Consider the following 70,684-nt stretch of genomic DNA (forward strand, 5'->3'; position numbering starts at 1 on the left):
GGGCTCTGGATGACAAGTCCCAGAGGATAATATCCATGCTCTAAAAAGCCCAAAACTGCAAATAGGGTCTCATCAGACAAGAGGTCAGAACAGCTGAGAGACCACACTAGCCCAGATTTTGTCCTGGAGCCCTAACCCTGTGGTTTAACTTTCTTAAGAGATTTCTCTAAGGATCACAATGTTCTGGACAAAAAACCTTTGGGACCTCTTGGGTAAATGTGGGCATTTCTTGTATTCATTACCAGCCTTTGGCTGCATTAATACCTTAGCTATTTCATCACAGGCCTCTCATGCCTGTTAATATGTCTTTTGGACTCATTTCAGCCCGCAAGCCTTCCAGTTCCACAGTTCTGCTGTACAGCCTTGTCCTTTTTCAGAAGAAGCTGAGCACTGTGGTCTGGAGGTTAAGGCCCTAGAGACTTGTGCATGGGACAGCTGGCCTCCATGCCTGGCTTGCTGCAGCCTAGGCACCCCTTTTACCCTTTCCATCCCTCTGAGCCCAGTGGAGGAATTCTGGTGGAAGCAGGGGCCTCGGCCTGTGGTGTTTGCAGGAGTGGAAATCACCTGTGTATGAGCGCATCCATCTGCATGCAATGTTCTCACTTCTTTGGGGATAACCCCAAAACATCGTGGCAGCAGTGAGGCCAGGCACAACGCTGGCTAAGCCAGCCACATCCAACACTTGTAGAGCTTTAGTGCAAGACGTGAATGAATGACAGGGAGATCAGGCTGTTTTGTTTGGTAAATGAAGGGATGGACTCATCTTTTGACACAACTCTATTTAAAGAAGGCCATAGGTCCCAATGGAGCTTTGTCTTCAAGGTCTAAAACGGGACAGTCCTTTTCACAGTATTTTTCTGGATTTTTCTTTGCAGAAATATCTTGCTCCAGGGGTCAGGAAGAGCCTGCATGTAGACCCAGAGACAGCAAACCCAAACCCATACACTTAATGAAAACTAAGCCTTGAGGGGTGGACATGACAATGACCTTCAATGTCTTCTGTGGGAGGAAGATGCACAGAGCAGCCAAGAACCTGCTCCCTGTCCAGTACAGTCCTTGCTCCATGAGCTCCTGGTGGTTTCCCTGCCTGTCTCCCAGGACAGATGGAGATGATGCATGGAGGTTTTGTTCCTCTTCAAGGTTTTTAAGGGTATTTTAATGAACAATTAGCCAAGCTGGTCAGGAAAAAAGGGTGTTAAAATGTTGCTTTTTGCTGCTGGTCATTATCCTTGACCTCTTTTTAACACATTTCTCAGGTTTAAGATGAAGAAATAAAACCTAGAAGGTTTGCAGCATAGGCACATAAATTTGATTTAAAAGAAAATAACCTCAAATTGGGTTATTTGGTCAGTTTCCCATGAAAAATCTAGGGGAAAAGTCCTCAGAGAGAGATTGTACCCTGTTGAAATGCTTGGTTTCACAAAAAGGACTGGTTTTCATAACAGAAAAACAATTTATGTAAGAAAATAAGAAGCATGTCTGATGAGAGAGTTCATATGGGTTTGGTGCAATAGGAGCTACTGGATCTGGTATTTTTACCCTGTGACACTCTTTCTGAAACTGTCAGTAAAGGATCTTGAATCCTATAACCAGGTAACTAGACAAGATTGACATGTCTTTGCTCTTTCCATTATAGGCATGGATTTGTTGTTGTTCTTGAAGGCCTTAATTTGCAGTATTCAACAATTTAACAATTGCCCCATGCCTTCTGCTCATTAATTATATCAATGAAAGAAATGTATTTGATTTGATGTAGATTATATCCATCTACGTCAAAAACCAACATGAGTGACACTTTTTAGCATGAACAATGTATTCAGCAATAAGAGAAATGTCACAGTCCTTTCCAGGATGACAATAAACTGATCGATCTTGGAGTTTTTAAAGCAGAGATAAGGTAAATTAATTCAGATTGTTCCTCCCGGTGCCAAGTCTGAAGCTGATGCCTTGCCAAATCTGCTATAGAAGTGCAAATTGGTGAGGAAAAGCAATGAACTTGTCACTTACTTTCCTGTTGCTCCAGACAGTATCTCAAACCACCTACTCCAAAACAGCTGCCTCCATGGCACACACATCCTACCCAAAGAGAAATCCTTGAAGGAAGTCTTCCAACATGGTCCACCCAAGCACTCCTTTTTTCCTCATCTTCCACCAAGGGAGCAAATACAGGTCTCTCCTGAGTGTGAGCTGCAGGTGATGACTTCAAGGACCTTGCCTATGGGTAGTAGCACAAAGAGGGAGGAACTGGAAAGGATATAGAGGCCCAATGAAACCTCTCACAAGGCCAGAGGTGCAGATAAACTGACTTACTGCTATCCAAAATGTACAACACTCCTCCTGCCCTCACTTTTAAGGAAAGACCAGAGGTAGCATTAGGCAGACAATGTCTGGTTCAAAAAAACCTATCTGACCATGTGTTTACCTATCAGCAAGCCCACAAGATACCCCTGTCTTCTTGCCTTTCTTCCCATAAATGTTGTTGTGCAGGTCCAGTCACTGCAAACAGTTTCACAGTGGTGGCTCTGGAAACTTAATCCATTTTTGCCTAGAGGAGAAGCCATCCAGCTAAGCCAGCAGAATTTTCAGTCCTGCCAGGAACAGAGAAAGAGGAACCTGTCTTTTACCAGTTCCCTCTGCAGACACATTTGTTGGGCTGAGTTTCGAAGCTGGGACTGAAGTATATGGGAAAGAAGATGACTGAGGACAAAAGATGGAGGGGGAGGAGAGATTCCTTATGAGATCTACTCCTGCGGTCCTGAAAACTTCTAGCTCTGGAACTGTTCAGAAGACTGGATGACCAGTGTCCCCTTCATCTTACCTGAGCCACTGCTCAGCTAACTGCTGTGGACCACTTGAGATGACTAAGAAAATCAGTCCATTAAAAAGAAATTACCATCTACATTTTGTTGAGGGACTCTGATTCAGCATCAGGCTCCTGAACAATGCAGCTTGCTGTCCAGATATTACTCTCCCTCTGCCTAACCCATAAGCTCAGAAACCGGCCAGAAGAGACCAGAACAATCACTCAGTCTGAACTCTTACACAAAACAGACCACAGAGACCGCCCCAGTAATTCCTGCATGAATACACTGCAGTCCTCTGGAGCCACTGGGAATACAGGGATGGAAACAATAGCTTCGAAAGAACAAATCAAACTTATAAAACAAAACAAAAAAGGGGAGGTGGGGGCAATAAAAGTCACGATGAGTCAAGGAGGTAATTATGTGTGATAGCAGGGTTCCTTTGGCTGGGGACCAGCAAGAGACACTGTCTGCTTCCAAACCCTGGGATGAGCATGACAGAGCAGTTTGTGCTGCAGAGAATTAAGTCTCCAGACAGGAGAAAGACAGCCATCCGAGACTGGGCCAGGCCTAACTCAGACACGCACAAGTCATTAAGCTAATGTCTCTTAGCTAATTGCACACACAGAGACATATCCTGCAAGGAAAACAGCCTGAGAAACAGCCTCACGGAATGGGCATTAAACAAACGCATTAAGCAGGGGAACAGTAATCCTTTCTCGATGCCAGCAGGGTGTGAGGCATTTCTCATCCACAGGACCACAGCCATTCAGTCGTGCTCAGCCCACAGGAATCCCACAGAAGCAAGAAACTGCAAGAAACTACAAGCCCCCCATCACTGCTTTGTGTACAAAGGCTCAGGGCAAAGAGGAAGAGATGTGGCTGACGATACGTGCGTGCTGTTAAACACACCTCCCTGGAAAGGACTGTGAGTCCCAGGTTTAGATTTAGTAATGAAATCATGAAATGTGAGCAGCAGCAGGAGGCCAGGACTTCTGGGCATTTGCAGCTCTGCCTGTGTTTGCTTGGTGATTCAACCCAGCATTACTGGGCTTCTTAGAAAATGGCCATGAGTCATGCACACCATTGGTTCCTTCCCTCTCCAGAAAACCTCCAAATCAAGAGGGTGAACATGGAACAACAACAGTTTTCTTAATGGAACCAGTTGGCCTCCCAGATTGTCCCATGTTGTCTCATGCTGGGTATCTGTAAGCCTCAGTATCCTCCAAGCAGAAGTGGAGGATGCACAGCCTGATGCCCTGAGATGCCAGTGCTCGAGAGTTAAGACCTGATGGTTTTGAAAGTCAAAGACAGAAGAGACATCGGGAGGACATTCTGCTTTCCTGCCTCCAAACACTGACAGCTCTCCCCAAGCCACTTCTGACAAATGTCTGCCTAATCTCCAGCTTGGAACTTCCAGATGTGACATTACTATCACCTCACTTCATCACTGTGTGGCCACCCTTATTGCAGGGAAGTTGTTCCTATCACAGAATTTTAGAATTTTATTGCTGGAAAGGACCTCTGGAAGTCTCTGCTTCAACCCTTATTCAAAGTAAGGCCAATCAGATCTACTTGGCCAGAAGATGTCCAACCAAAGCTTAACCCCCTGCTGAAGTTTCAATCATCACTTCTTGTCAGGTCTGCAATGAATACAGAGAACTGATGAAGCCATTTCACCTTATAGCAAAATATTTTGTGTATTTGAAAACAAATGTTTTCAAAAAGGCTTTCCTTCTTCAGATCCTTTAGCCCTTCCCCATAGGTCATGTTTTTGAGACTGATGATCTTTTATGCCTGCTTCCCCCAGACATTTACCACTCTCCAGCCACACAGATCCTGGAGCTGCCAACCTAATGAAGACTACCGTGACTGTAGATGGGAAGAGTCAGATGCCTCCACAGCTTCCTCCATGGAGAGGAGAAAACAGAAGAAAGGCTGGCAAAGCAGAAACAGCTCATCAGATGCTCTGAACACCAGCCTTCCCTCAGCTCCCTTCTTCTCACATCTCTGACAACCCCAAGCATGAAGATGTATGAAAACTCCAAGTGCTCAGTTCAGCTGTTGCACTTCTTGCTGTGCCAACATTTCATGCCCCAGCTCTTCCCCAGGGCTAACAGCGTAAAAGAGTGGAAAACCTGACTCACAAGAAAATACTGTTACTGTTATCTAACTGGACTGTGCTAAAAAACCCTCCACGCAGAGGAAAGCCCTTTTGTGTTATGAACAGGGCAAACACAGTCCAACAGCTGACCAGCACTCTGGGAGGAGAGACTCCTGGAAAGATGTGTTCCTCAGGATGGAAAAACTAGAAAAACTAGGACCAGGTTTTCCTTGGCTGTAATACTCTTGGGTATCCTCTGCTCTGCAAATTCCTTTGTGGCATCACCCCCATCCTCTTCCCAGTCCTGTCCTGGAGCCTGTTCCCATTCCTCAGAGCACTTGTTACCTTCCAGACCATGAGGAAAACCCTCACTCAACTTCTCTTCAGCCTGCCCTAGTCCTGTGTACCCCCCTCCACACTCCCCCTCCCCAAACTCATGCATTTTAGGACCAAGAAATTCCTCTCAAACAGGAGGTGCTTAAGGACAACAGGACTTTGAAAAGAAATGGCCTTGCCTTGTTAACTAGAGGTGCCTGCCAGCCAACAGCCCAGTCCCTGAACACACAAGGAATTTTGACCTCACATAGTGAAATTTCCTAGAACTTTAAACCTTTGTTGTTGTTGTTGTTGTTGTTGTTGCTGTTGTTGTCCTCTCTCTGGCTCTCTCTTGCTTTTCAATTTTCCACTTGGCAACCGTGTTGAAATGATGCAAGGGAGCAGCCGCCGCTTAACTGCAAATTATTAATTAGCTGCCAAGGAGTCTGTGCATGACTGCACGCAGGGCAAGGGGGGCTCTGTCCTACATTACAAACTCAACTGACTGGCTTGGCATTGCTTTTCTGCCCAGAGATATAATTTAGTGGCGAGTCTCCATTTGTTCCAGAACTGATTCCTAAAAGAGAAGGCTCTTGCACAGTCTACTGAGGGGGAGAGGGGGAGGAGAAAACCAAAACAACACCCCGCCCTTAGTGACCAAGAACTGATCCTTTAGCTGTTGAAACTCTTTCCGAAGAGCCTCAGTTGCTGTTAAAACAAATACTAATTGTTCTCAGCTAGGGGCTGGCTATATATAGCCTGAACAGGCCATTCTGCTGTGAAATATCAATCTGATAAAACTGGGAAAGACTTCAGGTGCTCAGGGCTACTCAGGTCTCTAAATTTTCTTAAGACTTACTGCCACCCCAGAAGGAGCAGACACCCCTCTGCTGAGACAGCATGTCTGGCCACATGTGCCCTCCTGAACTGCTGCAACACAACTGAGAGTAGGTTTGCACAAGCTGTGACTGAAGGCACTGAGGTTTTCGGTGCTGTACATACACTTTGCCCTAGACACGTCTCTGTTCACAGGCCCTCATAGTTTAAATAGTCGAGACCAACAAACATCCCAGGGGGGATCTGTTCCAGAGAGTAATTGCCCTTATTGTTAAAAATTAACAACAAAACAATAATCGTAGACAGCTGGGCCTTTCGTGACTTTTATAGCAATATTCCCACAGCTCCACAAGAGACATTGTTTGGGATTCGCAAATAAATTTTCACCCCAAATCAGGATAAATCCTTAGTCAACTGTTTCAAACACCTTCCCAAGAGGGAATGGTCACTTCCCATGTGGCTCACTATGGCATATCTTCCTGGCATGCACATCTCAGGTAGCGAGGCTGGGGGGCTTCAATGTTTGTAGGAGCCAAGCTCCAGACAATTCTTGTGCCCCCAGAGCTGCTGCATCCCTCATTTTCTTTGTGCTTTAACTCACAGCATTTCCTGGCCTTGACACTGACAGAGACTTGTGAGCCTTTGGTCACTCCCTCCTTCCAAAAGTTCATCTAGTGGCAGATGGCCCAAGGCAAAGGGTGGCTCAAGAGGAAGTGTAAACATACAAAAAGCTGCAGCCAGTTAATCTTCGAGAAGCTAGGCAGAGGTGACCAGGAGATGGACTGAAACTGAGTAGAGAAACAACCTCAGCTCCTGCAAGCCAAGCTGATACTGAGGAGAAGACTGATGGGAGGGGTGGAGGGAGGTTGGTCAGCTGCAATGGTGTGCATCCTACAAAGCCAAAAAAGCATCCTTGGATTGGAATGCTCTGAGCGCCAAACCTGAAGTGGTCTTGAGACTGTTACTTGAAGGCAGACCTCAGCTGCACCCTGCTTGTCTCAGGCTTTGGGTGTCTCCTTCAACCACTCATAACAATTTATATTTGTGTATGCCAGGAAGTGCTAACCAAGACCAAGGGTGCAGGCTTGAAAAAGGCAAGCAAAGCCTCCTGCAGCTCCCCGAGATGCTGTGGCTGATGTCTGACACCCCACAGCCTGACACAAAACCACAGCAGGGTGATGCAAACCATCACACAGACCCTGTCAGGATCAGCAGGAACAGCCAGTGCCCAATTCCTGCCCTGAGAATCAGAAACTTGGTAGCCCAGACCAAGAAACATCCCTGGGGAATCTGCTCCACTGAGTAATCAACATCACACTTAAAAACTAATAACAACACAATAATAGTAGGCAGCTGTGCTTTCCCTGCCTTTTATAGCAACGTTCCCATAGCACAGTGAGGGACATTGTTTTGGGTTCACAAACAGCTTTTGGGACAAGTACACACCTTTATCTCTTTTTCCATGGCTTACCTCTTACCTGGTGGACCCCACTCACCAGAAGGCAGCCAGCCTGAAATAAATCCAACCATCTGGCAGAAAAGTACATGGACTGTACTGGGCTTGCATGCCAAGGTTTTGATAGCAGGGGAGCTACAGAGGTGGCTTCTGTGAGAAGCTGCCAGAAGCTTCCCCTGTGTCCAACAGAGCCAATGTCAGCCAGCTCTGAGATGGAACCACCCACTAGCCAAGGCTGAGCCCATCAATGACACTGGCAGCGCCTCTGGGATAATGGATTTAAGAAGGAAAAGAAGTTATTGCACCACAGCAATTGCTGCCAGAGTGGAATGAGAACATGTGAGAGGAACAGACACCCAGCTCCGTGCAGAAGGAGGGGCAGGAGGTGCTCCAGGTGCTGGAGCTGAGATTCCCCTGCAGCCCATGGGGAAGGCCATGGTGAGGCAGCTGTTCCCCTGAGGCTGTGGAGGATGGAGAGAAAATCAGGAGTGAAGCTGTGCCTGGGAAAGAAGTGAGGGTGGGAGGAAGGTGTTGTAAGAGTTTGGTTTTCATTTTCTCATTACCCCACATTGATTTGATTGGGAATAAATTAAACTAATTTCCCCAATTAAAGTTGAGCAGCTTTGGTGGGCACCTGGCAGCCAGCCAGGGTTGGACCTCCACACAGACACACGCAGCAAGCTTGGCCCTAGCTTGGGTGAAGCTTAGCATTCCTTCACATTCTGGGTTGTGGAAAGAGTTGTTCAAACCAGGCTCATAGCAACCTTTTAGATGTCGCACTCAGAGTTATGTAAAATATTTTTTCTGCTTTGGTAGCTGGCAAACTTCATTTTATAAGACAAATGGAATTTATTAATGCAAAATATTTATCAAGTCTTTTTACTTTTTTCCCCAAGGGAGTAGAGAGGTTGACCAGGAGTCTTTCATCTTTGTTGGCTTCTGAATGTTAAAAATGCAGCTGATTTAGAGCAAAACCACAAGTCAGAGTCTGCCTCATTTCTATGCAACCCCTTTTTCTGCAAGTGATGGCAAGTTTTCCCTTTGACAAAGGTACCATCTTCCTGCTCTGATGGCAGGGAATGCTCCTGAAATGTATTCTCAAAGGCTTGGGTGATCTCCACGGTCCAGATGAACAACAGAGGTAACAGGCAGCGTGCAGGATCCTCTGTGCTCAGCTCGCCCCAGTGGGCAAAACAAGAAGATATTCCATGCCTCAAGGGCCTCACAACATCGAGGAGGGTCCACACAGGGTGAGAACACACCAAGGAAAGAAGGGAAGTAGTGGGAAAGGCCAGGACAGCACACTGACCAAATGAAGTAGCCTGTTTACCATGTACAATCACTCTCTACCCTTTTAGAGCAAAAAAGTAACATAACCAGCAGCTCTACCACCATTTCTAATGCCTCAGATTCTCCAAGTGAGCAATGTGAAATGATTTATCAGTGATTAAGGTACATACTGTAAAAACCATCACTGTCTTCAGCTGCTAAGCACTGGTGCAGTAATAATAGTCCAAACCAAAGCAATGGCTGGGCTGCTGATGGGCTCAGATCACAAGCCTGTTTTTAGGGCTGTGAATCTTCCATATCTGTCTGATTGTTTATCATCTTCTATCTTTTCCATGAACTGTGTTGTTCTTATTTTCTGACAGGTACCAGCATAGTCTTCACCTGAGGTCTCCAAGGAGCACCACAGCATACACAGCATTTCTGTCAGAGGTGGACTTACTTTGGAACAAGCACCTCTTGCTTGCTACAGGAACTTGCATTTCTTTGTTTCATATTCCTCATGCTAAAAGAAAAATACATCTTCAGCTGACTAAGGTTAAAAGTTATTTGTTTAATGCCTAGATTATTTATTTGTTCCTCTTCTTTGCTTGCATGACTTGGGTCTAATTTTCATTTAAGGATTTTTTTTAATTTTCCCTTTACAGATTTGCCTTTTAATCTCAAATCTAATCCATCACAGTAACAACAGTTTCAAATGCAACCGCTTGAATGGAAACAGACATGACTGATAGAGTCCAAGATCCTATCTTCAAGCAATCAACTTGGCCTCACAGCTGGGATATTAGAGACAATCCTGTTTTGCATCAAAACTTTTTCCTTCAAAGGTGAGGCCCAGTAGTAGGTGGCAACTTGGAAGAAGTCTATTCAGTGAAAAAGGCAAGTGCCCTCTTGGTCTATCACTCAGCATCAGGTATATTTACTTGGAGGAATCACATTCTCTCTCCACACTTTCAGAGAGCTGAAGCTGTTCCAGAATTGCCTGAACGGGAGAGCAAAGCTGTGACTTGCAGGACATTTGTCTCACGGTGGGGAAGGACTGCAAAATAAAACGCTCCCCTTACAATAGGAGGTTTAATCAAAGAAATGGAGAAGGGTCACGGAGCAAATTCCTGAAGCCAAACTCATGAGTTATAAATAAATATTCCTCGGTGTGAGCAGAGGTCCTTTCAAAAACACCCGCTGCTCGTTCCAGGCTGCAGTGTGATGCACTCAGGCTCTCCGGCCCCACAACTCAATTCCCCTGCAGCACCTTCCCTGCATCCCACACTGAGCTCTTTCCATGAAGAGGAGGTAGGACTGAGCACAGGGAGGGGAATCCAGCACCCCAACCTGAACACAAAGCTTGCTCCCAAGGTGTGTCCGTCAGATGACTGAAGGCCGGGAGAGCAAGTCAGAGGCAAAGCTCTCCAAATGCTTATGCAAGATTGTCTCCAGTGAAGCTCAAGGGAGGTGTGTAACCTGACATATTGATGAATGCCAAGGTCCTAGGATAAGGTTTCCTTTTGGGAGATATTGAGGTTTTCAGGGGTGCTGCGCTGGCTGCTTTCTTTGCTTTGTAAATTCCAGATGCCAGAGCAGCCCTGCTCTTTGCCTGGGGCAGGGGGAGAGAAGCAGCCCAGCCTGAAGCTCTAATCTAAAGGGCCCTGCCCGGCTGCAGGCACCACCTCCAGGGCTGCTTCTGCACCCGAATAAGCACTGGGGAGGAAACAAAAGGGGAGCATGACAGCCTCATTCATTTGCTAATAGGCTACTGGAAGAAAGACATCAAATCTACAATTGCCATGCAAGGACACAGTCTAGCTTGCTAAGAACAGAGGAAAATGCAAGAATGGCAAGGGAGGAGAGGAAATGTATTAGGTTTTCCACAAGCACCCCAAAATCCACACTTCCTAGTCAACAGGAGACCCGGGAGGTTGAGCAGGGCTGTGACACTAAACTGTTGAACACGAAACAAGAACTTATTTTTGGCTCTGGTTAGAAAAATCCTTTCTTGCAGAGCTGCCATAGTTCATATGCTTAGAGCAACAGTGTACAAAAAGAAGGGTTGGGATTTTTTGGGAAGGAAGGTGGAAAAAAAAAAGAGCACAAACCCTGCACTGGGAAAGCCACACCGATGAGCTTGTTAACATTTGAAGAGACTGCTTGGCATGATTCCTTACACAAATTCCTGCCAAGAATTTGCAAGAGGAAAGTATATTTAGCAATCCAAGGCATGCCAAAGCCTTGACAAGAGAAAAAAAAACCCTTTTTGAATATGTGGAATAGCAATTAGACATTTTCTAAGCAGCCATTTTCAAAATGCATCCAGGCATCTAATAAGGGCACCTGAGGCATATCCACAACTCTGCCACACTCCATGCCTCAAAAGACATCCGCTAAGATCAAATACTCAGAGGAAGGATGTGTTACCGATGGCAACTGCCCACTTCCAGAGCACTGGGGCCAGTTTCAAGCAGGCACCTCAAGCGGTTGGAAATACACAGTCTCATGCCATTGCAAGTAATTTTGTAGCATCCTTCAGGGAACCATTTCTCCAAGGAAAGCTGTGAGCCCGCTGCATAGCTGGGTAGCACGGAGATGTTACCGGCCCGCTTCATCCACAGGAGCTGGGCCAGCTCTGTGATGCAATTTTTCTCCAAGTGGAGCTGCTGAAAATCCAGGTGGGATGAGCAGCAGGTGGAAGCTAGGATAATACATAAAATCAGATTGACTTGCAGCCTGTTAAAGTGGTATTCACATCATTCCCCAAATCTGGTTGCTTCTCTTGTTGTCCAGTGTTCTGAGCTGCATGCAAAGCCAGCAATAAACTTCATCACTAAATCTCCTTCTTTTTTAGGGAGAGACCTAGAATACAGCCCCAAGACAGCATTAGTCTGCACCAGGAAGGTGACTCACCTGCATCAGTCACTCTTGTTTCTGAAGTGCCATTGAAATTTCCTTGCGATGCAGCATGGAGGAGGAGGCATGAAGGAGCTCAAGAAGGCCATGAGCAGCCCTTGGTTGTGCTCAAGGAGGAAAGCAGCTGACCATACAGCAAGGGCGAAATATTTGATGGCTATGAAAGTTAGAAATCACACTGGAATATGCTCCTTAAAACGTGGTGCCCATTGCTTATAACTGCTGGGCTGTGTTACAGGCAAGTGCCTCAGACACCAAGCCAAAGGGGAGCACCTGCACATGGGCTGAGTTCACACCACCTTTAGGTCAGGACATGCAGAAGGGGAAACCAATGTCTGTGTCTGAGGTTTCTCATTCCTGTAGGCCCTAAATCCCCACAATCTTTTAATATGTGGCATAACACCAGTGGTGCCCCCAAGGCTTAGCATCATGATCCCCTACTGACCAGACAGGCTGTCGGTGACCAAGAGGGGGCAGGAAGCACAAATGGGGTAAAGCCAAAGCAATTATTTTGTTTTGGAAACAAAGAAATGCCTAACAGAAATCAAAATTAGGAAAGCTGCCCTGAACTTGTTCAGTTTATTTCCGTGTTCCTTTGGGTTCCCGAAACACCTTTGGGTACCTGAAATGCCACCCTGATTACAGCTACCATCCCCTTAGGTTATATCCTTGATCCTGAAAGAAAAATCCCATGGGACTGACAGAGTGCTCTGAGAAAGAGGTACCCTTCTGATGCCTTAGGTTTTAACTTTTATATTTTTCAAATTCTGTACTGCTCGGTGTGTGACTCTGAAGTTTCTGGTAGCCTGGTAATTTCTGCTCTCTCATGCTAGGTAGACATAACAAAGCCTCTCCAGGCCTGCTTTCCAAGGACACCAAGACAGTCCTAGGCCAAAAAGTATGAACCAAAGAGCTGCTAGGGGGTAAGCTGCGGGGAAAACTGAAGCTTTAATTGGAGAGTTAACCCTGCTATGCAAATGAACCAAACCTATAAAAGAGTGAAGAACTTGTGACCTGGGGTCCATCTTGGGGTCCATTTTTGAGAGTTGGCTTCGGAGTCCCCAAGGTGTACCTTTGGGGGCCTTTCAAAGAAATATCTCTTTTAATCCTTTACTCCTGTCTAGTCTCTGTTTCTAGGAGGCCTCTCAAGGCATCACTTCTCACCTGCTCTTCAAAAGCAACCAAGGTCAACCAACCTGCTCAGCCATATCTACAGAACATTCAGTCAGATTTAAAGTCTTTGTTTCCATCAAACCCTTCTCCAGTTCCCAGAGCTGTAGTAATCCAGGTGGGTCAGACATTGCCATAAGCTCACACCCTCCAGGACATCAGCTCTCTGCTTCTATAGCATCTAAGACACCTCTATCAAATTTCATGACTAGGGCTTAACAGCAAATATACTGAAAGCAGTAAGCAAACTTGTTTAGAATTCCTGTTTTCACCCCAGATTCCTAGAGGAAACAACAAATTTGGAAGATCACCTGGCCGAATCACATAGTTGTCAATACAAATTTCTCCTAAGGGTGTACATGGCAGTTGCACTGAGCACTGACACAAATTCAGCTTTGCTAGAGGTGACAAATGACTACAAAATCCTCATGTCCAACCTCCCCATTCGTTTTAACCTCCTGATGTCTTTTGTCACAGACTCTTGCTTCAATCTCAAATGACTGCCACGGCCTGTTTTAGGGGGGCAGCACGAAGCGCTGAGCTGAGCAGCTGTATCAGGCGCCCAGGTGCGCAGAGCCGCTGCCGGCTGGGAGGGGAGCCGGGAGGATGCAGCAGCCGCGCCGCGCAGCAGAGCGGCAGTGGCGCCCGCTGGCCGCCCGCAGCATTGCCAGCGCATCCGTCCTCCTCCCCGCCCTCACTTCGGGGAAACGGGTGGAACTGGCAGCCTCCAAGATTCACCAACACAAACCCCTCTGCCGAGGAGCACGCCAGGGTACCGCGGCACAAGAAGCCATGGGGATCTGCGGGCACAGCCCATCCCACAGGGATGCAGGTAGGACCGCACAATCCAGGTGGAAAAGATCATCCGACATCCTTATCTTCTCTTTGTGTTTCTACCCTGCCCAGTTTGCACCCTCTGCAAATATAAATCCAAAGGGTAATTAATAACCTCCTCAGTAGGCATAGAAGTCACCCGAGATACATGATACATACTGAGAACATGCCTGTGCAACCATCCTGGGATATCAATGCAGCAAAACGTATCCACTGCACCTGTTAATGAATGGCTACTTAGAGCAGTTGAGAAGGCTTTATCAGAAACCTGTACTTAATTACAACCTCTGACTCAATAAAGCAAGCACAGAGGTGTGCAGAGTCCTATCTCAGCACATGGAAATGTGACCCAAGCACACTGCATCAAGAGTAAAAAGCAATATGCAGAACCACACTGTCCTGCTCATGAGAGGAAGCAGAGAGGCAGGGGCTGATCTCTCTGGTGACCAGTAACATGACCCAAAGGAACGTAATGAAGTTGTGTCAGGGGACGTTTAAGCTGGATATTAGGCAAAGGTTCTTCACCCACAGAGTGGTTGGGCACTGGCTTCCCAGGGAAGTAATTACATCACCAAGCCAGTAGGGATATGAGGATATGCAGGTTGGTATGAATGACACCAGATACCTGAGTACATGAGTCGATTTTATTAAGGGAAGCTTGAAGCACTGAATGAAAAGGAAAAAAGAAAAGTTTGGAAAACAAGTTCAGCGTCACTGCAGTCAAACTTGTGAGCCACAGACTTTTTGCAGCTTGGGAAGAAGTTCCTACTTAGGTCCAGCTTTGAATTAATCTTTTGAAGATGTCAGGCTCATTAATGAATTACTATTGCTGTGGCTTATCACTACCCAAATCCATGTAAAGCTTAATTTGGAGCAAGAACAAGAAACCCCTCTGCTACTTCCTTACTATTTTTCTTCCGGCAGGAAAATTTGTTTACAAATTGTGGTAATAACCAAAGTTATTCACAAGACTTGTGTTTGCTGACCTGTATTGTTAGGGATGGGAGATGCAGTCACCAAAAAAAAAACCCAGACAAAACCAAATTGAAACTCATGAGTCAGACCATAAAATATGTTTCAGTATCTTGACACTCTAAATGGATTATCTGGAGGAAAAAAACTCAAACAGCAGCTTTTTCTCCAAGACAGAATGTCCCAAGGATTGGCACAACATGAAAATTTATTGTTGCAACTCAGTATGGATTAGGCAACTCGAACGCACAGACAGGATAGCCTGCTACCAGACCAAGAGGGAGTGAGCCACAGGGAGCAAAGCATTCAGGTGGACTAACCCCGAGTCTGCGGACAACAGAACATGCCACAGGCTGTATACACGATTATCTGTGGGTGGTGCTGAAGAATTAGCAACACCAGCCAGCAGCAGAGCACCAGCTGCTTTTACCATTCCAGCCTCCACCAAGCCAGTCCACATGCTCTTTTTCTCTCCATCTTGCAGCACATGCCCCAGTCCCTTGAGGAAATGGGAAGAGGCACAGAGATGTTTAATGCGTTCTCTCTTCCCCCCCCCTTATATCTGCCCATTCCTCCACTCATGCAGCTCTGTTATTCCTCAAGGCACAGATGAGAAGGACATACCAATATGATCCAAGCTTCTCCAAGTTATTTAAGCTTTCCTCAGATTCACCTCAGCAAACAAAGTGTGCAGTTAACTGGGAAGTGTTTTTAATGGCTTCGCCAGTAACAAGAGCCACTCAAAGCTACTGGATAGCACTGCTAGGGTCTCTATAGTAACACCTATAAATACAGAACAGTGCACTGGGTCTGCATGGCAAGGTTTTGGTAGTGGGGCGCTACGGGGGAGCCTCGCTGAGAAGCTGCCACAAGTTTCCCCTGTGTTTGACAGAGCCAGCACCAGCCCAAGCCAGTGCCAGCCCACTGCAGCACAGACCCACCACTCGCCATGGATGAGCCTATTGGCAATGATCGTAGAGTGTCTGGGCTAACAGATTTAAGGACAAAAAAGCCCACACAACAGCAACTGCAGCCAGAGAGGGGAGTGAGTATGTGAGAGGAACAGGTCTGCAGGTACCCAGGTCAGTGCAGCAGAAACAGGAGATGCTCCAGGCGTCTGCCTTTGAGACTGAAAATTTTAAGGGTTAATGACTCAATCGGCCTTTTCAAAAGCAGCTGGTGAGGTGCATGACTTCAAACCAACTTTTGTTAAGCAATAAACTGTTCTTGAGCCAGATGAGGGAGAAGGCCATTAAGAAGCAGATCCTGCAAGGTGGGATAATGCTTCTTACCATGCCAGTGTCCTCCCTTACACAACTGGCTGAGATGTGAAATGCCTCCTCCATTTCCCCTTTCCCCTGGAAGGTATTGGGACATTCACATGCACATGTCGGCCTGACAGCATTCATCCCTTGCTCACCTACGCTAACATGAGGCAGCTGTCTTAGGTCATAAGCCATAAAAGACCCCCAAAGCACCCCCAGACCCATTTCTGGGCCTGGACAGTGCATGAACCACAATCTTGCATCACACGGTGGAAACCCCACTCCCTTCAGGGGAGGTACGTGGGCATTCCCACCACACCTAATGGTATTAACCCACTGAACTTGGTGTTTCAGGGGCTCCCCCACCTCCCACAGATCAAGACTGTGACCATCACCTGGACCAAAGGACATTGAAATCACCCACGACCAAGTCTTATCACTGGATCCATGAGTAGTGGTATTTTTCCTTTTTTCCTCTCTTTTCCCCCTTTTTTCTGTACCTTTTTCTCATTCTTTTCTTATATATGTATTTTCTTATACTTTTACGTTGTTATTTCTATGCCTAACCAAAACAGCTACATACCTTCACTCCACAGCAACCAAACAGTTCTAAAATAAACCTGCCATTCCAGTCCAGCAGCCCGTGGAGGACTCCATGCTGAAGCAGGGCTATGTCCAAAGGAGGCTGTGACACTGTAGGAAGCCTACAGTGGAGCAGGTCCCTGGCAGGACCTCTGCCCTGTGGAGAGGAGCCCATGCTGGAAGAGGTTTGCTGGCAGGACTTGTGATGCCATGGGGGACCCATGCTGGAGCAGAGGAAGTGAGAGGAGCCCTCCCCAAGGAAGATGGAGCAGCAGAGTCAGCATGTGATGGACTCAGCCCCCATTCCTCATCCCCCTGTGCAGCTGCTGGGGAGGGAGAGAAAATCATCAGTAAAGTTGAGCCTGGGAAGAAGGGAAGGGTGACTGGAATTAACAGTTGGTTTTATTTCTCATTATCCTACTCTGATACAATTGGTAATAAATTAAACTGGTTTCCCCAAGTCAGGTCTGTTTTGCCCACAACAGTAACTGGTGAGGGATCTCTCCCTACCCTCATCTCAACCCACAAACCTTTCATTGTATTTTCTCTTCCCTGTCCAGAAGAAAAAGGCAGTGATGGGGCAGCTTTGGTGGGCACCTGGCACCCATCACACGTAACATGACAGACAAGACTTTTTGCAGAAAAGACAAACATTATTCCACTCCATTATCACCCTTTTATTGGTAAAAGGACAGATCTTGACAGTGGAGAAAAAAGGATGTTTCACAAGGAGAACAGGAAGTAGCTTCTACTGGTCTTTCAATTCCTTCAGTCTTCTGATAGCAGATTTGACTGTCACTGCAGAGGTGGTACTGGAGGAAGAAGCAGAGTCATTTGCATGTGGCACAACAACTGTGCTGGTGTTGGAGTTTTTTTTTGAGAAAGCACTAATCATTTCAAATTGTTATCATCTGCCTGCATTGTCAAACAGGGTCTAACTCCACTTATTTTCCTGACAACAAAGCGTAGGCCTCAATCCACAAAGCACATGCATCTTCACAGGCTACATCCCAACCCAAATTTCCCAGTCATGCACCCACCACGTGCACAAATGTGTGGGCTCAGATCCCTCACAACTGCTACATGTGGGGCAAGAGTGTCTTCTACAGAATTGTGGGGGAAAGAGAGCAAAGAAAGGGAGTAAGCAACAGCACCCTCACAATAAAGGTTATTATGATTCAATTTTTTTGCTTCTACAACAAAAGGAAAACATGAAAATAATTTTTCTTGGAGTAAATCTGGTTTTGCCTATTGCAAACAATAGCAATCAAATTGCCTTTGATCCACAGCAATCAAATTTTAACAGAACAAGCAACTCCCCCCATCACTAACTCAAGACAGATATACTTAATGGTTAGAAGGTCAAAATTTTAAAAAATAAATAAAAAGTCAAAAACTGTATTATGCCTCAGCTATATGAGAATAAATGCTGATAGGAGCTTCTTCATTTCCTTACTTGTAAGTCCAGGCACCACCAGCAACTGTCTTCATGCATGATCCACAGTGCCAGATACCCACAGCCTTCCTCTTCATTTTGGTCTGGAATAGAAGGAAAAAAAAATCCCTCTCCATCATCTGAAAAAGCCAAACAACAAACTTCAAGCAAGGACTTCAGCATCACACCACAGCACTCCTATAAGGCAAGTTAAGGCAAGAAAGAGTCAGGGAAACCTTTTACTCAAATTCTGCAGAACAGGGAAAGTCCTTCTGAAACACCTTCTATTCAGATATACACTGGGAAATTTCTAAAGGCATCATCAAAAATTCACCTTATTTTGAAGGAGAAAAATAGTAAGGAGTTAACTTGGTCATAACAACTGATATTCTCACCTGGTTTGGTGACTCAGGTAACACCACTGTTCCCAGGACTCCGTGGGCAACCCCAGATTGCTCTAACCCAGACCCACTTCAAACAGCATCAAAAGAGTGAGCGGTGAATACTGAACTCCCTCCCCCATGCAAGTACCCATCACTTTGCAGAGGTGACAAGAGGTTTGCCCACACCTATGCCTGATTTAGGCAGCTCTACAGACAAGATTATGAACCTTCTCACTTCATAAGTGAAAGGCAGTAAGTTAAAAACAAACAAAAAACCAACACCAAATCAAAGCAAGAAAACCCATGATGAAAATGTTTTTAAGTTTCCAGCCACTTTAAAGATTCCTACTCTACAGCTATCAATAAAAAATATCTGTGCAAAGCATAAGCTGATGGGCCTTTCAAACTGTCAAACACTAGATTTAACAGTGAATTTTAATTATGTACACATGCAGGTAAGATTACTTCCTATCAGAAATTCCTCCCCATCCAGAGTTATACAGCACACAAAAGTAAGCAATTGCCATCAAAAGTTAAAAGTGGGAAAAGCAAGCTCTCCTCCTCCTCCAGGTATGCTGTAAAAAGTTACTGAAGGGGAAAAAAAAAAAGCTCAAGTCAAGCCTTAATTACCAAAACAACAAGTGTGATGCTTTAGTTCTGTCAGGTCTATTTTATTAATTACATAAAACATACAGTATGGCAACACTGGTCACTCTTTTGTATAACGAAATGTAATTTATGTTTGTTTTCATTTAATTTATGTTTGTTTTCATTTAACTACCACTAAAATGCATGTGAAATGTCTACTCTCTCTTTTTCAAGGACTCTGACAGTAGCCCAAAGCTCACCACACACTAGTCCCTGTCTCAGAACTCAGCATGTTTCTCTTCAGTACAAGTTATTGAAAGCATCAAATCACCTTTCTAGCATCAATAACAATGTGATTTTTAAAGACTTTTGGGGGGCAAGGAGATCTCTCACCTTGCCACAGAAAGAGCAGGTATACTTGGCATGCTGGCTGATTTCAATCTTCTTCACCATTTTCCTAAGGGACGCACCGTAACGGGTCCCATATTTACCCACGATCCCGACCTTCTTGGTGCGCTTGGCCTGTTGGGAGGCAAACCAGGGTAAGCTTCAACCCTACAAGGACAAGCTTCTCCTCTCTGCTCCCCTCTCCTCTCCTGTCACCTGAGTGCTGAGCATCCTAAAGCCGGGCTGCAGCCTCCCCCTGCCGCTGGGAAAACTGAGTATTCAGAGTCATGGAATGGGTCAGGTTGGAAGGGACCTCAGTGGTCACCTGGTCCAACCTCCCTGCTCAAGTAAGATGGTCCCAGAGCACATGGCACAGGACTGCATCCAGACGGTTCCTGAGTATATCCAGTGAGGGAGACTCCACACCCTCTCTGGGCAGCCTATTCCAGTGCACGGTCACTGCACAGTAAAGAAGTTCTTCCTCGTGTTCAGGGGGACCTTCCTGCGCATCAGTTTCTGCTCGTTTGTCCTACTGCTTGGCACCACCGAGAAGAGCCTGGTTCCAGCCTCTTGACGGCCCCCTTTAGATATTCGTACACTATTTTAGTTATTTAATTATTATATATTTGTATCATAAAATCCCCTCCTAATCGCCTCTTAAGAGGCTGAACAGGCCCAACTCCCTCAGTCTGTGCTCATCAGAGAGCTGTTCCAGTCCTCCAATCCTCCTCGTTGCCCTCCCCTGGAGCATTAGTGATGAAATGCCGCCGGCCTGGCGCTGCTGCAGCCTCCCAGCTCCTGCCGGGGCACTTCGGGCAGCGGTGCGGCCGCCAAGCCCGAGCAGAGCCCCGTCCCTCCCGAGGCCAGCCGGCGGTGGCACGGAGCGCCGCAGCCCCTCTCTCCCCCGCGCCCCGGCTGCCATTCCCTCACCCAGGCCGCCTCCCCCGGGCGCAGCGCGCCGCTGTCGCAGCGAAGCGCGGAGCCGGGGCCTGCTGGGGGACGCGGCGCACCCCCGGCCCCGGCCTGCTCCGGGCGCGCCCCGCGGGCTCAGCGCGGCGGCCCCAGCACGGATGGCGGCGGATGGCGCCGGACGAGCCCGGCCTCACTCACCATCTTCCCCCGGCGCCGACGCGAAGAGGGAGCCGCAGTGCGCAGGCGCGGGCGGGCCGGCGCGGCAGGAAGTGACGGGGCAGGCCGGGCGGGACGCGGCCCCGGGGGCTCGGGGCTGGCCGCGGGTCGGGGGCGCACCGAGGCCCGGGTCAGCCGGAACGGGAGCAAGGGCGGCCTTAGTGTTGGCACAGAAGTTGTGGAGGCTCCCTCACTGGAGATTCTTCTGAACCGTCCGGTTGCAGTCCTGTGCCGTGTGCTCTGGGACGGCCCTGCTTCAGCAGGGGGGTTGGACCAGATGAGCACCGTGGTCCCTTCCAGCCTGAGCCAGCGTGCGGAACGCAGTGTGAGACCCGGGCGGTGCATGAGCGCCAGCACCGCCGCAGCTCACACTCCTGGGTTTCCACCGAGGGAGGTCACAGCAGAACAGAAGGGGCAGTTCCATTCACTCACCTCGTTTTTAAAGATAATAAACAGCAGGTAGATGTCAAAACGGGGGCAGAAAACATGACCAGAACTGCAGAACAAGTAAATAAATAAATATAAAAATCAATGAGGATGAATTCTTACCGTAAAACATACCAGCCCTAAACCATGAGATCTCAAGAATTTTGGCATCAGGTCAGGTCAAGGCAACTTCCTAATTTCCTTGAGTTTGCCCAGTGCTGACACAACCAGCCCCAAAAGCCCTCATGTGCCGCTGCAGGGGTGATTCCCAGCATCAAAACACAGCGAGAAAAAATACACCAGTGCCACCGAGCTGCAATGCTTGTTAAGGGGATTAGCAACCCATTAACCTCTGTTAAGAAATGTAATCCAGTTAGCCTGAGAGCTTTTTGATGTGCAGAGCCAGCTACGGTTCATCCCCCCTCCTGCCAGGAGTGGGCTGGAGCTTCCCAGTCCACCTAGAGAAACTGTCCCCAGGTACTTGTTGCAGGTAATTTTCCTCCATACCCACCCTGGCTGCCTCAACCCATGACAGCCCTCTTCACTAGCAGTCTATTTAGTTAAGAGGGAATCAAGGAATCAAGTGTACCCTACCACTGTGTTACTTTCCCTGGCTGGGGTCTGTACTTCAGGGGCTGCTCAGGGACAGATGTCACCTCCCCTCTTGGCTCTTGCTTTGAGGGTTTGAACACTGACATTTTTAATTCCCTCTGTCATGCCAAGCTTCATCCCTGCAAGCTCTTCTGGGAGCTGGTGCCAGAGCAGTGTTTGAGATGAGGGCTCAGCAAGGCTTTAGGCAATGGTATTTATATCTCCCTCAGCTGAATCAAAATCTCATTTGATATATCCTAGGAATATATTTGCCCTTTTCAGATCCTCGTCATAATGATGACTCACAGGATACAGCTTTGATACCAACATATTAGAAAACTGAAAAGAAAAAGTAAGTTCCTTTGGCTGCTTAGTGATGATATGGTTAAACAAACATATAAATTGTCAGCCAACACATCCAGAGAACCTACTGCTATTCCCTGGTATCTACAGAGTTCAGGTTTGCTGTGACAGTACAGCACATGGTCATATCCATCATCTACCAGTGTCACAGACAGCTCTGGCAACAACCAAACCCAGCCACCCAGGGTGACAGCCATTCCCAGCACTGCCAAGGTAAACACGCATTTCCAAGTGACTGAGAAGATGAAGGACACAGACAGGCCAGCACAGCCCTGCCTTGACAGTCCAGCCCCTTGAACTCTTCAGCACATGAAGCTGGCCAGCCTGGGGCACGCAGAACACTTAGTTGGAACTGCTCCAGCTTATTGTTCAGGTATTTTAACCTGTTGTTGCTGTTTTGCCATCCTTCTTGAAAACACACCTTTCTCGAACATGGGTGGGAGCACTGATGCAGGTGTACAAGCAGGTATCCAGCCACAGTAAGATGCTCCAAGATCCAGTAAGATGGATCCTTCCCTTTCCTCTACTGGCTTTAGATAATGCCAAAAAGATACAGCTCTATCATCTTCAGTGGGCAGGTGCAAGAGTCCCCAGGAGTGCTGCATGTTCCTGAGCCTGCCTGTGGGTCTCACTGGCACCCTGCACACTGCCTTGTACAGGTTCTCGTCAGCAAGCCTTGGAGATCCTGTCTGAGCCTGCTGCCAGCTGCCCAGCCACCTCCTCACCATATTAATGATGGACTAATGGTGCCATCAGGATAAGGCCTGTAGTCTCTCCAATCCCTTGAAGTGATCACTAACAGCACTTTCCTGCAAGGTTCTTCTCCCCCTTTTCATCTAGTAAGGATAAAGTGAATTTCAAGTGTATTTGAAAAACCTCTGTATCTGTGCAGCAAACCGAGATTTTATGGGTCCTAACAAAGGGAAAGTACATCTAGCATTCTTCTACCAAGGCTGGGATTTACCAACATATGGACAATGAGATGAATCAAAGATGAATCGAGTTTCTAAGAAGCAGAATTCTCCAAGGGTACTTTCAATCTATCTTAGGAAAGTAGTTTTGAAATAGCTGTAGCTTTACGAAGAAGATAACTACTTCTATAGGAGACAACAATATGGGTATACAAATGATGTCTTTTGCATTTTTTCTCAGTCAGCAGACAGCAACATTTCTCACCCCTTACTCAGAACAACCCACTTTGCAAGTAGAAAGATCACTCGTCCTACAGATTAAATACTCTGTGTTCAAGATGACAGACATTTAAAAATGTCAAAAAGCGTGTCATCACCTGGCCAGCTGCTGAAGCAAGAGCAGTGCTCATTAACTCTCATCCTCAGACCCAGAGATAAACCATTTCCTGCAGTTGCCCAGTCAACACCCCTTGCTACTGCTCACACCCCAAAGCACCATCTGCAGTCATGAATGGAAAGCAGTTCTCCACCCAGCACAATTGTACATCCAGCCTGTGGGGCATTTCCATGACGACACCAGCTGAAAATGGAACAATCAAACCCTTCAATGCAGGAAAAAATACCTAATATCATCAGGTTAATCTTACAGCACAAACATTTTTCTCCTCTGCCACGCAAGAGAAGTATTTTTGTCAGTGTCTGGTATTTGCACAGAGCCAAGCACGTCACCTCCACAGCACATTAGCTGCTGGCCTCCAGGAGCTCAATGTAAGCCTTCAGTTTGCCACCTTTTCCACAGATTACAGCTGTAAAACACAGCTAACTGGGAGATGATAAAATAGAAGTACCACCAAAAGCTGGGGAATCACAACTTAGAACAACTTTTTATTTAAACAGTTCAGTCCAGAATCACTTTCTTACAAAACGAGCAAAAGGCTGCCTGTGTCCTCCTCCTCATTCATCTGTAGAAATCAGTCTAGTCTTGAAGAAAACACACACACACCTCCCCTCCCTGAGACGTCAGGGTTAATCCCTGGCAGTCAGCACAAGCTTCACCCTCCACTGACAGAAGCAGCACACACCATGGAGCAGGTCCTAATATTCAGCACGAGGCCAGAGATGAGTGTGCTGAGGCAGGTATCTGCCTAAAACAGGCAATACACACCGGTACGCAGCTACATTACCTAGCTTCTAGGTGGTAACTTGCTCTTTTCCCTCCTCTTCCCCACTTCCACAAAACATCAAGATCTGTCTGGATCTTTTTTCCTCATGGCCAAACTGAATACCCAAGAGCCAATCTGTGAGTGATCCAAGTAATGGCCAAATTTGCCAGGGAACGAACTCCTAGAAATACAGACTTTTGGAAATGGAAAACTGATTGTTAAAAGCACTCTGCAGCTGCTGAGGAGTTGGTTTTCTTACCAGTTCTGCTTTGGGGACCATTATCTGCTTTTTAAACAGAACAACTGTGGAAGCTGACATGCTGAAACACAGCAGAATGACACTTTCCCATGTCCATTCAGTCACTGGCAAAACCAGGACTGACTGCAAACCCTGCAGGCTGCCAGGTGTGCACTGCACATCTGTCACACTGTCAGACTGCCTTCTCATCCTTTGAGATGAAACATGCCAGAGATACAGAAAACTTCAAGTCTTTTATTTTCAAAAACTCAAAAAATAATACGTGATTGCTTTTGGTTTTTCTTTTTTAATTAAAAAAAAAATCTCTTAGCTGCCATCTCTTTTGCTGTCACCATTTACTCTTTGAAAAACTCCTCAATACGCCGCTTTTTTTTGGGACTCACTGAACATGTCTCTGCTTCTCTGTCTTGCAAAGCACTCCCAGAGTCAAACTCACAGCCAGCATCAGCTGCCTCCAAAAACAAAACATCATCAGTGTCATCTCTGCTCTCAGAGAAGGTCTTCTGGAAAAGGTCATAGATCGTCTTCTGCTTTGGATCTGGCTGAGGAAACAGAACAGAACAGGATCTGCATCCACACTGTCGTGTAAAACACAGTAAGCAAAATCTGAGGACACTCCCCTTACACAGTGTGTATAGATCACACCATATACGATACACACACACGTATCTCATACATACATACTCAAAGACATACATATGACATGGAGGCTAAGAGGCCTCCTTGCAAGTAGCAGGCTTGGAACCTCTGTGGAGAGTCCAAGTCAAGGTGTGGATCCCGGGAGGAGTTGAACAATCTGGTCTGCAGCATTAAAGGCAGAACAGGTGTAAGGTCACCTGTACCAATCTAGATGTACACAAGCCAAAGCCCATTCAGCCTCTCCCATGAACCACCAATATTCTTTCAGGTCAATTACCTTAGCATAGTAATTAGTTGACTCAGCTGTTTCGGAGAAATTGGTTTCTGAAAGACCAGCTTCGCCCAGCACTTTGATTTTCTCCTGAATCATTGGCCTACGAGTGATAAACAGATATTACTGAAAGGAGAAATGTATCATCAAGGACACTGCTTCATTTACTATGTGTAGATTAAAAAAGGATACAGCTGGGTATAAAGACAGCTTTTCTACCAAAGTTTGTTTGTTCCTTAACCTGTCCTGCTCTTGTTTATCATCACTTGCATGCTGTCTTGGGATATCAATCAATTAAATTGGTAACAATCAGAGGATTTGGGGCTATAAACATTTGGAGAATACACACATCCAACAGAGAAACTAGTTGACTGAGGCAACACCAATGGTATGAAGTCAGAACAAGAAGATGCAGCTAAAAGGGGTTCCAAGTAGCCTGTGTGCTCAGTCTCCAATGCAAGCAATGGTAAGCCCCAACAACAAATGTATCAGCATTTCAAGGATAACTCCCAATGTACAGCAGGAGAAAGAATCCATCACTGGCCCAAAAGGCCAACAGGTCCCAGCCACACCTGCAAACTGGGCACTGAAAGATCCAAGGCCACGGCATAATTAATGCATTTACCAAATAGCCTCGTCCTCTTGTTCTTTGTCCTGTCTTGAAAAAGATGCCACTGTCCTTTTGAGAGCTATATTTCTTCCCCATTAAGCACTAATGACTGCACAGACAGCATTTCACAAATAAAGGCAGAATTACTGTCATTAACTTTCCATGAAATTTGGGTGATGCATCAGTTTCCAGATCTTTGCATTGTATGGGTTATAATTACTTGCCATCATTATATTCTGGGAACTGCACAAGTTCACTTAGTTCATTCATTCCTTTAAACAAGGTAATAAAGATGTAATTTTGGACTTTAAATGAACCAGCTGGTGGATAATTTCTTTCCATCATTTGCAGGTCAGTTCCCTTGCAGCACTAAAGATTCCTCAGATCCTCCCTGCCCCCAGATGTCAGATTCCCCAGCCCTAAGGACTAATGTTCACTGGTAACTCCCACTGCAGCCAAAAAGGCTCATACCACAACTATCCAGAGGTGGGTCAATAGCACCTTTTTAATCCATCTGAAGGGCTCACTGAAGAGCAAGAGGAAGGCAATAGTGCAGTCCTCCTCCACAGCTCCCTATCCAAGCACTCAGCAGCCAGCTTGCTCCTCAGACCTGATCTGCAATACACTGAACCATCTCCGGCGTCTGCTGACTTTGTTTGGAAGTCTCAGCACTTTACAGTACCCTAGCACAGGAATGTTCTGGGCTGTTATCTAAGACAATTCCTCCTCCTTACAAGGAGACTGGGAAGGTTTCAGATGCCTTAGCTCTCCCAGAATTTCTCTTAAGAGCCCTTTCTTTGTCAGGTAACTACTTCTATTCCTCCTGCTTGTCAGCCACTTAGTCATGTCCACTGCAGCCAGGCCGCATCACCAGCTCGAAGCAGCCCTGACTGACACATATTGATCCTCCCCTCACAGGCTGTGGAAATCAGCACTAGCATTAACCCCTCACACCACATCTGTGACAAACAGTGGAAACAGGTGGCAGGAGAACCAAAGTGTCTGCCTCCCTTCTTACCATAAGTAGTCATCTGCTGTGCCTTTAGCCACCAGGTAGTGAACGTTAACGGAGCTGGTCTGTCCAATTCGATGTGCCCGATCTTCTGCTTGGATCAAAATCTTAACATAAAAACATGACAAATAAAAAGGGAGAACTGCAACATCTAAGAAATAGTGTAAGCACCAGACAACAGGAAGATCTCATTTCTTCTGCTTAGCAACTCTTTCTTATCTGGATCCTGTCCAGACCTGTATTCTCAAACAGACTAAGCCAAGAAGCAATCTGGTACACGAGGTTCCCAAAACGCACTGAGCAATTTTCCGAAGTACAGGTCAGCACTGATGATGGACCCTTTCAGGTCTTGGCTGGGCAAACCCTTAAGAGCTCTGCCAAATTAAGATAGAAGCGTGTTTCCCTTTTGTGCCACCTTCCCCTGCCAGCAAGCTGTGTAAACCAGCCTCACAGGTTCAAGCCCAGGCACCTGTGGTTGCAGAGCCAGCAGACATGACAGAAAGAAAGAGAAAAACCCTAGAGAAAGTCACCTGCCACATTTCCTAACTACCAACATTTCTGCTCTCCGGGGAACATCCAATCCCTGTCCCCTCCAGGACACTTACCCCTGGGTTCCAGAAGAGCTCTGCAAACACCACCAGATCTGCAGCAGACAATGTCAGGCCCATGTTTGCAGCAGTGAGGGAAAGGACAGCCACAGCCTGCTTCTCTGAGAACTGGAACTTCTGGCACAGAGACTGCCGCTCAGCTGAAGATGTGGAGCCATCAATGCGAATGTGCTCAACGTGCTGTGAAAAGGCAGAAGATGCTGTTTAGAGACCTGGTGTCCCCTTTCTTGTATACTCCTTCCATGTTTTAGTGGATTCCATACCCAATGCTGCCACTGAGCAAAGTCACCAGTGTCACTGTGGGTTATAGTCTAGAATGTTATCTTAAACCATTCTTCATGCTGCCCCAGCATGACCCAGAATGCTTTAGGAGCACCCATGGAAATCTCACATGAAAAGTTAGACAAACAATTTTGAAGTCAAGAGTAATGATTGGCAGCTCTATCAAGTCTCCCTGCAGTATCTTAGTTCAAAAATGTAAGAGTACCACAGAGGTAAAGGCAGGCAGGGATGGTGGGCTTAGGTAGTCACATTCTCCCTCTGAGGAAAGCCTGGAGAACAATGGCCACACAGAGTAACACTCCTCTAAGAATTCACACGCTGCAGGGCAGACAGTGGAATTAAAGAACATTAAATACAATAAAAGCCATTCAGCTAATACAAAGTGCATCCTGTGAGGCATTCACCCTGACAGCTCAGCTCCCTTGGTGAAGGGCACACTCAGAAGCACAGCAAGTAGAAATTACCTCTGTCACTAACTGTGACAGACATAATAAACTATCTGACCAGCCATAAATCCAGGGGGCTCTTCAACAGCTCTGAAGCTGGAACAGTGATAAAGTTAAGACAAATCAGTCAGTCACTTACTTTCTTCTTCAGCTCTACAACTACTGCATCCAGCATTATCTTGTGATGAGCAAACACCAGAAATTTATTAGTCCCACTTTCCAGTAACTCCAGGATGTATTCTCTACATAAAAAAGGAAAAACACCAAAACACTATAAGATTATATGCTGAGAGAATACAGACTTTGCTCACAACAAATTTTGCAGATAGTGCCCATCTATACACAGACACCAGGAAACAGGCTAGCACAAAAAGCTGCAGTAAAGTGCAAGTAGCAAGTCAAGTCTTCTATAGATTAAAATACAGAAAGGCAAATTCCCTAATTTTTTCTTCACCACAGGCAGATAGCTGCCTACATTATACTTGCGTACCAAAGAGAATCAGTTTATTGTATCGTACTTGGAACATGACATCCCAGGCCAATCAACTGAAGCCCATCTATACTTAATTACAATCTCACTCACTCATCTGTATTTCTAAATACACTAAAATAATCTGTATGCAGTTAAACTTCCTGGGTTTACTTGGAATTGTTTTTATAACAGAAGAAAAGATCTCTAAACACAATGATCAGAAAAAAACCACCTTTTCTTGCAATGGCTCCCACTGACAATTTACTCCAGCTTAAGAATCTAAATTCCTCATCTATTTCTAGGAGTTATCCACATGCATATAGGCTAATGGGCAATGAAAGGCAACAAGACTCCTTTTAAATGCACTTAAATGAAAACATCTAGCTTTTCCCATGGACTAGCAGCACAGCTACAGAACCCATTTCTGTGTAGTAGCTTGTGTTACAATCAGGTCAGCTAGAGCCTGAGGAACACCTATAAGCCCATACAGATGATACAAATGTCATCTTTTCTTTGGAACAGCAAAGTTGTTGTGAAGATCAGAAATACCAAGACCTTTGCTAAATACAACACATCTTAGGTCAGCAGCAACTGTCACTAAAAAAGACCAAGAAGGATTTCCAGCACTGTATTAAGATGGCAGACAACTCTGCAGGGTTCATAATGTTCAGATCCCCATTACATGACAGTATCATTTAACAAAGAAATCTGGGAGAGAAGTGGGACTGCTGGATTTTAAAACAAATATCAAAGTGAACATTCAGAGTAGTGAGCAGATGCCAACCAACACATCACAATTATTTTATATCTCATTCCCCCATTCTATTTAAGAAATGGCATGTAATTTCAATGGAAGCAATGGAAGATGTGTCATCAAGGGTTAAGACATGGAAAGTGATCATTGGACAGTACCATTAGTACAGACAGTACTGTACCTTAACAGTTGGTACTAACTGATATTTTAAATGCTACTAAACCCCAGAAAAAAATGGACTGCTTCCTACCAGAGAGTCAAGTAAACAGCACTTCATGGTTTTATATTCAGTTCATACTTGCAACTGAAATGAAAAGAAGACACTCTTCTAACTGTTCACTAACATAAAAGGAAGAAACTCTCCTACAGAAGTGAATGCTGGGACTATGAAGTGCAGTTCTGTGCCAAGCAGGCAAATTTTGTGGCAAGGTCTGCGACTGAAATCACACAGTGCACATCAGCTGGTCCTTACATTTGGAGAGCTGTGGAAAGTAAACCATTTTTATATTATTAGCATACTACTTATGAGAAAGTTATGCTATGACCTAAAGCAATTCCTTTGCAGTCTCAGCAAAAAGGCTAAGGATGAAAGGGCACAAAAAGAAATTATTTCTAGGGAAGAGAGAGTTAAAAGCACACCTGTGGTACAAAACTTTTGCTACTGAGGTCCCATGTGAGCCCTGTGGATGAGGCAAGAACTTCAGTAGGAGCTTTGAGATTCCTAAAGCACACTACAATTAAAGCTTAGCCCATCTCATAAGCTTTTTGGTTCAGGACTCCTGTTGCAGCAGAACTGCAGCATTTGTTTTCTCAAATTCTGTTGATGCTTTTAGTTTCATTATTCCCCTGCTCCTTAAACTGAAATAGGGTCCAGACCAGGGAATTTGATCCAAGTCCAAAACACAAAGTCATTTTAAATGGTTCAAATGACAGTTTAGATCTGTATCTGGAATGAAATCAGAAGACTTATTCAGCCAAAGAACTCCAAGAGAAGAAAATGTTTAGTGCATTGTAATTACAATCAAGTTTTTCTAGGCTGACTTGAGGCTATGCTTCATGTGCCTGCACTGTTATCTCTAGGGCACTGTCTCCCTGTTCTCAGCAGAAAAAAACACATTTTACCAGGCACGAATGAGGCAATGACACGGCACTTACACGACTGAGCGGATTTTAGCTTCTGCTGTTCTGCTGAAGAAGACAAGAAGAGCTTCCTTCTCCTGTTGTTTCTGTAGAAGGAAAAGATAAACAAATTTGAGTCTCAAAAATGCCTTTTCTCCTTCTTGCTTACAGATCTGGGATGCCTGCTGCTGCCAATAAACACTTTGCTAGGAAAAAAAATCAGTCTAAAAAAGCACAGCAATAGAGGCCTGGTGGGGAAAGTCTCCTACTCGCCACTGGGTACGGCAGATACTCACACAGTCCTGACACCTCCTTGCCTACCTCCCACTCAACTCCTACAAGTTGGATGACAAGTGTATCACAAATGCAGTTTTAGTTGAGAAAGCGTGTCCCAACTAAAATGGCAAGGAAAAACCCCTATGTTCTGTAAGAACTGTATTAGCAACCTAGGAGCCTAGAACATGCATTTTCCACCCATACAAGGAAAACAAACAAGGAAAGCAAAAATAAACCCTTCATATTTTTGGCTACTGCTCTGTTCACAACACAGCTCCAATCAAGGCTGTTTTCGTAGGCTGAATGAGTGGCTAGACAGGAGAGTAAGTAGAGAGGCAAGAGATATGAAAGACAATTAGAAATTACTAACAAGAGAGAAAAAAAGAGGGGAAAATGGTATTTCACACAAAGGGACAATGTAGACCACTTAGATCAAATCAAGCTGAGCTAGTTTTGATTGTGCTGTACACTCATTTAAAACTGTGCCTTCACGTAAGGTATGGCTCTGACCTTCTTGGAACTCAGGGTACTGTTTGTTCACTGATGTTTTTAAATAAAAGTACCTGAAATAGCAATGGCTCATCATGAAAGTAGTTTCTGACTTACACTTTCATATCCTTTGGCCATCTTCTTTGCTTCAGCTGCCAAGACAGCTTTGGTCTTTGCACTAATGCCTTCAGGAGCTACCACAACCATTTTGCGTTGCTTTGCTGGAAGCTGGGAAAGCACATCTGATTTCAAACGTCGGATCATGATGGACTCCTCCAGCAAAATCTTCAGTTCAGTTAAGTTGGATGATCCAGAGTAGTCCCAACCCCATGGCATCTGGGAAAGATCAAAGCAGTTATCAGTGTCAAACCTATAAGAGAACTGCTCTGCAGGTAATCCAAAAGCAGAAAAAATTTCCAGGGAAACTGGACAAGGCAAGAACTTGACAGTTCACAGGAGATTTGACAAAAATGGCAATAAGGTAGAAACATACAAACTAATCCACCCAACATGAAAAGATTACTTACAAGTTTCCCTTTTTCCTATCTGCAAGAGCTCAGGGAGGTGCAGGGAAGAAGACTATGCAGAAAGGTGGCAAGGATTCCTGCTGCAGCCCTGTGCCCTGGTATTCACTCTCACACAGCAAGGTGTTGCTGCTCTCCACCTGCAGCTTTGAGCAGGCCAAAAGGACTCACTGCAGTTCTGTACATGCACATATACCTCAGCTTTAAGCAGAGAGACACACAAAAATATTCTCTAACAGCACGAGGACAAACATCCTTAACCCAGATGCCTTCACAGAGCTGTTACACTTGTCTGACATGCTAGGTCAGAACTGCCTGTTCTCCACTGTGACCTGACTCCTGCTCTGCTTCCTGACATACTCTATTTCTGCCACTACCATGTTTGGCTCAGACTCAAGCAAACCATAAATAAACTGTGGCCCAAAAAACATCACTTCAAACATTGTCTCTTCAAAGCATCATCACTTCAAAGCTCCTCTGAACAAGCCATTCATTTACTCCTCCTTGAAGCACTCCCCTCTGAACCTGGCCTATCCTCCAAGATCCTGTGTGCAGGCAATATACATCTGTTCAGTTAATCTCAGCTCATCACTTCTGCTACCAGTAACCCCACAGCCTATCATTTGTTCTCTGAGAAAGAACAACAGTGGCATCCAAATTGGTACATTCCCCAAAAGAAGCATCTTTAAAACAACTCTCTTATGGAGAAGAGACCAATACAGTTTTAATGCTGAAGCAAGGGAAAAAAAGAAACCCTTCTGCTTAAATTTCACAAATAAGTATAGGGAATAAAGCTACAGGAATACTGAAAACCAAGGTGGGGAGGGAGGTGAAATCTTCCTCATAGCTCTAGTTCTAAGTAATACTGGCAGTGTCCAAAAACACAACTTCTGGTCTTGGAATAACAATCCAAAGTAGACCACTACATATTCCCTCCTGAAATGCACATAATGGAGATGTGAGGAGCCTCAGCACCAACACCTTTGATCGGCTGCTCCGCACTTAGTGTGCTACATTAATTAATAAAATAGATTTAACCTTAAAGATCTATATTGCTTTTGTCTTCCCCAAGAGAAAACTGCTACAACACATAAATGGAAGTAAAAGAGAAAGAAGCTCCGAAGTATTCACTGCATCCCCCATCCTCTCCTAGAATGCACAAGACAAAAAATAAATCACACTAGCCGTAAGGTTAGTCATGCTACTGACTGTATTAAGGGGTGGTGCTTTGATGGAACAGGGATGAGAACATGCTGTGGGACAGGAAGAGGAGGAATCAAAGAGCTTATAAGCAAGTAAGACCTCTCTGATATCTGAAAGTGAATGTTCCTACTTCAGGTTGAGATAAAACAATCTGCAATTCTATTGCCATATTGTACTGATGTGAACCATTAACTAACTCAGATTCTGGTACTTATGGCCATCATTAAACTCATTTGACTTAATATATTCCTACATAATTATGGCACCATCTGATTAGCTACAGTTGGTTCATTAGAGCAGGAAACAATTCAAACCCTAAACACAAAGCCAATTTGAATCCTGCAGAATTAAAACTTTGGCTCTAATGACAGCCCAGTGGTGTAGGGCTGGAGCTAATAAGCCCACCTGGATCTTAGCCAACCCCTCAAAAAAACCAACAAAAAACCAACACTGCTCTGCTTCCCTGAAACCAAGAGTGCAACACAGATGCATCCCTCAGGTCTATGAAAAGCTAGCTCAAGTCTAGCTGGGTTTATTAGCTTTAGGCACTCTGCATGAAAGCTGACATTGCTGAGCCACAGTCTTTATGCTCCCTTTCTGTATTTCTCAGGTTCTGTGGGCCCAGCAGAGCAGATGTACAGAACCAAGAAGGACTGCCCTGGTGCTGTGCCCAGCCTCCAAAGCCCACTGCCCACACTGCTCAGTGCACCGGTAGCTGAGTAGGAGGGATCAACATGATGAGGCTGCTCAGCAAGGCAGCTCCTTGGGCTATCTCATTCCACTTACAAGCCCATGTTTTCCCACCTTCCACTTCCATAACAAGCAAATCATACATATGCTTTGTGTCCACGTAGCCAAACTGACTTCAGAAGAGCAGCATCCTCATAAGGGAAAGAAAAAGGCACACACAGAGCCAAGATACCATCTACTGTCATATTAAAAAGTACATACAGGCAGACTCCCCACAGTATGTTTAGGTTATGTATTTCTTATGGTGCTGGAACAATTTGCAAACAAGGACACATCCTAGCTCTGTGCTGCACCTAGCTAGTTATAGAGATAATTACTTTTGGAATTATGAAAATTTAGCTTAGTATACCCTAATGTGGAGAAGAAAAGAGAGAAAAAAAGAGGGACATTTATTTTGCCAAAATACACATCTGGCTTTGATCCATAACATTCCAGAACACATGCTTCCAACTGTGATTTTCTTACCAAAGTGTTACAGCATCTTACATGAGTCAGTAAACTTATTACAGTGTTAGCAGAAGCTGCCAAACTCTTACAAATTCAGAGCATGTGCTCAGATAGAAATTACTTAATATTTGCCAACATCAGCCAGTTTGAAAAATGAATTCACAGCATGTATTTTGGGAAACAGTCTTGGGATAGCTTGTAAATAACAGGTGACATTTCACTTGCTACATTTTTAGAAGTACAGATGCTGGAAGGTTGAATTAATAAAAAATTATAAACTTTGGTAACTTTTCTAATCAGATCTGCCAGATATTTGCAGTTTTCTGTCGTAAAATCTTGAAACAGAAACTAGTCAGACTTTAGTTTTAAACTGAATGGATCAGGTTTGCCAATTTTTCTTTAATCCTCTAATGCAATCGGATTTATTACTAATACCAAAACATTTTTACATAACACCTTTCCTCCTTACAGATCTTCAAAAGCCTTGCAAAGCCTCTCTGGTTCTGTGCAATTCTACCCCCACTCATAATGCTCCCAATTTTCAGGACAGAAAGAAGAACTTACTTGAGTATTGAAAGCAGAAGTACCACAACAGTTCTTCAGAAAGGATACAACTCCTAACACAGTCTCAGGTTAGAGCTGCAGCAACGAATGTGAGGGACACTCTACAGTCATGAGGAAACCAACTACAATCATCCAAACACCTTTTAAATTTATTCATTGCCGAGTGGCAACCCAGTATTCAGCAGACCCGGTTTTTTCTCTAACACTATCTACATCTCTATTTATAGCAGCCCCACTTCTCCAAATAACCAAATTCTTCCTAGGTTCACATTATAATTTACTGACATGAACTGTAACAAAATGTCCCAGGTGAGCATGGAGAAGACCAACAATGTTCAACTGTCTAGGAGAGGCAGGTCAAACGCAGAAACAGAACTGTACTAGAAACCCTGCTGAGGTTTTGAAGGGAAGCTGATACAGACTGTGACCTCCATGCTGAGTTTCACTGCAGGTTGAAAAGTCATTTACACTGAACACGCTATTACAACCTGGATCCTGTAAAACTATTTTATTTCTTTTATCCAAGGTTCATGTGCCTCGTAATTGAAATGACAGCTACTTGTGCAGAACTTTATCCTTAACAGGGCTTATCCAACGCCAAACCTACTTAGACTCACATGCTGCAACTTTCCATTTTACTGCAGAAAACCAAGAAGATTAAACCATATTTCTTTATTTCCCTCTAGGAAGCCTTCTGAAAGGAATGCTCAGAAAGGAATCTTTCCATTTTAAAGATAATGAAGCTTAGCAGAAGATGTGGTCTCTCCCTCCGTCCGATTCCTATTATGGATGGAGACCCAGGACTGATGCTCTGTGATTCTGCAGCCTAATGGCCTTACTCTAATCAATGGCATGAGCACATGACTGCCAAAGCCAATTAAGTGCTCCTCTGACTTGCACATTTGGACTTACATAGAACAGCACTACACTGGCTATGAAAGCAAAAGTGGGCATTCAGATCTAGGAAAAAGGGGATTCAAGAATTTCATATGAGACTGAAGTAAGAATCTTCTTGGTGGAAACTGGGTATATGTTAGCTACCCCAAACAGAAAAGAAAACAAACACAAAAGCCCTACAAATAGCTGTAACTATTTTTATGGCATACACTGATGATGGTCAATTCTTCAGTGAATATTTTTGAACACTGAAGTGGTCATTTGGTGTTTCCAACCACTTTGCTAAGCACTCTGAACTAGAGCTGTAGGGAGATTTGAGTCCTTCTTTTGTGTCTATGCAACCAGCACAGAAGATCCTAGAGCCTCCGTGTACAAGAAGCAGCAGCAAAAGCTCTTCTCTTAGCAGTGTGTGTTCCAACACACACAGCAGCTCTAAGGATGGCAAATCCAAGTGCAGGTGACTTGCCCATACCTTGGCAGCAAGGCAGACATTTCCTATCATGGCTGCAAATACTGGCTTCCTGCAAAGCTGGCTTCTTGCAATGGTTGGACTCAGTAACTCTGTGGAAACAACTGCTGAGCAGCTGGCAGAGGGGTTATTTTCAAAATATGCTGAGGATTGCATCCATTTCCTAAATTAGAAGAGGGTGGAATACAATGATATAGTCTGTAAGTCTTGATTTTTTTACTTACCTGGAGGTATAAAATCCAAAATCCCAAGCAAAAAAGGCCTTTATCAAACAGTGACTAAGACTAGAAAGTGGTTTTTTTGGTTTGTTGTTTTTTGTTTGGGGTTTTTTTTTGGTTCGTTGGTTGGGTTTTTTTGGGATCTTTTAAATCAACTAGCCCAAACCTGCAGCTGCTTAAAGGCTCCATAGTTACTCTGCCTGTTTAAAAAACTCAGGGGGGCAAGATCTGATAAAAATACGCTCCACTACTGCTTTCATGTCTCAGGTCCACCACTGCAGCACCTCAATCTCCTCAACTTAAGAGCTTTCAAAATGTTACCCTGCAGAGAGACTTTCTCAAAAACAGATGTAATATCAGGCAGAAAGAAGAAGGAAGGAAGGAAGAAAAAGCCTCCCCACTTTGCAGAGTCCCAGTCTGCCACTTTCCCACTGAAGTACCTTCCTGGCATCACAGTAGCGCAGCGCGAAGGAGTGGAACTGTGGGAAGAACGTTGGCTGGACAGCGGCGATCTGCGTGTAGAGCTCTGCAGGCCGGGACATGGCCGGCGTTCCCGAAAGCAGGATCACTCTCTTGGCAGCCTGGGAAAGCCAAGCAGGGCATCATAATCGTAACAGCTTTCAACAGAGCAGAACTTAAGAAGTCACCCCAGTCCTGAAAGAAAATCCCAGACCTCCCTGTTCAAGTACCGTAAATGGAAGAGTGCTTCACCTTTGCAGGTACTTTCCACCGTCACTGCCTGAAGACACTAAAGGACAATGCTTCAAACTTCTAGGGAGTAGGACAAACCACACAGTTGCTTAATAACCATTGACATGCTCTCAGGGATGTCCATTTTTACTACAATACTTTCTGAATCAGCATTTACCCACTAGACACGTTAATATCTTACGCCTGGCTCAACTTTTCATTTGGAATCAGCTATCAAAGGAAAATGACACACCCTCTCAGGTACATCCCCATCTCCAAAATAAATTCTCTCATAATCAACCTGTCACAGCAAGCCAGAAGCACACTGTCTTTCTCACGAAAGCAGAAGAGATATAAAGAAGAAGGATTTTTTTCTTACTTCTTTGTTCATTTTTAAAAAAAAATTATACTAGCAGAGAGAAAAAAATGAAGCTCTCTGAAGCAGGGCCAGAAGATCTGATAGCCAGTGCTGAGTGTAGGCACAGCTGGCTGGATGCTAGAACATGAGAGAATAAATACAAATCATGTAAGATTGTAAAATGTGTTGTAGGGGAGACAGGAAGAGGGCGGAAAACCTGCATCTAAAGGAGGTGCTTCCAAGAAGTGGAGGAAAAAAATTACACTGTAAGTCTCCAAGATGTACTTCTACCTTCATACCTCCACTATTACCTAATTCTATTATTAGATAAAAGCTATGAATTTCTACTGCTGTAAATTCACATACTGTAGTTAAATTACATGTGCCTTGCAATTTCCTGCATAGTTTAATGCAGGTTCATTAAAATAACAAAGAGATTGTTGAGTGACATCTGTACCAACCACTCATTCACATTTAAATGAAAAAGAAAATTAAATTCTTTTATCATTTCACTGAGATCAACAAGTCACCCAGATCTCTTCAACTGTTTCATCCACTTACCAACCAAATCTGGTGGAAAAAGAGTTCTGGAAATTATTTCAAGACTCTATCAGCTATTTATACATAGGTTGTGATCAAGATGGGACTTGCCTTCTCCAATAATCCCTATTAAACAGATCAGAGGGAAATGTGATCACCACCAGGATCAGACAATTCCCACAAACATTTAAAAATGCAGGATATTTACTGAACTAAGTAAGAGGAGAGGTCAAACCTTTGAACGTGTCAGAAGTAAGAATTAGTTTGCACAAGACAGAGGTGCCTATGCTACTCAAAAGAGGAAGGAGTCACAGAGACCAGACATACCAAATCCCACAAGGAAACAGTGATCAAGAAGCAATTAGGTAATTTTTTTAAATTAAGGTAACACTAGAGGACGACTGAACAGAACCTAGACAATATCTGACACCTTGCAGAAACCTTTGAGGAGGAAACTGGTACTACCCTGAGAAATCTGCTGAAGTGCAAGACAAGCAAGTCCCACAAGTGCAAGAAACCTCCAAATTAAACTTATTCTTCATGGACCAACAGAAGGCAACTGCCAGAAAAAGGAAAACATGAAGGTCACAGGATTACAGACATCTCATGTAAGAATCAAGCCAAAGCAAGAACACAAAACAGACCAGGGACATAACAAATGCAACATAAACCCAACTGTGTTGAAAGGGTTTATGCTGTTCTCAAGGCTCTTTCAGAGGGTGTTCCCCAGGAGCTGCACAAGATGAGGTTGAAACACTAACTCCCAGTAGTCACAACAATTAGTCAGGCTCCTTACCCAGCCCCTAAATAGGTGTCAAAAGAGAGAATGATGAAGTTAAGGTTATTTGAACTCTAAACTTGTCCAGCTGCTGCTTTGCTGTGTGTAACTTATTTCTGAACAGACACGGTATTCAACCACTACAAGCTCTTAACCAAGGGCTGTGACATATCTTCTAATTAACCATTTTAAGCAAACTGAAAAGTAAAAAAAACTCCAATAAAAACAACAACAAAACCAACCAACCAACCAACCCCCAAAAGACACTAACTCTACAAGAGCTGTGGAGAACTTCAGAAATTAATTCCAGAAAATTTCATGGAACATAGGTGGTCTAACTCATTATCCCAAAGGTCCCTTTCAGTTTTAAAACCTGTGACAGATGGAGCTCAAGAAAGAATAGAAGAAAAAACCCAAAAACCTAGGACAACAAATTTCCAAGTGTTGAAGGCTGACTTAAATTCTGGATGAAAGAAATGGCTCCGATTCCCACTTCTTTTTCTAGTGGCAACTCATTTTGAATAGATGCCAATAAAGATTTGCTCCTGCAGAGAAGTCTCTGCTGATCACTGCTTAATTCTTGTTTCCTGCTGAACCCTCTGTGCTGCCAAGAGTAAGCATGTAGCCTCTTTCTTCAAAGGTCTGTAACACTAATATGGAACACCACCACAGAAAATAAGATTGCAGGGGCCAGAAAGGACTTTCTAACAAAATCAGATCTGTTATCAATTGATAATATTTTCACATAGAAGAACTAATATTAGCTGCTCAGCTGCATTTAGGCATGAAGTTCATGGAGCTGGTGGAGATCTGGTCTGCAGTTCTCATTTACTAAGTAGCCTAAGACAAATGTGGCTTTGTAGCATTACACAATACACCAGCAAGAATTAATTCCACAGCTGTGAGAACATTTACGAAAGTCACTTTTGAAAGTCAAAGAATAATTTAAGAAATGATGGCACTTACTTTAGAGGTCAAGACCCAGCAGCCAACAATTCAGAGGGGAGTAGGCAAGGCGAAGGGGTTATGTGACAAACAAATAATTGAACATGCAAAGAGCCTCATTAACATACAATGACTGTCTCAGTGTTAAATGAATTTCACAGCATGAGCTCTGCCATATGCTAACAGACTGACATACTTTCTTAAATAAGTGTTGCTGGTTCTGGCTGTACAATTACTCATGTCCCCAGTTTTTGCTTACGGTGTCATTTTGAACTGCTTAGCTTAAGAATAGCTTATCCTGCAAAATGAAAAATCTGAGAAGGACCATAATAAAATAATCACCTGATGAAATAGAAGATGGGATAAAGGGGAAGAGTAGCAGCTGCTTTCAGAAGTCTGTTTCTGTACTTGGGCAAGAGATAGAGCTCTGCATTTCAGAAGATGATCCTACAGTAATTATTCAAAAAAATATAAATACTTTTCCCTATTGTTAAGTGACATCTAGACAGATAATGTGTGTCAACCAGCAGTGATAAGCTATGACTGAAGCAAATTAAACTGCCTTCCTATTCCAAGAAGGAAAAGAAATTGGAAGGTAAGAGCAGATCTGAAGATGAAGCCCTGAGGGCCCACAGCTTCTTCAGTTTCAAGATGAAGTTCCTTCTCTCAGCAGGTGACAATAAGGAAAGGTTTATTTATCTAATCCATACAGATCTGTAACACCTAAAGACAGCTCCTGTTTATTTCCTGACAGAAATAAAAATTTTTGTGTTCCCTCCTCACCTTCTACCTTCAGCATGGACCTGTTTCCCTCCACTATTTTTAGTTGCTCTATGGCAACAAGCACAAAAGGTTTAGATTCCAGCCACATGGTGTATTTGGACTCCCATAACAAAACCAAAGACCTTTAACCCTGCAAACTTCAGGATGTGCATCAGACTATTAACTGAAACAGCAGCTCAATGGGAACAATCAAATTAGTAATATTACCCACACGTTGGAAAGCAATGCTCATAGAGAGCACAAAGAGCATAAGAACATTTAATGCCGCTGGAATTTATTAGATAGTACCTTTTATTTCTCAGTTTCCAATGCAATTCTCCACTACTTATTGTCATGCTTCCAAAAAACTCATCCATTTTTCATTGGGACCTTCCCTAGTTTCCATGCCTTGCAGTACTCCATGCAATTCCAGAAGAATAAAGACCATGCAGCACCTTGGCTGGTAAAAACAGGTAGACTCTTTTCCACTCTCGTCCCCAAGAGATCTCACTACAGTTCAGTGGAAAAGTTCTGTTTTGTTTGTTTCTTCTCCATCTACATCCCTGAGGCTTTGCTGTTTTAAGGATATGGGTAGTATCTGTACTCCCTCTCCTATGTTTACATCTCTGAGCCAGTCTAAGCTTAGAAGGAAAAAACAAAATGCTTACAAGAAGTGTAATACTATTGACACTTTCTCTCTGAGGGAAGCAGATGCAGGGCAGAGGTGAAGGGAACAACCAGTATTGTCAGTACACCCAGGAGAACTTAATCCCAAACATGAGACTACAGAAAACAGCAAGATGACAAGTAGGTTCTATTACCAACTGCCACAGCTTTGAAGTAGGGGCAAGGACATGCCAGGCCTAACCAGGCCTTTTGGTGACTCGGCCAAAGCCCAACACTATGAAGCTATTCTCACTTTGATGCGCATGGAAACAAGACACAAAGACCACTTTGAACACAGCAACCTCTAGCTCTTGAGTACTGTGAGAGGTGCTGCAGCTGGGGACGAATCTCAGGCAGCTGCCAGCACAGACCTGTCGGTGTGAAAGCTGGCTGACTTTGAAAGCAGGATTTTTGCCACATGACCAAACATCAAAGAATTGTTTTCTACTATAGTTTTCAATCAATCCTCCTCCGTAATTCTGCAGGGAGGCACACAGACTGTGTGCATACTCTGTCACCTGCTTCCATGTAGGCAGACAGAGCATTCTCCCCCATGTACAAGTCTGCACACCCACAAGTTTGCACATCCACTGGAACATGAAGGGAATAAGAAATATGGCCTAAACATCTTGCTGCTGCTATTTCGCCCTATCTTACTGTTCACGCAGTTCTAAGTTCCTCTCAAAGTCCTATCCACTAACAGTAAATTCAGCATAACACATCTGTATATTTACTCTGAACTAATGACAACCTGGGGCAAGCCACGAGGCAGCGAGCACAGCCACTGCACACATCCAGCCATTATAAAATTTCTTTCTCTGTCTCAAGTAAAACTTTTCTGTATCTCTGTCACGGTAGCAGCTACGTATGTCAGAAAAGATACTGAGTGCTGCACACACAAAATTTGTGGCTTTTGTTAATATTAAAAAAATGTCTAGAAATTCCCAACTGACAGGTGACATGTTTAATACATGGCTTGACAATTCCATACCACACTTGCCTGCAATATATACAAGAGAGCAGGAAAAGATGAATTATTACTGAGTGGCTAAAAACACCACTTCATTTTGAAAACCAGTCAATGTCAGATATTAAAACTAAAATAAGGCTTTAAATGCTGTAACCATGAGCTAAAGATTTCAGAGGTGGAAATTCAGTTTGGCTGTCTAACAAGACAAATTATAAATTAATATCCAAGGTAAGTCATCTTTATTATCAGTGTACTGATTTAACCCAATTATTGTGCAGTTCTGTATAAACACATGCAACAACTTATGTATTTTATTTATTATTCAAATGGAGAAGTCAAAAGAGAAGTTTTTACTGAGATAAGAAGAATTAATTAAGTATGGATGGAACTGACAGAAACATCTCTGTCTCCAAAACATTTTAACTTAGATCTGTCTGGTGTCATTATAGACTCATAAATCTTTGTAGTATGTAAGGACCAAGGATCACATTTCTTAAGTAGATTTTTTTTTTTTTCTGTTCCTAAAGGTCAGTTCAAGCTTTTATGCTTTAGGACATCGAGATCCTCATAGGAAATATAAGCAACTATGGCAATTTCAGATAGTTAAAGTAGTATAATGCTAACAGTTAGAAGTGGAACTGCTTAGAAGGTAGACAAACAAGGCACGAGTTAGCGCCAAGGGCTCTGGTTACAGCATTGGCACAGCTGCACACTGTGATCTTAAGGTAGGGACTGAAGTACTAGAAGCAGTTTACCTATCAAGGACTTGCCTACATTTACACATTTTTTTGGTCTCTTCTAAGAGCCCTACTACTGCTCAAATCCTTTCAGAGAAGGCAAGAACAAGAATATTATCCTCAGCAGCATGTTTAGCCACACCTCTGATCCAGTAATTTCAAGGTATCATGTTAAAATAATGAAAATACTCCTGTTTCTACCCCATTGGCTACTTACTATAAATATGACATAATATAGTTGTTAAATTCAGTATTCAAGTGATGAAAGTTCCTGATATTTTGGCAGTTCTTTCAAATACGAAAACATTGGTGTGATGTGCTGTGCCAGTAATGGTCACAGCATCACTCAATAGGAACTGAAGACACAGATGCCAAAGGGGATAGTTTTGGAGCAAAATGCCTATGTTGGAAAGCAAGGAGAAAAGAAAATGGCTATTACAGCAAATACCTCAGAAATTTTAGTCAGCAAGCAGGCAAACAGAACTTCCCTGAACATCTAACATGAAACATCTAGTACTGCATGCTCATTACAGGTGAGATAATGCATGATATGAACATGAAACTCTTAATGATTTCAGAAGACTGAAATTCAGTGTCAGAAGCATCAGCTCTCAATTCTTTAAAGACCAGTGATGTGATAGCATAAAACGAAATTCTCAGGAAGTGCATACAGGCAATTAACCTCTGCCTAACAGCTACCATCTTTCACTCTCATATCTTGCAGCCTGCAAATAATTTTGACAAGCTGATCCTTACAAAGCTTCAAGTAGCAAAGGATCAGGCTGCTTTTTGAGCATTTTGCAATGAGGCGAATTTGTTATTTTCCACGATTTTCAGACATACACCCTAATTATTGTATTTCAAACTGCTCAGAGAATTGGACCTCCTACTTAGTTTCCAAACATTAAAAGCCTGAAGTGATTTGAAAACCAAGAGAAGACATGAGCCAGGCCTTTAAGGAGAACAACCAAGTTATTCAAGGACAACCACCTTCAGCTTGCCATTAAGAATCTTGCATATAAAAGTTGGTTGCTATAAAGCCATCACAGGATCAAATTTTCTCTTTATACATACTTGCTGATTAACTGCTGAAGAGGAACTGCATTTACCTTCTTTTAATGTACAGACCCTGCAGTGTCTAGAAACTATCCATAACTTAAATCTGTATGTTAGAGGCTACCAGGGAGAGTTTGATTCTTTGATCCCAGGACAGCAGACCAATGTTAGAATTTACATTTCTCCTGGTATCTCATAATTGACTACTGCCTCCCTTCTGTGGGCCACTTGTCCTGCTAACCTCCCATTCTGCCATTTCCCAGTAGTTCTGTACTGTGACCAGCAGGAATGCTCCTAAGCCCCAGCCACAGAAATACATTGGAAGCCTGCAGTAACAGTCTAGAGCCCTAAACCAAAGCCAGGGAAGGCCCTAGGCAATGTCATTCTGACATACAGTAGTGATCTGTGTGCCACAAAGTAACTGATAATGATTATTTTCATTTAACAAGCTATTTTGACACCACTATATTCTTTCTACTCTCCCTGAATACATTCAGTAAGTTCTGATATTCCCTTTTCCCTGCCACCACAGAACTCATCAGGGGCAGTACGACAATTATATCGAGGGAGCTTTTGAAGTTGTTTTGTTAGGTTTTGCCATCTAATATTTGTATGGAAACAAGTGGTAAAACCAAAATTTCACTCTTGGATCTACACTATCACCTGGATTTCCCCTTACACACCAAAGGAATTCAGCTGCTGGCTCCTAAACCTGGTAAGTGGAGCATCACTGCCCCGGGAGCCTGACATCAGCAGTTAGAGGTTTGGCACCCAGCATACACACCTTGAGTAGAGGCATGGCAGCTTGGCAGCGTGCAGTTTTTGTGTTCTTCAGGAAATGAGATTCATCCTGAAACAAAACAAGCATGAAGGCAAAGTCAGTTCAGATCCACAGTCCCAATGCAGGTGACAGAACAAACTCCTGGTATCCTCAGCTATCTAGTATTACAAGCCTTTCATTCAGAGGATATTTCAGGCATTGGGATAGTCACATCAAATTCTAAACAAAAAGACAGGATGCAGAGTAGCAGGCTTCTTGCATTCAAACCTGCAGCTGCAAGCAAATGGAACAAAAATCAAACCTTGCAGGCATGAATTATAAATGAACACCAAAAAAAAGTGAGCAGAGGGGGCTGGAGAGGGAAGGAGAAAGAGGAACATTATTTCCATAACTGATGCTCATTTGCCCCTATATATCTTTTAAATGCAGCAAACACAGGAGGCCTATACAGTGCCAGCTCTCTTAATAACGGGTTAATGCAAATGATAAGGAAAAAAGAAATCTAATTAAGATCCAACTGTTCTGCTGATAGGGCTCACCAGGTGGGTAATAGTCTCCTACTTCAGACATCACCCTTAAATGGGCTTCATTTCTACTGCTACAGTAAGGCAGAACTTAGGACACAAAACGTAATTGGCACCCTCCAAGGGTATATTCTCATGTTTTCACATGTGTAGAAACAAGCATGCAAAGACAATGCAACTGCTCAGCCTCTCAGGCACACCTTTCTCCCTCCTAAATAACAAGTAAGCTACATTAATTTTCCCAGCCACCAAAAGCAGACTGGAAGAAAAGGCAGAAAAGCTCAGCACTCAGTAGGACTACTCTCACCTGGAAAAACCTACACAGGATCCAAATTTGAACACAGAAAGACCATCTGCCAGTTCAGGGCTGGTTAAAAGCTCCAAGGCAGTAGCCTCAAGTCTACAAAATAATAACCTGCATTTCCGCCTTGACAGTATGTTTTTTTAGAGAATGTGTAGGAGAAAGAAATATAAAAATGAAAAACATCAGCTCCTCCATGAGTAGTTTGGTCTCCAAAGAACTCCATCTATTACCACATTCCCATGTGATGCTGAGAAACAAAAAGATAATTATGTCCCAATTGTCATGATCTTTGGACAGGTGTATATGTGTGCTGAACACTAGACTGAGAACATCAAACACTCATAGTAAGCTACATATACACTTTTGCTCTCTATTGATCCAAGCTGGATTTGAAACACTAGATGTTTTGAATTTTTAGTAACTGAAATTTACTGTGGCTCTGTAAAAAGATAAAAACTGGAATTTGAAGTAATTTACAAAAGAAATTATACAAGTGATCAAAGAAGGCTTAATGCAGCTTGTCAGTGGAACACAAGCTAAGGGAGATTTTTTTGATGCTTTACCCACATACTTGATGTTGAAAGGTTATCTGGTTTACTGGAAAAAAACACTAACACCATCCTGAAGTCCAAGACTTAAGACGACAGAACTCCAAGACTATTTTATTGACACACCACATTAAACACTTTTCTCTGCAGCAGAGGACATGACCAAGCACAATGAAATCAGAGAGGCACTGTAACCAGTAAAAGTGAAAACACCGCCTTAGGAATCAGAAGGGAATTAAACCCCACCAGTTATTTCAAAAGGTTTCAGAGAAACCTCATGCTTGTACTCATGAGGACAGCTGTGATCACAGCCACAATTACAAGATACTTTCAGTCCTAAATAAGGCCCACTTCACACTTCTTTGCTGTACAAAGGCTACCCCATTTGCAGCATACAATTAACTTACAATGATAACTACTTGGAATGTGCTCTTAAGTAGCTTGTCCATCCTGCTGAGGAGATCAAAACTGATGATGTTGATCAAGCTTCCTGTTAGGTTGTCTTTGCCACTCACTATGACATTGGTGCTTCCTGAACTCAAGGATGGAAGCCATCTGTGAAATGCCTGGAGGAAGAGGAAAGAAATTAATTGCATTCTGGTGCTTATGCTCTTTGTCAAGATCCCAAAGCGCTACACAGAACATCCTCAGGAATGCTTAGAACATGGAGCCACTCCACCCACCATTAGACATCACCTGGGAAGCAGCCTTCCCATGGCAACCTCCCTGGTAATGAGAACACCAAGAACAGAATTCGGGCTATAAAGCAACAGCCACTTTACATAGCAAGGAGAGCTCAAACCCTATTCTTTCTTCTTACTGAAAAAATATAAAAATAAAAGACAAACAAAAGAAAAACAAACAAACCAAACCCCGGAAAACAACAATAAAACAAACAAAAAAAAACTGATCTGTAATAGAAATGTGCATAACCTCCTGACAAAGTTACCTGCTATGCTCAGAGCCAGAGAATGCTGTGACCACAGCTTACAGGGAAATTTAGTTTTCCCACTCAACAGGAAACCTAAGGCTGGGAAACACAGACTTCTGAGCAGTAAACATCTATCATTACAGCAATGTTTACTCCATGGTGAGGGTGAAGTACAACTTACCCAGATCAACAAAACTTTTCCACTACCTCCTTTTCTTAAAAAGTCCACCAAAAAAAACCCCCAAACAAAAAAAAAATACAAAATGAAAAGATCAAGCTGACAACACACCAGCTGCTCTATGACAGCAGCTGAAATACATGTGGTAATAGTCATTCAATCAACCTCTTGAAATGCTCCATACACCAGAGCAAGATATCCACCCCCAAACCCATCTGTTAGCCAGACCACCCACCATTTCCCTTGCAATTTTGTCCCCAGTGACACCAAGCCCTCTGCAACATTTGAGTTCTGCTGATGCTACTCTGCAGAAAACTGGCTGGGCCCCTCAGGATCTGGCCCCTAGAAAAATGTAACCAAACGGTGATGAGAAATGGCAGCTCTGTCTCTAGGAGCTTTGCCTGTTGAAATTCCCCAACCCTAATCATTCTTCTCCACTGTTCAGCAAACTCATGCAGCAGCAGGAGGAGTTAAATGTGAACTTCTCACATTTCTCAGTATGTGAGAAACTAACAATTAACTATCCTTCTCCACCTCCAGAAAGCACCATAACCAAAATGAGCCAGGTTAGATACCAATCATAAAAGTATGTGCCGGACACCATGTCAAAATTTAAGACAAAGGTGGCAGCAAAAGGAAAGTATCTGGAAGCTCCTACTGTACTGCCCTCTCCCTTTATAAAGGGTATGTGACTAATTTACACCATAAAATTGATCCTGAATTTCTCACAGGATGCTGACCTTACTCCACAAGAAGTGCTACATAACTGCCCTGTTAATTATTTAAGTTTCAATGCTGAACTCCAAATGCACATGGGTGCAACACTTCTGACCCAAGAGTACCTCGCCCCTTCCCACCAGCTTCCTATGGCATCTTGACTATAAAGTCACTCAGTGGCCTGAGCATAGAAAGCCAAAATAAAACAGTGATAACTCTAAGGTGAAGAAAATTTCTGCCAATTTGGTTTCAGAGACACCACAAAAGCTTCTACCATTTCAGTAAAACACATCTGTGCAAGAATGAACTGAGTAGATTACAGACTATAATAAATTTCACCTTCTGAATTTCTGTGACACATTTTTCTTACATCTGCATCCATCACATACTCAAAAAACCAACCAGATCTCTAAAGCAAGTGTCCTGACAAACATCTCCCACAAGAGCCTCCTAGGCAGTTAGGAGTAGGGGAAGGAAGAAATCAAGCACTCAAATTTAAAAAACAAACAAACAAACAAACAAAAATGCCTTATATTTCTTAAATTTTTTGAAGCAGAATGTAGAAGTGTATTTGCAGTTGCCCCATACTTCAGGAAACCAAACTGTTCCTGGTGGATATCCCACAGAAGCAATGGATTCAGGTTAGGTGTTGTCCCAGAGGTCTACAGACCTTGAGATTTCAAGTATGATGAGCATCACTCCCTTTTTCAGTAAACAACTTGATTTTCTTTTCATCCTGCTTTTTGTTGCACTACTGGATATTAAAACACACACCAAGATGCTCTAACAACCTGATTACAGCACAAAACCAGCAAATCCCAATCAATGCTTTTCTCATCAACGCAGTATTCCAGGAAAAGCTAAACTCCCACCTCCTCTTTCTCTGGAAAGAATTTACTGACCTAAAACCTTTGGCTCACCTTTTTCTCCCACAGTGAACATTTCACTAGCCTATGGCAACACAACAGCCTCAGTGTACAAACTATTGGCAGTGATTTATTTCAAGATACATTTCTCAACCATATGAGCTTTCTTGGGCTTTGATTAACACTAATGAAGGACTCAGAGGAGTCAGCAGCATACACTAGACAGGCCAAAAAATGTATTATGACAGACACTTAATGATGATGATAATGGGGCCTTTTGAACAGAGTGGAGAATCCCAGCACCTGGGCCCCTGTTCCAGCCAAGGAACTGGCAAATACTGCTACAATGGGCTCAAATACAAGACAATTGCTTGAATGTAACTATTATCTTTGACACTGATGAGTAAAATGTCCCCTTGGAGCCAAGTGACTTGCAGGAACAAACTTAACAGAGGGTCAGAGGAGATACTTTCTCTAGTTCTCCCTCTTCCCAACAGACCAGCTGGACTACAAAATCAGCCAATAAAAAAACCAAAAACATATACCATACAGTCAACGCCAAGCAATTTCCCACCATCAAGTTTCTAAATCAGCACAATCTTCTGTTTCTTTGACTTAATACATTTAGAAGTTTAATTTTTGCAAAGCACAATACAGTCTAACCATCACACAGGCTCTTTACTGACCACGTGCACATGCCCAAGCTCACGGTACCTCTGCCCATGTAAACCTCACAGAAGAAGGAGTGACCACCAGCAAGGGCCATTCCTGCTGGTAATAGGCAGCAATGCAGATGGCCTGGATGGTCTTGCCCAGGCCCATGTCATCCGCAAGGAGCAAACGTCCGTTTCTGGAAATTGCAAAACTGGGGAAAATAGAGAGGGAAAGCAGAGTCAGGAAATGGGTTACGATCTGGCAACCAAGATGAACACAAGTCATGACCAAGCCTCTGATGTGGATCACCTGGAAGTGATCTGGGTTCTTCAGTCTCCCTTAGTCTTCATACAAGTGAGCAACTCTCACTAATCTCTCAAAGCTTGGAAGCTCCTGAACAGAGTGGTTCAGCCCAGTCCTTAGAGACTTTGATTTCTTATGAGAGGTAGTCTCAAGACCTTACAGTTATTTAAAGCACATTCTTTCCATGATATTACTCACATTGTGTTCCAGAGTTCATTCTGGCTGAGCTAAGAAATTATTACTAAAAACAATAGCAATTTAAGACCATTAAGTACAGACTGTCCTGGACTTCATATTGAAATCAACAACTAATGATCATATATGATGGGGACAGGGACATTTAAATTTTTATCTGTACATATAATTACTAATTTTAAATCTTTTGGGGCCTGGGTCCCATTTCCTGGTCTGTTCCCATGCGTATTTAATATTCAAAAAACAACAACAACAGAAGATATGTTCTTGGAAAAAAAACCAATTACCTTACAAAATAAAAAATCATATGACAGTTATGTACATACTGAATCACAAGAGGCAGATCAGAGATGTATCATTTGAACAATTTTTTAGACTAGAAAAATACTACTTTCCACCTGACTCATGATGAATTCTATCTAGAAATAAAACAGATGTGTCACTCAAAAAAATCCACCCAAAAAAAAATTTAAAAAAAAAATCCCAAACAAACCATACTATACTAAACAATCAAAAGCCCAGAGTGCCAGAGTATAACAGACCCAGACTTTAGAGAAATGCAGAACCCTTCGTGGAGGAGAAGGCAACCTGGGCACCAATATAAACTACACAATTCTAGACAAGGACTAGCTCTTAACAGCATGCAAAAATGACATACTTCACACCTTCCCGCTGAAAGGGCATGAGGCTCGTCACAATTTTGGAGTCCACTACTGAAAGGTCAGCATCAGGAATGTCTGTCTGTGATGGAGACCTCTGTAGATGAGCTGCAAAGGTCCTAATTACTGCTTCGGGCAGTGGCTCCACTTCTACAGACACGAGGCTCAGTAACACTTCCACTGCAAAGAACAGAGCAGTTTATTATCTGAAGGGACAACATACACACAGCTTCCATTATGGATGTCAGGACACAACCCTTAACCTCATCAACAATATCATATCATTTCCTATCTTGAAACAGCTCACAGAAATCATGGCATCATGCACAGGTGTTAACCTGGCCTCTTCCCTAAAGCCTATTTCAGAACCACACAATGAATCGCATCTCTTCTCCTCGTACTTAGACTTGGTTATAAAAAACCTGAAATTCTGATGCCATCATTCAGAGGTGACTGCTACTAATCCAACTGGAGCTGGATTATTCATGCTGAGGGCAGTTTAGGGCACACTCTACTCAGAGATGAAGTACAGATTTGAACAGAAGAACTACTGAAGCCTAGAAGGCAGGGGCATCTTTATCTTGACCTTGGGATTCTGTAACTCTGAGGTTTCCACTGTGCCAAAATCATCAGGAGTGACCCAAGACAATTACTGAAAGAATATAATTCATCTTCAATTTTGAAAACTCTCTTCTCCTCCTGTTCCCCAAATTCACACAGTTGGGGTCTGCCTCCACTTTACCACCCTTGTTTACCACATTTGGGTAAGAAAACAGGAAGGACCTCAAGACTCAGAGAAACAGTTCTCGTACCACCAGCAGCAGCACTCAGCCAGCCATCCTTCAGGACCAACAGCACCTCCCTGCTCAGCTGGTGGCCACTGCTGTTCTCCTGGACAGAAGCAGCTTACAGGCCAGAACCAGCTCACAGGCAGTCACTTCAGTTCCTCAATACTACTGTTCTTTCACCCACAAAGCCTCACAACTTTACCTTCCCAGTTGGACTAAAGGGATCCCCAGCATCCATTATGCCAAGACCTCAAAGCCATCATCTTTTCAACCCATGCATCGTAGCAATCACAGCATCTAGCCAATTCTCCTCCTGGACAACCTTATCTTAGTCCCCTCCAGCAGCCTCTCCATCCCATCCCTCCAAAAATAAAAGTGTTTCTTTTTAATCCAACAGTTAATTTCTATGAAAATAAACACCGGTTTAAAACACGCAGTGAGCTGTGACCAGGAAAACGTATTTAATAATTTTTGCCCAGTGACTATGAAATGAAAGACATCTCTACACTAGGAACACAAATGCAGGTGCACAGATTTTCATTGCAAGAAGCAACTTCCTTTTTTTATTTAGTAGTCGGTTCGTATATGAAGCCCAGAAGACAATAAAACCTGCTTGGAAAAACAGCTAAAATAAGAACTCACTATACCAGCAGTAAATGCACCAGAATTCAGTTAGGTATTTTTGTTTCAGTTATCTCTAAGAGGAAAACAGCAGGATGGACCCCTGCCATATAAAGGCGGAAAGCAATTCCAACAAATATACATATGAAAAGATTTCCACTTGTGGTTGGGCAATGACCAAACTTTATTAACTCTCCAGTTTAATTTATACTTCTTCAACAGCAGGGACTCTCTCCACCCAAAGAACAGCACAAGCTTGTTATTACACTCACAGACCGAGCTATGTGTTCGCATAATTGCTACAATTTGCTCACTGATAATTCTGTTGCTATTGTTTTGTACATGAGCTGGGAGAGTGATTAAGATATATCTGCCACCAGCATGATTCATCCAACAGACAGTTTTTAGTGAAGTGACCTTTATATAAAGATGACTGAGCAACTAGGCAAAGAGACATTAACCTCTACAAACAGTTCCCAGCTAACAGATCTCTCTGCTGGAAATGGCAACCAGCCTTTCTAAATTATCTTCTTTTTATTTTGATGTAGGCAAATGAACAGGCAACAAAGCAAATGCTGTTCTTCTAAAAGGCATGTGCTAGAATCCTCAAATGCCCTCACAAATTACGCTCTGCAAGATTCATGGATTTTTTTTTCTTTTCCTCAAATCTGTGGTATTCTGAATACCTCATGTAATGTGTACAACTGCCAGCCAGCATGACCGAGCCTATGACAGACTGGGAGGTGATGTATCTGCTCAGACTGCCTGGCACGTGCTACAGGATCAGGCCCTTTGCATGTATAAAAGGCTTTTGACCAAACTGTGAGCGATCATCAGCTCTCACCAAAATCAGGGCCTGTCAACATTCCAACCCTGCAGTTTCACAGCAGTCTCCTCCATGACACACTCGTTTTCAAGACCTGGCATTCCTACACCACCCCACCACATGGCTTTCCACCCTACAACCATTACTAATGTTATTAAGACATGCATCATAGAAGCATGCCCTTACTCAATTATTAAACACTCTGCTATCCTATGGAAGTAGGAGCCCATGCTGGAGAAAAACTACCCTGAGAAGCAGCATTTCAGCTCTGAAACACTAACACTACCTAAGGATGTGCGTAGAGCACCTGTCTTATTATCCTTCTGAAAGTTAGCCCAACCAAATTCCACAGCCACATACCCTCACATGAGCACCAAGCCAAACACAGCATGCCGACTGGGATGATAAATAATAGTTGTAATACTTAGGACCTGTGTAATGCTGTTCATCTCAAAGCACTAAACTTTAATAAACATAAAAACCTAAGAAGCAGATGTGCTACAAGCATGCTGCAGAGACTGGATTATACGGCAAAGTTGCATCTATTTAAAAAAAAAAAAAACACCAAAACACAGTTCTACATTTCAGTTCAGCAAGTCACAGTTTCAGTAGCATTACACAGGTGCATAAAGGCAAAAAGCAACAGACAGAAACTGATGCACAGGAAGTTCCACCTGAACATGGGGAAGAACTTCTTTACTGTGCAGTGACTGAGCACTGGAACGGGTTGCCGCCCTGGAGATATTCTAGAACCGTCTGGGTGCACTCCTCTGCCTTGTGCTCTGGGATAATCCTGCTTGAGCAGGGAGGTTGGATCAGATGATCCACTGTGCTCCCTTTCAGCCTTACCCATTCTGTGATTCTGAGTCTGCTGACCAACTTCTACCAAGAAATGAAAACTGTACCAACACTATGTGCTTAGATTCCACCTGCCAGGAAAAACATCATGCTCTCTTAAAAAGATTTTTCTTGTTAATCTTTCTTTTAAGCCCCCAAACAGCACCAAAGCATTTCAGCACAGTAAGAAATTCAGCTTCAAAAATGCCTCTGCTTCAAGAAGATCTATATACTTCCATAACAGAAACCAGCTCTTCTTGTTTGCCTCAGAATCAACTCATCTGTGGAAGCAACCCCAATTCTAACCTGCCGATAACCCACTTAAAAACGTAATAGTTCTGTTCTGCCTGCAAAGCCATTATTACCAGCAGTAACATATGAGGCTGAACAAAAGCAGCTAGACAGAACCCAACTGTAACTGTGGGTGATCTGGTTGTTACAGAGGTCATCATCTGACTTGAAAACCTAGTGCTCTGACCTGAAAACCAAAACTTGCTGAAATGTGTGAAATGAATTAGCACAACGTCATGCACACTGCTTAAGAAATTAGAAGCAAAACTACCTGATATATATTTGTTTTCTAAGCTTGCTGTGACAGTTTATGAATTTATATTCACACAAAAGGGGGAAAAGTGGGCTGGCACTGAGGGGGACACATCTAAAACAAATTTCTGTAAGGACAGGTAGGCTTGGCAGCCACCATGCCCACCTCTTCAAATCTGTAAGTGGGAAGATAGGAATCCGTTCTTCTGCAACTCCATAGTTCAAGTAACAATGCTTTAGATTATATGCAATAAAAATAGCTTTGTGATAGTAAATACACCCATGCTCTAAGAAATGGTACAGAAATTCAGCGCAGAATCTGTCAAAATCTAAAGTTGCCCTCCCAATGGGCCCCTAAAGCACTGTCATAAGTAACACATTAATAAAGTTTTGAGTCTTGGCAAACAGTGTAAATGTTTGACAAAACAAGAAGACACTGACCTGATGGTTTGTTAGCAGCTTGTCTTTCCAGAGTGAAAATAAAGAAGAAATGAACTTAGAATTCATTTCCCCCCCACACACGCACAATCTCCCTCACTGGAGAAACACAGCTACTCACTTAGTTTGGGGTAATCCTCCAGCAGGAAATTCCACTTTCTGGTATTCATATCTGCAATAGTTACAACAAACACTGTCAAAAGTCTCTTCTAAAAAAAGACTGAATTCTCTGTCCTATTCTCTGCATAGAACATGTCTATCCACCTATATCCTCTGCATTTGAGAACCACTTTAAAAGAATTGTTACCTTGATTAAAATCAATTCTCCTCTGTTTGCTGTCACATTAAGCAGTTTGGAGAAGATTTAAAAGTATGACCACGCATCTAGAAATGGTGGTATCACCACAGCAAGCCAAGATCAGCCCTTTTAATGAACCCACCTGCTCAAGGGTTTTGGCAACCACTTTCTCTTCACTGTAAGAAAGGATGAAGAAAGTGTTGCAAAGGTTTCTGTTTGTGAACCAACTAACTCTTGACTTCAGTCAGTAAAACAATCACTTTCAGTTGTGCCTCTGTACCCCAGAGTCAAAACTCAGGAGAGTACAGGAGGAGATTCACCAATTCAGCAATATCCAAAATGTAACAGCAATGCCGGACCTATCTGGCAGGTTTATCCTTGGGTAGCACCTGTGTGCTACATCCAGGGAAAGAAGACTGAATTCAGTCAGGTGAAGACACAGTGAGCCAGGTGGGGCCCTGCCCAAAGAACTAGAGCTCCAGAATTTCTTCCTTATGCTGTCACTGACCTTCTGTGACACCGTGCATGTCATCTCATCACTCTGGGTCTCATTTCCCAAATTACAAGTGGAAAAGAAATTATATTTACCATTGAAACCTGAATGCCAACATAAAAAGTGCTCTACAATTACACTTGCCTTGAAAAAATTGGTAAAACTCCTGGTAAATTAAATCTGCTCAGACAGTTGCAGCCACTATACACCACAGTAAAGCAGAAGAGAATGTCCAGCTGCATTTGATAATAAAGACAAGAACTTTGCATGGTCTCCATACTGCTGGCAAATTATCAGCACGTCCCACCTCAATAGTTAAGTGTGATCGTGCTGAGATCTGAAGTATCACCTTGGCTAACACGCCCAGAAGAGGGCATGTTCTGCCATGGGATAAAGTGCTGGACACAGATACAACACTAAACTAGAACTACAAGGTCTTTTAAAATCTTCACCAAAGCACATTCTCTTCTGCTCTTTCAGAGGGATGTACTCTCACCACCTCTCTTCTCTGAAGCAAGAGCAGTCCCAACAAGGACATTATTAGAAAGCAGACACAGCAGGAGACTCACCATAATTTCTGGAATCCATCTGTTTGAACACTCCAATCACTTCTGCAGAATACCCAATATCGACCTCAAATCGCGAGCGAGAGATAAGAACACACTTCCCTTTGACAAGGGCTGAGGGTTTCTTCCAGTTCTTACACATCTTCAAGAGGGATTTCACATCAACCCCACTGCCAACAGAATGAGAGCCTAATGCCAAGCCAACTGCATTTTCTCCTTCCAGTGGTGCCAGAATTACTGATGAAAGTTGATTTGCTGCTTTCACTACAGAGAAAAGCATAGAGATATGGAAAAGAATTAATAACAAAGAACACACACAAGTTTAAAAGGAATGATGATTCCCTGCTTTCATTCACAGGGACAAAGAATAGAGAGAGCAATGGCCTGGAGGAGCAGGTTGGTGGGATTTTCCACAGAGAATACAGCAGGGGCAAAGGGAACACATGACAGTAAGTGAACAAGGACCTGTCCAGCACTGTGATTGCACTAAGCTCCTTCTCTGTCAGCAATCCTAAAATGTGGCTCCCTAGGCCAGGGCAAGCAATCTGCAGAAGTACATTTAGCAGTAAATTGCACACAGCCATACAGTGCTTTCACTCAGAAAATCACAGGGATGGAGCATGGTGATCAATAGCATGTGTCTGAAAAGATGGGAGGGTGCTTCTGTAAACAGCAAAGGAGAAAGATTTAAAAATACCTGCCTCCTGCCTCGTGTCAATGTCTGATAGATGACCATCTAGGAGGAATGCTGTGTACTCACAATGCTGTAGGAAGGAATCTAGTCCAAATCCCTAAATCTCTTTTGTTACAATTTAAGTTCATTACCCTTTATTCCATGTCTCACAGACTCGCGCTTCCGCCCAGCCATCTGCACTCCTGTCTTACCCATCACCAGCAGTCACCTCAGTCACAATGCCAGGGCATGGAGAGAGGAGGGACACAGCATTTTACAGATGTCAGCCTGAGAACACAGCTATCCACAGTAATAAACATGCCACTTATCCCTGTGTTTCTCTGCCAGTCTATACCCATGTGTTGTCTTTACTACTACAACTGAACTCTGATGGTTAAGGAATGGGAATACTATTTCTTATATTTTTTACAGCACCAAAGTAGTGAAGTTTGCCCCCAAGCCTCCACCTCACAGATACTATAGTAATACAAAGATTCATGAACATCTCCAGAGTCCATTAGACTCAAAAGCAGGGGACCATTAAGCACACTCTTTCTCCAAGTACTTGTGGAGAGGCAACTTCCCCTCTCCAGGAGCTGTTTAGAATAAATCCAGGTGAATCTAGTCCTTTGAGCATGAGCTGCACATCGTGATCCACTCTGCTTCTTTTTAAGTAGTCCAGAAAACTGATCCGCAACAAAAAAGTACAAGCTTTAAGTTCAGTGGTCAAGATGTGAAAATGGAGAAAGAAATTCAGACAATTTCTTCCTAATCAATTAATAAATAAACCATTTGGATTTTATCCAACATTATTTTAAAATAAGTGACTTCCTGAACAAATACAACCATTTAAGATTTCTACTCCAAATAAAAGTTTAAGAGCACCCACTGAAAATAATTTTTACATTAGAGGAATAGGCAACCACCAGTTTAGACTTTCTCCTCCCAATGAACCAAGCAAAAGATTTTAGATGTTACTGGTTTAGCACTGTGTAGTTAGGTCTCACCTCTATGACTAATACTGAAAGAAATTAGGGGGGAAAAAAGCATATTTTACTCCTTCATTTCAACATTTATTTCTAAGTTTGACTGCATGTTTAATTAATAGAACAAAGAAAAAAATGGTGATACAGGAACACATTATTCAGAAGAACTAAATTACAAGTGGGAACTTTTAAAATAATTGTTTTACACTTTCACTTTTATACTTTCAAGGCCCTTTTAAGTCAGTTCCCTTTTCTTAGGCTATTTTGCCCCAATTTCACTGGCTAATGTTGGTCACATATTGTCTTCACTTGTAAACAGGAACTTTCCACAGAGTACTCATATATTTGATAGCTTTAAAGAAAAATGCCTGATTTCTAAAAACCATTCTCTTCATTTGCAAGCTCCTTGGTACAGAAACTCTGCTCTCATCTGTACTTGATACACTTCAAGCAAGCCAACAGCATTTAAATTATAAATGTGTGGCAACCCACATGGGAAGCTAAAATACCAGCACTCAAACTGTGGTTTTTTAAAGTGCTCAACACAGGCCTAATTCTGTTCCCACTGAAATCAATAGTGATTTATCACTCACTTCAATACAGCATGCTTTTGAAAAGCTTACCTGAAGTGTTTGCCGCTATCATTTCTCAATCTTTCCAGAACAAAATGACAGGAGAGGAAAAAAGAAAAAAGATAAACCCACCCTTGTTATACAAAAAAAAAGGCAAATTAATTTTCAGTCTCACTCAAAACCCTGGAGAATTACCCTTCATCCTTTTCTGACAGACAAAATTAACAATAAAAGTGTTTAAGTAAGAGCTACTTAAAAATAAAATACATGAATGGACCCAGAAATTAAGCATTAGCCACAGCAACACACTTAGTTTTCAAAACAAATACCAGAACAGCAGATAATTTTCCTATGATCTTGTTGGTTGCTGAAAAATTCAATGGCAGAGAAAGTGTAACCTGTGTTTCGTATTTAATTACATAAAAAATTAAATTATTTCTAATCAACTAAAATATCAGAGAAATGTTATGAGCTAGATGCCTAAAAGATGGGCATTATCTTTGAGTAGCACTGCTTTTATTACTCAAGACACTAACAAAACTAAACAATAACTATGGAAAGCAGGGGAAGGAGGAGGTGTCAAGATTCCACTTGTTTTTTGTCATTCAACATTTACTTACAGAGACTGCTGTAATCTTCCATGCTGAAATTCCATTTTTTCATAGCAGGATCTAAAGTAGGGCAAGAGTAATAGGGCAGAATATGAATCATTTGGGGCAGAAAAAAAGTGCTGGTGTGAAATGTTCATGAGAGGTAAAAGTATTCAATCTACTCATGCAAACTTTTTGCCACACATATGAAAAACAGTTATGACCAAGTTTACAGCTACATGACACCAAAAAAAAGCCGTGGGGAATATCAGTACTAAGACAAGAAGAATGCAACAGCCGTTCACAGGGACCAGCAACACATGAGGGAAAACAAAAATAAAATACAACAAATAAAGGTAGGGGTAAAAGATCAGAAGCAAGACAAAAGGGGGAGATTCCACTGTTCTCTGTAACCCAGTAAACAGAATCAGCTCATAACTCTGAACTATAGCTGAAGTAATCCATTTTCACATCCCAATTTTATGAATAACTTTGCTTCCTTCACTTCCAAAAGACTCTGACCAGCTGCTGCCACTAAACTTCTCAGAGCACCGTTCATAAAGCAAGGCTTCTGACTTCTCTTCTAAATCCAAGCTCAAGCTATTTATGTCCAGAATTTCTATCCAATTTAATCTGTATTTACTTCTTTAATCCTCCATTAATACCACATATTCCACCCCAGCAATACAACCCTGGTAAGAGCAAGTAGCGACTACAATAGCAGCAGATGCTGGAACTTGAATCCAATGTAAAAGAGAGGTAACAGCAAACAAACAATTCTTACCATAGGCTTTGCTTGGTACCTTCTTAAACACAGCAATAAGTTCAGCATTATACCCTATTTCGACCTGGAATCGGTCTTCCCCGTATTTCACACATTTTCCTTTTGTAACATTATTTGCTTTCTTGTGAGAGGCAGCTTCAAAGGAAGAGCCCAAACCAGCAGAGCTGGTCAGCTTCTGCATCCTACCAGCAGCCTGAGAGACAAAACCTCCCCCTGCACTTTCTGTCAGTCTGTTTGTGTTTACCAGCATTTCTGAATCACTCAGGGTGGCGCTGCTTGGTGGTGAAACATATTTAATGGCAGATTTGTTCTGAGTTTGTAAATCTTTACTACCATCAGGGTGCCTGCTATCAATTAATCTTGGATGAGGTGGTCCTGTGGGGTTTTTGAAAGCTGGGTAGCATTTGGGCTGCTGGAATGTTCCAAGATTAATTGAAGTGTGTTGTCCATGTTCCTGACTACCAGCTTCCAAGTAATGTTTATGGGAATAATTCAGAGAATTTGAGATCGTTGCAGGGAACTGCTTAAGGCCACTTGCTTGTTCTGAGTCCTCTGAACAACTCTTTTGCTGCTCTCTGTGTGAGCCAGCCATCTGTTGGTTTGCTGTGTAATGGTTACAGCCTTTCTGGAGACAGCTCTTCTGCTCCACAGGAGTGTTTGCATTCTGTCGGTGCTGGCTGGTGACCCTGACATGATTATTTTCTTCCCTCGAGTTTCCCGGATTGCCCAGGCTCTGTTCTTTCTGCGGAGGTGCAGCGATGCCCACGTGCCCAGCTCTCTGGGCTGCCAGCCTCTCTGCTCTCCTAGCCAAAGCTAGCCGGCGATTCTCTTCAATCCTTCTCTTTTGCTCCTCTGTAAGGCCTGATGACATCTTCAACAATTTCAACAATAAAACTGTACCAGAACTACATTAATTAATCACAGAGGCACCTGCTTCTTTAGAGGAAGGGAGGCCAGTCTACAAAAAAAAAAAATTATTATTGTATTGATAAGTTAGCATTTTAAGTGATTGAGTATTAGTGTAACTGATCCTACACAAATCTAGTAGTACAGCAAAGCTGCCACACCAATGCTGAGCCATTATCAGCAAGTAGATAGTGACAGATGTTGATGAGGCCTCGCATGCCAGTCCTGCATAGAGAAAACATATGGAAAACGGAGAAAACTCCTATTCCACTGCAGTTCTGAGTACTCTTCTCTACAAATCCGAGCAGAACTAATAAAACAGTAAAGCACGGGGACACCCTGCACTGCAGAGCCAGCCCTGCAAAGGCACAGCAATACATCTCTGCAGAGTCTTTGGTGGAAGTGTATCCTACCTACTTCGGGTACCTATTATCAAAGATGGGACGATGCCCTCTTCCCTGTTCACCTTCGGCTCCTGGGTATCTCACAGAGCGTGGTAGATACACGCTGAACCGCACAGGGCACAGTCAGCTCCTCCTGAGAAGGCTCCACCCGCAGGTCACACATCTTCAGGTAGAAGCGAGGACCTGGCTCCCATCACATCTCCCAGGATCCCGCCTCGCTCCATCCGCTCGCTGCCCCACGTCCTGGGGGCTGCCCGCCCTCCGTTCCTCACCTCCCTGCGAGCGCTGAGCCTCACCCCCTGCCCCTTCCTCCCCCATGTGCCGGACAGACTCCTGTCCCAAACTCCACGGAGGTCCCGGCCCACCCTTGTCCCTCGGGCCCCCCTACCGCCGCCGCCAGTGACCCCCTGCCACCCCGGGGTCCCGGAGATCAGACCCTGTTCCCCGCCCGCCCCGGGGGCTCCGCCGCCCGCTCACCGCCGGCAGGCACGGCCCGGAATGCCGTCGAGGAACTACAGCTCCCAGCACGCCCTGCGCCACCGCCTGGCGGCACGGAGCGGCCGGGAGTGCGTAGCACGCCGGGAGATAAGAGCGGGGCGCGCGGGGCGTTGGGAAATGTAGTCTTCCGGTCGCGGCGCCATCTCGGGGGCGTTGGGGCCGCGGCGTCCTGTGGAGGGAGCCGCGATACGGGGGACGCCCCCGCCACCCGCTCAGGCCCCGTACGCGGTGCCGGGACTCTGCTGTCGGCTCCAGGCTGAAGCCTGGCCCTAGCCAGCACCCAGCGCTGTACGGCCGGGGCGGACACCCTCGCTGGCTGCTGCTGGTGTGTGGGTCTGGCACGCCAATGTGTGTGGTTCCTCAATGGTGACTGAGCGGGGAGTAAACAGTGGAGCTGATGTTTGAGAAAGGGTGACAGTGCTTGTCAGATGTGAGGAAGGAGTCTGCCTCCGGGGGTTAAGAGCAGAAGTTGGCATTGGTGCAAGGCTGTTCTCTGTCATTTTTGAATATCGGTGGAGATTACAGAACCACAGAATCTGTTAGGCTGGAAAAGACCTCTGAGATCATCAAATCCAACCTATGACCAAACACCACCCTGTCAACCACACCATGGCACTGAGTGCCACGTCCAGTCTTTCCTTAAGTGCCTCCAGGGATGGTGACTCCACCACCTCACTGGACAGCCCATTCCAATGTCTAATCACCCTTTCTGTGAAGAAATTCTTCCTGATGTCCAACCTAAACGTCCCCTGGTGCAGCTTGAGGCTGTGTCCTCTCATCTTGTTCTTGGTTGCCTGGAAGAAGAGCCCTACCTCCACTAGCTACAGTCTCCATATAGTTGTAGAGAGTGATAAGGTCTCCCCTGAGCCTCCTTTTCTCCAGGCTGAACACCCCCAGCTCCCTCAGCTGCTCCTCACAGGACTTGTGCTCCAGACCCTTCACCAGCTCCGTTGCCCTTCTCTGGACTCGCTCCAACACCTCAATGACTTTCCTGAGTTGAGTGGCCCAGAAATGGACACAGCACTCAAGATGTGCCCTCACCAGTGCTGAGTACAGGGGGACAATCACTGCCCTGGTCCTGCTGGACACACTGTTGGTGATCCAGGCCAGGATGCCACTGGCCTTCTTGGCCACATGGGCACACACTGGCTCACATTCAGCTGCTGCCAACCAGCACCTCAAGGTCCTTTTCCACTGGGCCGCTTCCCAGCCACTCTGCCCCCATCCTGTAGTGCTGCCTGGGGTTGTTGTGGCTGAAGTGCAGGGCCTGGCACTTGGTCATATTGAATCTCATACCCTGGTCTCAGCCCATTCATCCAGCCTGTCCAGGTTCCTCTGCAGAGTGACAATCCAACCCAACTTGGTGTTGTCCACAAATTTGCTAATGGTAGACTTGATCCTCTCATCCAGGTTGCCAGTAAACAGGACTGGGCCCAGCACTGATCCCTGGGGACACTACTAGTGACCAGACAGATGAGGGGGTGTGCCTGGAGGTTGGAAGAGGACAGATGTCGGGGCTTTCTACAAGCAGACTACAAAAGAGGACACAGGAAACTATGGGCCCATTAGTATTACTCCAGGCCCTTGGAAAGTCATACAGTCTTCCAAGAAACTATCACAAAGCAAATGAAGCAGGTGATTGGGAAAGCCAGCACAGATTAACTGGAGGTAAATCATGGCAGATTAACCTGATCACCTTCTGCAGCAAAATGACATTTTTTTATCTACATGGGGAGAGTAGTGGAGGTTGTTAACCTTGACTTCAGCAAAATATTTGACCATGTTTCCCATAGCCTCCTCCTGGAGGAGTTGACCAGATAGACTGGAGGGGGGATCTGTGCGATGGGTCGGAAATTGGCTCCCAGGCCACAGCAGAAGGCAGCAATCAATGGGTTTTATGCAGGCTGGCAGCCTGTCACAAGTGCTGTCCTTCAGGGAACAACACTGGGTCCCATGCTGTTCAACAAATTACACTGGAAGAGGTTTCATCTTGATATGAGAAAGAAATTTTTTACATTGATAACAATCAATCATTGAAACAACCTCCCCAGGGACATAGTGGGGTCTCCATCACTGAAGGTTTTTAAGATCCAATTGGACAGGGTGATAGATAAAACCTCATCTAGGCTCCGTTTCCCACAAAGGGTTGGATGGTCTTTCGAGGTGCTTTCCAGTCTGGGCTGGTTTATGATTTTGTGAACATCTTCAAAATAAGGTGATTACTCATATTTGCATCAGTTAAAATAAAAGGGCCTCCCAGGGTTTTAGTTTTACATGGGGCTTGGTTATACACATCGAGATGCTGCCCTTCCTGAACAGTCATGTTTACCATGTGTGTGACTAGAGCAGTAATTGAGGAGTAACTGCCCTGGGGAGCACCATAACCCCCTCCCATCTCAGAATTTTACTACCCTGCCCAGTGGCAGGCCCAGAGCTGCCATCCCTGTCCCCAGATACAATTTTCTCCCACCTGACTGGCCCTTTGGCTCGGGACACTGAAGCCAGCTGGCTGTTTCACAGTTTATTCATTCTTCTCTCTGCTGGTTAATTAGAAAAGGTTATCATTAAATTGCTTCCTGATTAAGTCGCAGTGACTGCCATTAGTCAGCAGCTTGTCAGCTCAAGAAAGACAAGGCAGGCAGGAAGAGCGAGGTGCAACTCAACACACACCACAACCCTGGGAGTGCTGTTCCTCACCTGGGAATCACACACAGACGTGAGTGCACCACATGCACACAGGCACTTGCAGACACACCACTTTTAAAGAAAACCACAAGCTAAGGAGACGTCTGGGTCCGGGGTTTTGTCCCAGCTTTTCTCAAGCAAAAACATCAAAACCTTTTTGAATGTTCCAGGTCCTCTCGCTGCAGAGTGGGTTTGCTAGGAAAGGATGCACAGCCCCATGGTCTCTGTCCAGATCTTCTGCCTTTGCCCTTTCTTCCCTTGCATGCCAGCAGTCTCCAGGTGGCTACACAGCAGAGGAAGAAAGGAGCAGATGAGAGACCTTTTTTCTCTCTTTCTTGTTGCACATTTTACTGCCCAGAGCTAAACCAGATCCCAGTGTCACATATGGACAAGAGAGAGAGGGAACATGCAGAGCATAGCCCCCCAACTGTTTCCAGACACCTTCTCCCTGCCAGCAGCTATCCAGTTCCAGGTGTCTGGCAATGGCTCCTTATGTTTTGGGAGATCTTGTGGGGGAAAAAATAAAACAACTTGGGAAGAGCAGAGAAAAACTCCATCCAGGGACTGTCCCCAGCTGATGAAAATGTTGAGAGCAGAGCATTGTTTGCAGGGAGATCTTGAGTTGCACAATCAGACAGACATAGACAGACATTGAAGCATTTGCTCCATATGGCACAAGTTCAGCAAGACACAAGGAACAGCCCGGCCATGCAGAGAACAGACCTACAAAATGAGAGGCTGCTTGCAAGCAGTTTGCTGGTGCACCCCAGGTGTCCTTTCAGTCACAACATGCTTCCAGCAGTGGCTTGGACTCACCCTCCACATACTGGGTCAGGGGGCAGAGATGCAGAGTGAATATCCTGGGAGGAGTGGGAGGGACAGCACACCCCAGCTCTGCTGCAGAGGAAATGGTTCACCCCCTTCTGAAGAAATGCTCCCATCAGCGAAAAAAATTAAGAAAATGGGATTCTCAAAGCTGTTCTTACCAGGATCTTTCCATCATTTGGATCATGCTCTAAATAGCCTCTCGTGGACTGGGCTGGATGACTGCTCGCTCCAAATAAGGCAGAACTGCCTGTGTTGTACATCTTATATGAGCAGCAGCTAATATTGAATTATGAGTCACCCAAAACTCCAGAGCCATTCTGAAATCGCATGGATTATCCTTTGAGGGGTCTTGAACTGCTCTTTAGAGGTCCTACTACTGTCATATTGACTATATTTGTCCCATTTCACCACCTTGCCAACACACCTTGGTGGTTGTCCACATGAACAGAGCTGGCTTCCTTCCTCCTGGATGTGTGGCCAGCCTGCACTCTCTGCTGGGGCTGAATTGCATGCAGGGCTGCTGTGTGTATCCAACAGAGAACTGGAAATCAGCCCAGGCTAAGGGTCCTGAGATGCCCCAGCTTCTGGGAGCGTTTTGGTAGCCCACACCGAGCTCAGACACACCATAACCAGTGCCCAAATGCACCAGTCTTTGACTGTGGAGAACTTCTAGTTGCACCTTCTAAAATAAATTAATCCCATGTTCATGAGCCTTATCAGTTCCTATCCAGCTAAGACCAGTCCAGTGGTTGGACTAGGGATATACAGGTCAGCTTTTAAGAGAAGGTTGTGGTGCAGGAGAGTCAGAGAAAGGCTTCTGGACTGTCAGAGCTTCTTCTAGTTGGAGAAACCTTTCTTTTGGGCTGCTGGGGTCTGACCTGAATACATATTACAGGACTGTCCTGTGTAGGCTATGGGGTTGTGCTTCCTCTGCTCTGGTTTGGGATCCTCACGGAGGTCTAAGCTGCCTAATGGGGAACCCAAGCCCTGGGCTTGGAGGGCCAGGGTGTGCTTGGGTTTGGGGAGATGCTGATCCTGCATCCCCTACCATTCCCTGGATTTCTTTTCTTAGTCAACAGTTAATCGCCTCTACTTTCTCTCTGCCATTGAGGCACATCAAGAAGCATGGCCTGCTGGCCCATTTGACAGCTCAGGCCCTTTCCCTGAGCATCTTTGTAGGACCAAAGACAAAATTTAGAATTTGCTGAGTCCTGCTGTCCTTGAAACTCTGATAAAAGAGCATCTGCAGAGGCTTTTCTGTGAGTTTTTCTAGCATGAGAAGGTTGCTCCCCTCCTCTGACTGCCAGCTCAGTGAAGACCACTTCTTTTTGGCTTTTTGGACACCCAGTGCAAGAAAAATTAGTCACCCTCCATTCTTTTGAAGCAGCCTCTTTTATCTACACAGCTTGTTCTTCCCTGGCATGCTGAAGCCTTCCTGCTCTTGTTTATAGTACAACCCCTCCAACAGATTGCAGGGTCTCTTTTCTGCCTTCTGTCCTTCTTGGCTGGATTCCTCTCCACAGTTCCAGTCCAGAGCAATGGTCTGCACAGCACATGGCCCCCGCTTCGCTGCCAGGCCACTGCCTCACTCACAGAGCTGCTGCAAAGCTCAGTGTACTCGTGATATTTTGTGTGATGCAGCCCAGGTGTGGGGGGCAGCTCACTGTCACCCAGAACAAAGATTTATAAGAGAAAAAACCCCACATCCTACATTGAGATTCAAACAGTGTTTCCAAAGCTCCTGTGTTGCCAGCATTTAACACAATGTGAGCTGTGATCCAGCTGGGGTGAGGGCACTGGCAATGTGGACTCTCCAGTATCTTTTGCTTAAGATCAGGGCAGAGCACACCCCTCTGCTCTACACAACTGGTTGGGATTTTTTGTTCAGATGCTCAACAGAACTTTGTCTTTGTGAAACACAGTTGAACTGGTAGAAGGGTCCAAAGTTAGAAGGAAAGGCTTGTGTGCACACAGAGACAATTCAACTTCATAAGCTTTATTTCTTTAGGAAATGAGGTTAAACAAACCAAAGTTGCATTCCTAGTTCTATTCTGGAGCTTAAATTATTGGCCTGGTTTTCAAGCTCAGAATAAGCAGCTATTCCTATGGCCTTAGTATTTATATGAAGCCAAGTTTTGAGATCCTATTTGTTAAAGCTAGCCACAGTTCTCTGCCATTTCTCCTCCTGGAGCATGAGGGACCCAGAGATATGGAGATACCCTTTAAGCAGTAGAATCAGAGGTCAGTGGTGTGGTATTACACCAATGTAATATTAATGGTCCTTTGCCCTTTCACAGGAGCAGCATCTTTCCTTGAAGGATCTCAAAGCATACTCCAGACCAAAAGGAGTTGGCAAAGCACCTCTGGAGTTCTGTGGGGTGCAAGGTCTGATACCAAAGGGTCTTCCAAGAGACAAACCCAGACGTGTGGCATGCTCAAGACTTTCCTAAAAGCCCTGAGCTTACAGTGGGTTCTGATAAAATTGTTTGCCATCATCTGCTGTGACTTAGATGGGAGCAACATAAGACCACTGCTTAAGTTAGGAATGTGGACTCAGCAGAGAACTCTTCTACCCCAGTCTTCACTCAACCAATGATGCAGGAAGGTTGCTCTGATCTTAGAAACCTCTGTGAATGCAGTTCTTGGAAAGTGAGCCAGAATCTGGCCTTGACAAACAGCACTCTTAAGCACATGCTCAACTTGAAGTGTGTGCTTAAGATTGTTAAGCCTGCTCCTTGAACAGAGAAGATTTTCCTTTGTGTTGGGAGTCTCATCTGCTACAGAAGGGGGAAGTCACAAGGTGATTTGTTTATTATATTTTGTATAGCAGCCTGATCTAGAAAACACTTGCTATCAGCTGCAGTATTTTGCTACCAGCTTGTCTCAGTGACTTCCACTGGGCTCCATGGGATAGCAATTATTCCACAACAGGGAGTGCTCTTGAAGTGTCAGGGCAGTGTACTTGTGAGGTACTGCTGCAATCTGCCCATACGTTTCCTATTATAAACAACAAGGGTCACAGGCAATGGGAGCACATGTGCTTTGTTTAGGGAGGGCATTTCCCCTTTTTGATCACAGTAAAAATTGTAATAGCCAGATCCTTAGAAGCAGCCATAAAGGTTCTGTTTAAAAAAAAATGTGACTACAGAAAGCAGATGCTCATCAAGTTAAATAAGGAATTTAATTAGCCAGCATTTTATCTTGTTTTCAGCAATATGATGACAAATTGCATCTTAATAAAATAACATTAGGGAGCAGCACAATTCCAGTGCTTCAGGAAATGAGAAGCAGTATAAGTTATAGGCCTGTTCCCACCAAAGAAGTCATTCCCATTCAGAAATCTGACATGCTGTTAAGATGGATAGTGTTTTAACAAAATGGTCCTCTGGTGTTTAGAAAGATTTACACCACTTTTGACTTTAAAAGGCTTAATACAGGGTGGTGGGGGAGAAGGAGTGGCATGAATAGCTCAATGGACTGGTAGTGCAATTAATATTTTTTTATTCCTGTGGTGGCACAGGTATGCAGGGTTCTTCACAGGTGAGTAGAACAAAGTTGTACTTTCCTCAGTGGGGCTATAAATAAACATAGATGTTACACATTGTACAATAACTAACAAAGTTAGTGTTTGCCATGTAGTCAAATATGTCTAAATTCAACTACAAGCTCTCATTTGATGTTTTGTGTAACACCCTGATTCTTGCCTAACTCTGAGAAAGGTATATGAAGGATCCACAGAAAGTTTGCTCATGACCTGGTTTGAGAATTGCAAAAGTTTGTCTAAGCTCAACTTCTGGGACCCAAGAAACTACAGTTGTTTGGGATATTTATGTCCAGTAAAAGGATTACAAAGCATAAGAATGACAACACTAACAGATGAGGAGAATTAGCTTAATTATACAAGAATAAAGGAACTACTTGTTCCATTCAGCATGGCTGTCCACTGAATCCTTTCTTTTGTCTGTTCCAGGGATCACACTCATGTTTTAAGTGACAGATCACGTGATTATCACATAGCTGTCTACTATAAAATGCACATTTTGATCCTAGATGATATATTGAGGCAATACATTTCCCTTGCTGATCATATGTTTTAGCAACAGTTATTTCTGATGGTCTATTTGACATTTTCCATTTTTCATATTCAGAAGTTGCTCCATAGAAAGGAGAAAAGTGCAAGAGTTGTCTGATTGGATCTCTTTGTCATGCGAGGGTGCACACATAGAGCAACAGTACAAATACTGAGTTTATTGAATCAAAGACAGTGCAGAAGTGTGGGTTGGGAGTGAGTCTCCTCTTTTAACAGGCAAGAAGTTCCTTTTAAGATTATCTTACAGGAGCCTGATTTAAGACTGAGTGTGGAAGAGTGAGGTTTTCTCTTCTCTCTTTCGGTGGAAAAAAAATTGAAAGTATTGACCTGGAAAATCCAAGCTCAGAAGTAGCAGCTGGGTTTACAGCAAGTCCCTTGATTCTTTCCCTGTCATCCATCTGGATTCACTGTAACACAGAGAAATCAAGCACTGCCTCTGAGGTCAAGTGAAGTTTGGAAATGGCCACCATTTCCATGTAATTTTGCCAGGATGGGGGATGCTGCTCCATGCTCAGAGAACGCTGCTGGAAGTCCAGGTCTGTTCCAATGGTGGGGATGACTTTTCTCATTTGCAGAGCTGTTTGCAGAATTGGACCCTAGTCCTTCCTGGAGCGAATTGTGAGGCAATGCACAAATCAAATCAAGATGCTGACTGAGATTGCATCACGGCACAATATCATGCTTACAGAATTTGAGGCTAAAAGCAGTAACATTCATGTCCTGCAACATCTAATGCATCATATGGTTGTAAAGTGACAACTGAGTCCTGAAGGACAAAGACTAACCCCCGGGTGCCCTGCAAATACTTTCCAGTCCACAGACAAGTTAAAGACCAGGTCTTGAAAATCTTGTGATCAGCACCTGAACTTGATCTCTTAACAGCAGAACAGGTAGTTCCCTCTGAATTTGCAGATACTGTCAGGTTTTATTCATGGGCATGACACCTTGCAGTATTATTGTTCCGTGTGGATGCAACAAACTTTTTTTTATAGATTTTCCACACTTTCATTAATTAGTTAATTGGCACACTGTAGTATGAGAATTGAGGTGTATTCCTGTAGGGCGGTCATACTTCAGACAGGCACCAAGCTATGTGCAAGCTGAATTAAAAACAACTGGGAAAAACATTTTCAGTTGTCCTTGCTTCATCCCCTATTTCAGCAACAAAGCTGATATATTTCCAGGTACTAATCCCACTACCTGGGATTTGTCCAGGTTGAGAACTTATTAGCATTTATTTGAGGAAGGAGGGAGAGAGAGGGAGAATACAGCTTGTATAAATCAGATTAAAGTATTGACAATTCCTAAGTAATGCTCATTCCCAGAACAAGCTCCCTATATGATAACACCACTGCTATAAAAGAAGTGCATTTTAAATGCATGCCACCCTGCAAATACCTGGTGGGTCATGAGTTCTTGAGGCTCAGTTCCTAGAAGAGAAAACAGGATTGCCGAAAAAGGTAAATACTCTAGATGGAGATTGTCTAAATGATTTAATATGTGGGAAAATTAACACAGCCACTGCACCCTGCTCTAGTTGATGATTCAGAGCCATCTTGGATCAGAGTAAAGTAGAAATTATTACAGGTGATACAGACTAAATGAAAAAATCCAGGTCTTGGCCCAAGCCTAGTGAGCAAAGAATTCCACTGTGCACCATGATTAACCTTGGCTTGCACATTTCAGTGGGAAGACATGGTTAAATGCAAACCTAAAAGTACAAACTCCCATCTCTTCTCTCAATGTGGCTGCTGGATGTCACAACCATGAAATACAATACTCAGGGTGTGTTAAGAGTCCTCCTCTCTGCCTGGTCCACAGGTAATGTACATCTGTCTTTGGTTTCAGGCACGGAGCTCAGCTCAGGCTGCAGACACAGGTGCTTTTC

The 70,684-nt window shown here is 44.0% G+C and overlaps 2 protein-coding genes across 3 annotated transcripts; both read right to left on the bottom strand.

The window, feature by feature from the left end:
- Positions 1-17,186: 17,186 nt before the first annotated feature.
- RPL37A (ribosomal protein L37a) lies at positions 17,187-20,485 on the bottom strand. The gene is made up of 4 exons (XM_082285482.1): positions 20,428-20,485; positions 19,324-19,452; positions 17,981-18,063; positions 17,187-17,336 (listed from the first exon to the last, which is right to left on the bottom strand). The coding sequence occupies exons 1-4, from the start codon at positions 20,428-20,430 to the stop codon at positions 17,273-17,275; spliced, it is 279 nt and encodes a 92-aa protein (XP_082141608.1). The 5' UTR covers positions 20,431-20,485; the 3' UTR covers positions 17,187-17,272.
- A 3,887-nt stretch (positions 20,486-24,372) lies between these two features.
- SMARCAL1 (SNF2 related chromatin remodeling annealing helicase 1) lies at positions 24,373-60,256 on the bottom strand (the record flags this gene model as incomplete). 2 transcript variants are annotated; one of them, XM_082285470.1, is made up of 16 exons in its annotated part: positions 24,373-24,696; positions 25,075-25,171; positions 26,697-26,797; positions 27,296-27,478; positions 28,166-28,268; positions 30,408-30,478; positions 31,254-31,472; positions 36,649-36,789; positions 44,495-44,560; positions 46,275-46,433; positions 49,274-49,424; positions 50,370-50,550; positions 54,545-54,595; positions 55,784-56,044; positions 58,632-58,682; positions 59,386-60,256. In XM_082285470.1, the coding sequence occupies 16 exons, from the start codon at positions 60,254-60,256 to the stop codon at positions 24,538-24,540; spliced, it is 2,865 nt and encodes a 954-aa protein (XP_082141596.1). In that variant the 3' UTR covers positions 24,373-24,537. The 2 variants fall into 2 exon arrangements, with proteins under 2 accessions (XP_082141596.1, XP_082141595.1); XM_082285469.1 differs by having other exon boundaries at positions 24,373-24,700.
- Between the last annotated feature and the right edge of the window lie 10,428 nt (positions 60,257-70,684).

Source organism: Coloeus monedula (assembly GCF_965178545.1).
Source record: "Coloeus monedula genome assembly, chromosome: 7".
Lineage (NCBI taxonomy): Eukaryota > Metazoa > Chordata > Aves > Passeriformes > Corvidae > Coloeus > Coloeus monedula.

Excerpts from the sequence above, each read along its gene's own strand:
- RPL37A (XM_082285482.1), bottom strand. Across the intron at positions 18,064-19,323 it reads CCTGCTCTTTCTGTGGCAAG|ACCAAAATGAAGAGGAAGGC; the intron begins GTGAGAGATCTC and ends CTTCTATTCCAG. Across the intron at positions 17,337-17,980 it reads GGTGGTGCCTGGACTTACAA|TACCACCTCTGCAGTGACAG; the intron begins GTAAGGAAATGA and ends TTCTTCCTCCAG.